The sequence below is a fragment of the Rhipicephalus microplus genome, chromosome 9 (assembly GCF_043290135.1).
Source record: "Rhipicephalus microplus isolate Deutch F79 chromosome 9, USDA_Rmic, whole genome shotgun sequence".
Classification (NCBI taxonomy): Eukaryota; Metazoa; Arthropoda; class Arachnida; order Ixodida; family Ixodidae; genus Rhipicephalus; species Rhipicephalus microplus.
The window spans coordinates 49,845,618-49,917,706 of NC_134708.1; the positions used below are offsets into that span (position 1 = coordinate 49,845,618).

The following is a 72,089-nucleotide window of genomic DNA, read 5'->3' on the forward strand; positions in this document are numbered from 1 at the left end:
AACAATCCAAACGAGACCTGAAGGGTACAAGGTTCAAAGCGTCTGTACTACGTGTTGTACGCGCTGGTATATCAGCGAAAGATAAAGGCGCGTGAACACGAGTCATTTTGTGTACAATCTTGTGCAACAAGACAATACTCTCACGTGTACGGTGTTGTTCCAGTGAATGAAGTGACAACAAATGAGCATGTGAAGACGGGGAGAAGTCCTGATCATAACGGTTAAAAACGAATCGTATAGCCTTATTCTGCACAGATTCTAACCTGTTTTAAAGAGCAGGGCGAGACCGTAGTGAACTGAGGAGATGATGCTGCCCACTGTTGTTCTGCACTACTCAATGCCCTTTCCTAAGGGACACTAAAGGCAAATATTGATGTGGAACCTTAAAATATATGAAAAACCAAGCGGCAAGTCATTCATAGCATTCCTTCTTATCTTGACCTGAACAATACCCAAAATGTCTGTGCTCGTATTTTGCATGAGTTCTTTTTTTTTTCTTTTCCACACTTACTGCTTGTCCTTCCTGCTAACATCCAAAATGAGTACTGCCAGTATGTCCTAAATATACAAAAAGAGACATGAATATTTCTCTTTCAGTTCATTGAAGTTATGAGGCATTTGAATGGCTCACAAGACGAATGCAGGAGTGGGATCATTCATTACCTGGAGGAGTTTTTATTGATATGCAGTATTATGACATAGAAGTAAAAAAAATAAGTTAGGGCAAACGACAAAAGCACTGCCACCACAGCTCATTATATAGATAATCGGACACATTTCAGATTTCAGATATTCAGATTTTTTTATTGGTACGAATACAAGAATGTGACATGGGTTTAGTATACAAAAGGAGGTCCCAAAGTCAAAGACTGTATCGGGACCTCCTGTCAAGGGCAAATTGAGGTAAAACACTGTTAGAGGCAACATAAGCAATAATCAAAATTATAAACTAAGCATAATTGCAACAGAACATTGAAATATATATATATATATATATATATATATATATATATATATATATATATTTATATATATATATATATATATATATATATATATATATATATATATATATATATACATACATACATAATATACACACATACATACACATACATTAGATACATACCAAAGGAAAACAAACATAAATAAAAGAACATTATATGAAATTTGTAATTTCGATCCCTGCATGTCGTGTATACTGTCTTCCACACACTTCAGGAGGCATAGAATTCGATTCCCAAAACGTATGGCTGCTCACTAGTTTTGCTGATTGAGTGAGAGTTACCCCAAAGGGGTGCAAAGTAGTGTGTATACTCACATCTCAAGAAGGTGGCCTGTCCTTTGCACTTTCTTCTACTAATGACCTTTTCTCTAACAAATTCATGCTATCCTCACTTGCGGGTCACACAACTAAGCTACTTTTTAGATATTAATCTACTAATTGCTGTTCCAGAGCAACGCCCATACAACAAGCTGCTGACGCGATCGCCATCCCGGCTGCGTGTTCCCGATCCAGCGAGTCTGTGGCTACGTTTTCATAAGCATTGTGGTTGTTTGTGTGAGTGCCCATCACAATTTAGCGATGAGCGAGTTGCACTGCCTTGTTTAAGCTGAGAGCGGCTGATTGCACAACAGCGCTGCCGACAGAAACTAAAGAAAAAAAAAACGGTCAAGTGCAATGCATGCAATTTTTGCGCACCGTGCGAGTTTTTACGTAGGTATCTCTTACTTTTTTATTTTTTGCAATGTTTGTGATAGCTATCGTAAGAATTACGATCCGCGACTTGTTTGTAGTTTCAGTGCTCAAAAAATTTTTTTTTTTTCGCGGGAAATTTACTCTGTGTAGTAAGGAGTTTCCGAAAAAGAGCCCCAAACAAATAGCAATGAGGCCACTGCGCATGCGCTAAACCCAAACCGCGTTTGGCTTATAGGAGGGGACGCTATTTCTCGAATTTAGCGGGAGCCCCAAAAGCTTTGCGTTGGACAAACTTGATGGCACCCACTGAAGTGACATGATCAAGAATCGGGTGAGTATTTAAAGCGTCGCAGACCCTATTCGAATGCTCTTCGCTCCTGCTTTACTTAAAGAGTACATATGCAAAGGGCTTCGGGGCAAACCAAACTTTTGGGGACCCTATTCGAAAACTCTCTAATGACTGCACCCCGAAATATGCCTCAACTTAAAAAAAAAAATGTAAATGTAACATATGAAAAAGGCGATGCTTCATATCCGACATTAAAAAACGCAAGTTCTCTTTTTTCATTGCAATCCTAACCTATTCAACTCCTGGAAACCTAACAAAAAGCCAAGCACTATTTTGTGAGTAGTATTATATGAAAAGCAGACATATTTAAATACATTTCAGACACTGATTGCTTTGAACATATTGGGCGATGATGTGGTAGGCACACATTCGGCCAGATAGCCTGATCATCAGCACAGCACTCGCGAGCACAAAAAGAAGGCTAGTGTTTGAAATGGGTAAGGAATCTGCATCACATGTGATCCATTACTTGTAAATCACAACTTTTGTCTTTCACTAAGGCTACTGCAAAATTGTTCATTAAAGGGACTATGGTGCCAGATAGAATGAATTGAAAAAAAAAAAGCACAGTTAAGAAGCTCATTAAGTTAAATGACAAGCTGGAAGACCTTGCAGGACACAGAGAGTGGCACAGAGAGGGCACCAGAAATAAAGGCACAATTAGAGTTCTAGAGGTGGGCTGGCACAAAATTTCAAAGGCTAGATAATGAGCAGATATCAAATTCAAGATTAATTTCAATGAAATGATTGCATAATATTTCATAATACAGTTCATATGCACTGTCTACTAGAATTTGTATTGTTAAAGTCCCTGCGACAACACGGAATATGAACACAAACAATGGCAACATAGAAGAGGTGATTGTAGGTGAAATAAGCTTGCCTACTATCACAGAAGCAAGTGAAAAGCGGTTATGTTGAGAAAACTTACATGTGCAAATTGTATTTATTACACCCTCTCTTAGCTTCCCAATTATTATACTCTTTACGACAAAACAGAATATGAACACAAACAATAGCAATATAGAAAAGGTGCTTGTAGGTGAAATGTGCTTGCCTACTAACACAAAAGCAAGTGAAAAGTGGTTATGTTGAGAAAACCAACATGTGAGAATTGTATATATTGCACTCTCTCTTAGAATCACAATTATTACTATACTCTATGACAATACAGAATACAAACACAAACAATGGCAACACAGAAAAGGTGCTTGAAGGCAAAATGTGCTTGGCTACTATCGCAGAAGCAAGTGAAAAGAGATTACACTGAAAAAACTAACATGCGGAAATCAGCTATCGTGAAGAGAAGGTAATCAACCTCATCTACTTTCTCGAGCTCAGCACTGCAGCACAACAGTATGCAATCTACATTAAGAGTGAGCGGAACGTTTGGCGTAATAGCAAGTGTGTAAAGTCAACATAAGGCACTTAGAAAGAAAGAATAGTAAGGCTGCGGATGGCGACGATGTACAGAAGATACAGGTGAAGCATGTGGTAATATTATAATTTCTCTTCCTCTTGTTCATGTCTATTCTCCAACATAAGAATCCTGTTGATTCCCAAGTGCAATGAAGTGTGCGAAAGTCACTGTTATTTAATAAAGGTGGTTAAGGGAGCCTTGCTATCAACTATACATTCATATCCATCCTCTGAGTATTTTTGAAGTGTCTTGACAAAGAAATTCTTAGCTCTTCAGACAACTTTTTCATGAAATGCAATATATAATTTAGAATTGCCAGCATGAATTTTGCAAAAGTCAATAGAAATAGTCTTATACTGACACACACAAAAAAAACGATTCTTCATAGCAAAAAAAAAAAACCCAAAAAACCCCCTAAAGGTTTTTACAGACTACGTGAAAGCCTTGCACTAATGTATTAAACCACAATACTTGCTTAAAGTAATCGTATTGCTATAAAGCACATAGTGTAGCTCATTCCTTGCTTGATGACTACTTGAATCTTACAACAGTGACTTACAAGTGATAACCGAGTATACCTTTTTGAAAAGCTGCTGTTTCCGTGCAAAAGTGCACCACAGTGGCCACAGGAAAAAGGACGCTTTCATGTGTGAGTGCGCATGTGGTCCACGAGGCTCTTTTTTAGTGAAAATGACAGCTTGCATTGCTTACAGGAAAAGGGAAGCACTCTTGTGTGAGTGTGCATGTGGTCCACGAAGTTCTTTTTCAGTGAAAATGACGCCTTGCATTGGTTACAGGCAAAGGAACGCTGTTTAGCTGTGTGAATGCGCATGTGTACAGTGAGGGTCCCTTTCTGTGCAAATGACGCAGTGCATTGATTACAGGAAAAGCGACGCTCTCTTGTGTGAGTGCGCATGTGTTTAGTGAGGGCCCCTTTCTGTGCAAATGACGCCTTGCAGTGATCACAGGAAAAGGGTCTCTCTCCTTTATGGTTCAAAATGTGTACATCGAGAACGGATTGGCGAATAAAAGCCGCTGGACATAAGTGGCACTTGAAGGGGCGCTCGCCCGTGTGTATACGAAGATGCGCTTTCATGACTGTCTTTGTTTTGGTCACGAACCCGCACACACGGCAAGATACCCGTCTGACTTTTGTGGACACAAGGGAATAGTACATCTCATCGAAATCCACAGCTGAGGAACCTGCAAATCCACAAGAAAAAAAAAAAGGCAATGCAAACTATGTCACACATATTGTCTGCAACTGGACCACAGCAGCACTTGTAAATGAAGAGCACAATAACCTTCACCTCTACAAACCACATGTTACTGAAGCAGTAACAGTGCAAGGACACAAAACATTTTATAAAAATTCTCATCTTTCAGTAAGTAAATACTTAAGTTAATACTTATAAGAACCTTTAGCGATTTCGCAGGGACCTGATTTATATTCACTTCTGATGAAATGCCTAGTCTGCAAACTTTTCAAAGTTATGCTATACATATTGTATCAATGCATTGAAGATATTACTGCCCCTTCTTTTTCTGCATCATGATGCACAGCAATAGAATCAGCTCATATTGCAACACATAAAGCATAAGAAATAAAATATGAGAAAAGACGCTGCGAAAGAACTGGAGCATATAACATTTGCAAGTCATTTGCAAGTAATAAAATTGCATCACTGTATTGGTGGTCTGGAATACTGGAGCATTTATATACTTTTATACAAAAAACTGTTTATGCATACTAACACTGTTTACACAATTTCCATTAATGTCCTTACCCTGCTTCAATGATAGCATAACAATACCATACAACATAAAGTGACATGTTCATCATAATGTGTTTTAGACACAGCCACACACACCAGTAGATATTCCTCTTGGTCACAATAGACAAATAATTATATTGAATGAAGACAATCACTATTCAATCTATTCTTAGAAGGCCATGTTCACATGACAAAATAGATGATAAATTACAAAGTGATACACTCAACTTAGTGCAGTGCTGGCATTTTAAGCAATATCTGAGATGCAAGATAATGAAAAAATGAACCATCAAGTTATGAATGGTGCAACATTTTTTGATAGGACGAAATAGAGAAACATATAGACAAACTTAAGTAGTTATTGCTCAATATATGCAATGCCAAAAATAATGAATAAATAAATGAAGTTTGTCCGTCAATATTATTTGGAGATCTTGTGCTGCACTATAAAAAGATGTATATAGGTTTCAGTGAGTAAAATGCAAAATGAAACAGAGCTGGACTGCCACGGTACTTTTGTATTTATTATCATTTGCACATTGTAAACGAGCAACATCTAAGTGCCTCTAATAAGCATTGCAGGTACTTAAATACAAAACTGTTTTAGTGTACAGAAATGTGTAAAATGTGCATTAATATATACCTAAACTGAACCACTCCTTTGTAAGACAGGCACAACTTTACTAAACTGATGATTGAAACATACATATTTCAATGAAACACATTCTGGTCTTGCCAAATTAAATTGACTTAGAGTGCAGAAATTGCACAGTACATTTTATTTGTTTCTATATGACCAATCGTTAGCAAAGGATATTTAATGATCATCCAATCATTGCTGCAATCTTTGTTCAAAGTGCATTCAGCTACTTCATAAGTGCGAAATGGTAAAAAATTTCCACGAATAGGCTGGTGCAATGCCCTCCTCGCAATATCCAAAGCATAATTCTTCGTTTCTCTTCAGAAGGGATGAACACATCTGCAACAACACACAGACCACTGTTATAGCCAGCACCAACAAGTACAATCAAACACACTTTTAACTATGGCATCAATTAGGCTAGATCCTCAGAAGTTCCTGAATCAATACATTTTCACTTACTCATCACTTACAATCACTTACCACTCTTTCGGTAAATTCATGCAACTACTTTTATGAAAAGGCACAGACATATGTTAATAGATATTCAAAAAATTTATTTGGAAAAAATATATAGAAATGAACATCTACAGCAGTGCAATGCTGCAGGTGTTCAATTTCATATTGCCACGTTCCATTTCTCAAGTTTTGTTGTCGCCCCAAAATACTACACAATTCTCAGCGCGAACCGTGCCTACAGTTTTCGAGAAGCTTCCGGACTTTAGTAGATCATTTCGATAAGATCATGCCCACTCTCGGAACTGTACAGATTATTCTGGAACCTACGCCACCACCAGCGATAACGCTAGAACATGCGATGGCAAGAGTATAAATGCCAACGCACTTCGCCGATTGTGAGTTGTTGATCGACGGCCGACGCTCCGTTCGCCGCTATTAGTCCAAGACTGCTATCTGTGCAAGACTGCTGCTGTAATTGGACTTTCCATTTACCGGGCACAGGTTCGCCCAAATGAACAGTTAAATCCCAACACGAAGTCTCCTGTCTTCGGCCACATCACGACCCCGTGACATCTGGTGGAGGTGCTGCTTCGTTCATGTACCGGACGCCCCCGTCAAGCCGTGAACCCAGCCCACGTCACGGAGAAGACACCGACGCCAACCAAGAGCAGCGAACAAGCCGCCGACAGCAAGGGCTACCACCGGAGTACGAGCTTCTACAAGACAAGGCGCGGAAGGCCAAGGCCATGACCGCGACTGCAGCGACAATGACAACCGCAGCGTCCCAGCCCACGATGGTCATGCATCAACCCAGGGAACCACCAATTTTCCATGGGTTCGAAGACCCGGAGTCCTGGCTGGAAACATACGACCGTGTGGCCGCCCTCAACCACTGGGACCATGACGAAAAGCTGCGTCGTGTGTTCTTCTATTTGGAAGACACCGCAAGGACCTGGCTCGAAAATCGGGAGTCCACGCACCGAACGTGGGATGTTTTCTGCGGCGCATTCCTGCAAACGTTCGCGAGCGTCGCTCGCAAAGAGAGGGCCGCTGCTTTATTAGAGACCCGGGTTCAGCTACCAAATGAAAATGTCGCCATTTTCACAGAAGAAATGACCCGACTATTTCGTCACGCTGACCCAGACATGCCCGAGGAGAAAAAAGTTTGTTTCCTCATGCGAGGGGTCAAACAGGAGCTCTTCGCAGGACTGATGAGAAACCCACCGAAAACCGTCCAAGAATTCGTAGCCGAAGCGACCACTATCGAAAAGACCCTGGACATGTGCACCAGACAGTATAATCGTCGCCTGACTGCAGACTGCGCTGCTGCTCAAGCCAGTAACTCCAAAGACCTGCGTGAAACGATCCGAGCGATCATGCGGGAAGAGCTGCGCAAGCTGTTGCCTTCGGCGCAGCCTCAAGTGGATTCAATCGCCGACATTGTGCGAGAAGAAGTTCGGCAATCGCTTCAAATTCCCCACGCACCGCTGCCAGAGCCGGAAGCTATGAGCTACGCCGCTGCACTGCGCCAAAACGCTCCTCCCCGTTCACGCCAAAACGCCGCCCCATCGCACTTCCGTTGACAGACGCCACTGCCGCCACCACCCCCACCGACGTCATACCGTTCGCCAGCGGCCCAGCGCAGTGCACCGAGGAAGGCTGACGTCTGGCGCACCTCTGACCATCGCCCGCTCTGTTACCACTGTGGCGAGGTCGGACACACATACCGCCATTGCCAGTACCGACAGATGGGACTGCGTGGCTACGCTGTCAATGCACCGCGTCCAGAGCCAGGAGAACGACCACGTGACATCGCCGACTACCTGACAGGAACTCGGTGGACACTACGAAGCCCTTCGCGTTCGCCGTCGCCCAGCCGCCGCATGTCACCGCACTACCGGCAGTACTCTGGCCCAACGCGGGGCCGGTCTCCCAGCCCGTATCCGGGAAACTAAGGGCAGCAACCGGTGGAGGTGCGGTTGCTGTGCGACGAACTACCGAAGATCCTCCTCCTCCTCCGACGACGACGACGCGACGGAGCTTTCCGAACATAACGCCAACCAGGCAAAGCCCTGACGGCGAAAGCTCAGTTACCGAAGGTGGCCTGACGACACAACATGGAAGCAGCGGAACAAGCCGACGCAGCCGTGACCCGACGCCACGCCCTAACTGTAATGCGAGACGGCGAACTAGCGACCTCGACGTTCTTATCGACGGCCACAGTGTGACCGCTCTCGTCGATACTGGAGCCGACTATTCTGTCATCAGTGGGTCGTTCGCCGCGAAGTTAAAGAAAGTTAGGACAGCTTGGAAAGGCCCTGAAATCCGCACAGCCGGAGGTCATCTCGTAACGCCTGCAGGAATCTGCACAGCGAGAGTCACCATTAACGGCCGTATTTATCCTACAGACTTCGTAGTCCTACAGCGTTGCTCGAGAGATGTCATCCTTGGCATGGACTTCTTATGCCTCCATGGTGCTGTCATCAACCTAAAAACAAAGTCGATAATGTTATCCACAGAAGAAGCACTACCGCCGCGCACGCCGTCAGGACACCATGCCGTGAATGTGCTGGAAGAACAAGTCACCATTCCGCCTCACTCAAGCGTCATTATTTCAATCGGCACTCCTAAATCACCTGACTTGGAAGGCGTCGTTGAAGGCAGTCAGCATCTGTTGGTCACTCGAAATATTTGCGTCGCAAGAGGAATTGCAGAGCTGTGGGGAGGCAAAGCAACGGTTATGCTCACGAATTTCAGCAATGAGTACAAACATGTGAACAAAGGAACAACGGTCGCATACATCGAAGAAATTGTCGAAGCCTGCAGTGCTTTCGCCGTCGCCGATTCTGCGGAACCTGCTCAGAGGAACCAAGCCCCTCCCATAGATTTCGACGTCAATCCCAGACTTCCGAACAATAAGCAAGAACAGCTCAAGGCCATGCTCCTGCAATACGCAGATTGCTTTTCATCGTCTTTAAAAAATTCGGCAGATCCCAATCACGAAACATCGCATCATAACCGAAGAAAATGCCAGACCACTCCGTCAGAGTCCGTAAAGGGTTTCGACGCGAGAACTTGAGGCCATGAAGAGACAAGTTGATGAGATGCTGCGGGATGACATCAACCAGCCGTCCAAGAGTCCATGGGCGTCCCCCGTGGTGTTAGTGAAGAAAAAAATTGCCCGCAGCTTCCCTCGGGGGAACACTGAGGAGGATGCGGAGCATATAATTGGTTAACGGGGTGTTAAAGTGCGACTTACTTGGGTCGATGGCTAAATTGGTTAACGTGGTTGTGAAATGGGGTGTTAAATTGCGACTTACTTGGGTCGATGGCTAAATTGGTTAACGTGGTTGTAGGAGGGGGTGTTAAATGAGTGAACACGTACACACGTATGCGAAAGGGCGGCGCTAATCGAAGGGACGTCGATCATTGTGTTTGTGGATTCGTTGGAATTCATTTCACCGCGACCTTGGACGTCGACGCGCCGTACAAACCAACCGACGAGCGGCAACTGAGCGAGCGAGCGCCGACCTTGAGTATATATACAGCTCGACGGCGCATGCACTGTCAGCTGTTGAATGTTCTCGAAGCGCGACGCCACATGCGCGTCCACTGGAGAATCAGGAGAATTGTAGATGTCGAACGCGGTGTGTAGAGGAGGAAGGGTGCACAGATGGTGGAGGAGTGAAGCCCGCGCGGTGTGTAGAGGAGGAAGGGATGCACAGATGGTGGAAGAGTGGGCGACGGCGCGACGGCGCATGCGCGCGCGTCAGCTGTCGAATGTTCGAGAAGCGGTGCGGACGGCGCGGACGGCGCACTACAAGGCGCGAGTATAAGATGCTTCCGCATCTAAAAGAATGGGACCCTACGTTTCTGCGTCGATTATCGCCGCCTGAACAAAATCACAAGAAAGGACGTGTTTCCTCTCCCACGAATCGACGACGCTTCGTGGAAAACCAGCCCGGTGAACGTGTTTGGGTTTGGATGCCGATATGCCGACGTGGACTAAGTGAAAAGCTTCTGCGACGGTACTTCGGACCGTACAGGGTGGTTCAACGTCTCGGCCCACTTGATTACGAGGTTGTTCCCGACGGCATCACGAACTCTCAACAACGCCGATCGCGACCTGAAGTCGTCCATGTCGCGCACCTCAAGCCGTTTCATGCGTGTTAACAAACTGAAACAGCGTTTTTTTTATTATAATTGTATCGTAATTTATTCATTGTACTTTCTTGCATTATTGTTGTACATTCATCTTAGTTAAAGCATCGGGACGATGCCTTTTTCAGAGGGGGGCAATGCCACGTTCTATTTCTCAAGTTTTGTTATCGCCCCAAAACACTACGAAATTCTCAGCGTGAACCGTGCCTGCAGTTTTCGAGAAGCTTCCGGACTTTAATAGATCATTTTGATAAGATCACGCCCACTCTGTGAACTGTACAGATTATTTTGGAACCTACGCCACCACCAGTGATAACGCTAGAACATTCGATGGCAAGAGTATAAATGCCGACGCACTTCGCCGCTTGTGAGTTGTTGATCGACGGCCGACGCTCCGTTCGCCGCTATCAGTCCAAGACTGCTATTTGTGCAAGACTGCTGCTGTAATAGGACTTTCCGTTTACCGGGCACAGGTTGGCCCAAATAAACAGTTAAATCTCAACACGAAGTCTCCTGTCTTCGGCCACGTCACGACCCCGTGACAATATATTTTATGAAGTCTTGGTTTGGAAGACCTTTATTAGGCCCGAGGAACCGGCAGCCGATAGGTGAGATGAACGAACCAAGATGATGATAATACGTGACAACAATGAGAATGTATGAGCAACACATGATAATGATGATAATGTACAGATGAAGAGGATTGGTATACTAATTGCCCACACAAATTCCCCCCTTCCCCCCCCCTGCCCGTGAAAGCGGTCAGCCTGGCCGCGGCAAGTCAAGGGGACAAAGAACGTCGCATGTGGGGCTTCATACGGGAGACATGGACGACCTCAGTAGTTCGATAACGGCGATCTGCTGGGGCTACAAGTGTTATCACGCGATAATTCACTGGTGAAGTCTCTTCAAGAACTGTGTACGGCCGGTAAACCGTGGCTGGAATTTGTCGCACAAACCAGGTGTGCAAATAGGCGTTAAAAGGAGCACTTCGTCTCTAGGTTGAAAGGATACAGCACGATGCGATTCATCATAAATCAACTTTCTGTCTTGCTGTCGGGCTTCAGTGTTTATACGAACACGTTGGCGGCACTGTGCGAGTCGTAAAACGTATTCCTCTGAAGAGAATGGAGATGAATCCGCGTGGGAGGTAAAGAAAGTGACGTCCAGGAAAGAAGTAGGGGAGCGTCCATAAACTAGGTAAAATGGTGAGTAGCCGTTTGTCCGCTGAATAGCCGTATTGTAGGCGAAAATGACGAATGGTAGAACTACATCCCAGTTCTTGTGGTCTGGTTGAATGTAGGCGGCGATCATGTCAGCAAGAGTGCGGTGGAATTGTTCAATGAGGCCGTTAGTCAGTGAGCTAGAGGCAGTCTTTTGAGTTGTGCCAGAGGGCTGAAGAAGTTCGTTTGACTATTTGTGAAAAGAAGACCCTTCCACGGTCACTGAGCAATACACGTGGAGCACCATGACGCAGTATAATGGCTTGGAGGATGAAATCGGCAATTTCAGAAGCTGAACCGGCAGTGACGGATGCCGTCTCGGCGTAGCGTGTCAAATGGTCAATGGCTGTTACTATTCATCGGTTTCCAGCAGCACTTACTGGAAGGGGGCCATAGAGATCGATGTCTACAACGTCGAATGGTGTGGCTGGGCACGGAAGAGGCTGTAGTGTACCGGCTGGAGCAGATGTGGGTAGTTTTCTACATTGGCAGGTAGTGCAGGACCCGACGTACCGAGCTACACTAGTGGTAATACCTGGCCAATAAAACCGACTTCGAAGGCGATCGTAGGTTTTATGGTAACCAAGGTGACCAGCAGTCGGATGGTCATGAAGCGCTCTGAGGACTTCGGACCAAAGTAATTGGGGTAGAACGGGAACCCAGCGCTGACCGCCAGGATGGTAAATTTTGCGGTACAGCACCGGGTTGTCCTGCTTAAACTGTGAGAGTTGGCGACGGAGCCTCGCATTAGGTGGACAGGAACTGCCAGTGGGGTAGCCTATAATACGTCGACAGTATGGGTCAGCCAGCTGTCGTGAAGAAAAATCGTGGGGGTCATCCGAAGGCAGCTGGTCCATAGAGGCGAGTTAGAAAACCGCCATGGACATGGACTCTGGTGTGTTGTGCAAAGTGATTGCGGAAACGCTGAGTGGAGCCGCTCGTAGTGGGAAGCGAGAAAGAGCATCGGCGTCACTATGCTTTCTGCCACACTTGTATACAATGTCAAAATTATACTCTTGGAGGCGTAGAATCCAGCGGCCGAGGCGTTCCGACAAGTTCTTGAGTGTCGAAAGCCATAATAAAACGTGGTGATCGGTCACAATAGTGAAATGGCGGCCGTTCAGATAAGGACAAAATTTCTGCACTGACCAAACGGTGGCGAGGTACTCCTGCTCGGTGATAGTGTAGTTCCTCTCGGCTGCGGAGAGGACGCGGCTGGCGTACGCAACGACTTGCTCTCGCGAAGAGTTGTCACGCTGCAGGAGCACAGCTCCTAAACCGTGACTGCTAGCGTCTGTATGCAGGAAGGTCGGTGCAATGAGAAAGTACAGGGTCGGTCGTTGGGGCACTCTTCAACCTGTCGAAAGCCGATTCACATTCCTGAGACCATTGAAAGGGCGTACCAGAAGCAAGTAGCTAATGGAGTGGTGCGGCTATGGAGGCACAGTTTTGTATGAATCGCCGCAAGTAAGAGGCGAGACCAAGAAAACTTCGCAAATCTTTCGATTTGTCAGGGCGATATAAGCGAAGCACCGCCGCAGTTTTCTAAGGGTCTGGACGAATTTCGTCCTTGCTCACAACATGGCCAAGGGCCTTGATAGATCTGCTGGGGAAATGGCACTTCTTGGTGTTAAATTGAAGACCAGCGCCCACCAGACAAGTCAGGACCTCGTCCAAGCGTTGCAGATGTTGAGGAAATGTCGATAAAAAGACAACAATGTCATCGAGGTAACATAGGCAAGTCTTCCATTACAGGCCACGCAGCACGGTGTCAATCATGCGCTCAAAAGTTGTGGGCGCATTGCATAGACCAAACGGCATAACAATGAATTCGTATAGGTTGTCCGGAGTTGCAAACACAGTTTTTTCTTTGTCATCTTCGTGCTTGGGGATTTGCCGATAGCCGGAACGCAAGTCGAGGCTTGAAAAGAATGCAGCACCTTGTAAGGAATCGAGGGCGTTGTCCATACACGGCATGGGGTATACGTCCTTCCTAGTGATCTTATTGAGTGCTCGGTAATCGGCACATCGTACGGAACCGTCTTTTTTACGCACCAGAACGATGGGAGACGACCAAGGACTAATTGAGGGTCATATTTTTTCTCGTTGCAGCATACCCTATCGGAAAAAAACGAATGGTGGGCATGGTGGAAACCACCACCCACCATTATAGTGGATTAATGTAGTGGGTGAATGGTGGGAAACACCCACCATGGCGCATGGTGGGTATGGTGGGTGCTGCAGTGCCGGCAACACTTGAGCGCGAAATGACGTCAGAATCACCGTGACGAGCTGCCACAAAAAATAAAAAAGAATTCTATAAAAACAGTATAAAAAACATCCGTCCCGTAAAAAAAAAAAAAAACATGGTACCACAGAGGATCGAACGTGCAACCTGCGCATTTTCATGCGAAGACGCTAACCACTGCGCCACACCAACATGACGGTCATTGTGTGTTAAATACTTAGTTGGGATACAAACTTAAGGTTCAACTTAATGTTGAATTTCAATGGCGGAGTGGGTGCAGCCGACCGACTCCGCGAGCGAGCACTCGACTCTGGCGTAGAGCAACTCCTCCAAATCCGCCATCGGAACACAACCCGCCCTGCTGGAGCAAGGCGGAAGCTGCCGCGTTACCCAGGATACCTCGCGCGTGGTCTTTTCCGCTGTCTGTTTACCACGTGGCTTACCAGCATCGCCGCATCGTTCGTTTGCTTGTTCAGCGCTATTCACCTGTGTGAAATGGATATCACGCCAAGCGTGCAGCAGCTATTGTCAACGATGTCTGCGATGGTGACCACACAGTATGCGGAGCAACATGGTAAGTGTCTCCTCAATTTCAACACTGTGCTGTAATTGTAAGTTGAATGCAACACACGTGTTGGGTGGAGCGATTGTCTGCACGCGCTATGTTCATGTTGCAACGTTGATCTACTGCTGATGCGATCATGTCACTGAAACGCATCGCATGCGTCATACCGTTGTTCGTTTCCCTGTGTCCGTAGAGAACGAAAACCTTCACCGCATTGATTGCACAAACACCGCTGTAAATATACAGCAAAAAGTAAACGTGCGCGCGACGCCGCTGTTCTTGCACGGAACGGCGTCATTAATAAGAAGCGACTTCCTATCACTTTAGAATGTAGCCACACGAATAGAAACGAACCGCGTTGGTGACAAGCGTGTTTGGTATAAGGGCAATTGGACCGATCGTCCAAAACAATTGTTTTCTGCCCCCTACTCCGCTCCCGTGGCGAATCTCCCGATTTCAGAAGTCTCTAGGTTGGCAGGTACGCATTTGCGGCGAGATACCTCCAAAGTAACCCCCAGGAAATTTTAGCTGCAGAGGTAGCAGCGTGTGTGCATGTTCTGCTATCTAATGGGTTGGCAATGTTACCAAGTTCAGGACATTGAGCACATCCAAATTAGGAATCGGTCTCAGTCCACAGAAATTACGTTGCTTTTCCTGGAGTGTCACTGTCTGTTTCAGGCCTGAAAGATCCTGCTTCATTTTGATGAACGGTCAGCTGATCATAAACTCTGTGCATCATGATGAGAGTGTGTAATTCAATCAAGAATGTGCACAATGTGTTGAGCTATTGTTGAAGAACTTGCATGCCACCATGTATGCTTACGTGAAATTGTTATTCAAAATTTTGTGTCGTGATGAGATAGCATAGCAAACATAGAGTTACTGTTTTGTGAAGCTGTGTTAGGAAGCCTCACATGGCTTAGCTTAAGTGCATACATAGTTGCATGAAATTCACATGGTGCTTCAATGTACAGCAACTTGTGTCACAGAACACAAATCGGTCGTTATGTCGCTTCATGTATACCAGCTGTATGAATAACAATGCATTTCGTTTTTCCATTCACAGTGCCAGAACACAGCCAAATGAGCGAGCAACGCAGTGAGTCCATTTATTTATTTATTTAGAGAAAACTGCAGGCCCATTTAGAGGCCCTAGCAGGAGAGGATACAAATGCATTCAAGTAATGAATTATACATGATATATACAGTTAGATCAGTGCAAAGAACACCAAGCACTGTAACGACAAAACTCAAAGTAGAAAAATCGATATCAAGACAAACTAAAACAGGTTGGTGCTTATATATGCCTATAAGCTCTACATTAATACCAACACAGCAGAATACCACAACTCTCTAACAACTGTGTCGGGTGACGTGCGACTGGTAACGTCTGTACAAATGTCTCAAGCACTTTTTTTTTTCAGGTACAGGCTGTGAGTGGACGGCGTGAGAAACAAAGCTGTTGCTCGAGTACTATCAGCAGTATTTTTCCCAAATAGGGCCGATGAAAAAATTTAAAAATAAAAAGGCAATGTTTGCCAAAATAGCGGCCGACATTACAGAGGCTGTCGGGGTCCCTAAAACAGGTGACCAGTGCTGCAGCCGCTACAAAACAGTCATGCGACGAAAAAGAAGCGCTGCAGCACATAACAGCAAATCGGGGAATTCTCCTTGCGATGTTCCTTTTGAAGATGACATAGCCAAAATACGCTGGCTAGATGACAGCCTTCAGCCAGAAGAGCTCAGGGACAGCTCTGGAATAGTCTCTATAAAAAGACCGCCCAGACAAGCGTCGACGAGCCAATCGTCGACAAGCCAAGCATCGGGGAGCCAGGAGTCTACCAGCACAACGAAGGAGCCTGAGCCCAAAAAGCCGAAACCCTCGGCTTCTAGATTACTGGAAATGAATCATTTCTTTGATGAAATGAGGAAAATTCAGGAAGAAAGAAAAAAAACGAACTGAACGCGAGAATGAAAGAAGGAAGCGCCATGAAGAGAGGCAAGAGCAGAAGGAGCGCATTCGGCAAGAAAAAGCAAAACAGCACGAAGAAAAAATGAAGCTTTTGAGCCGCTTTCTTGGCTTAGACACTGATGAATAATTTCAGTGGCCTAAAATACTATTAGCTAGTTGAAATAAAATGTGCAGTGCAAAACATGTGTTTGTGTATATAAAGGGGGCTGCGCATTGGTGCACACACACAGCCTCCAAACTACTGTGGGGAACTAAAGGGCCAGTTCAGACAAAACAGAGAATTATGGTGTTATTTCCCACAATCACTTTGCAGGAGCTTGGTCAATACCTTTGCACGCTTAATTTCGCCAAGCTTGTGCAAAGCTCGCTCCTCATCAGTTTTATCACTGTGGTTATCTGTGCAGTTCTCCCACTGAATAGCATTGGGTGCTCCATCATCATCATTATCATCATCTGGCTCTTCATCACCGTAATCAATGCACAAGTTATGAAGGATACAGCAGCTTATAATAAACTTATTGAGCCAGTGGATAGTGTGCAACTCCAGGTACATGAGCTGCCTGAAGCGCTTCTTGAGTGTGCTGAATGCATTTTCAATGAGCACTCGTGTGCCTGAAAACTTAAAATTGAAGCTTTTTTGTTGCTTATTCATTGCACCGTAATCCCTGTATGGTGTCAACAGGTACTCCCGCAGCGGATATGCTGCGTCCCCTAATATATGATAACGGCCCTGACATACTGAAGCTATGTTCTTTGAAAGAGGCGATAAGCTAAACACATGAGAATCATGCATTTTGCTGGAGGTTCCAGTGAACGCATCGAGGAAGCGCCTCTTGTGGTCACAGACGGCTTGCAGCGTTAGTGAAAGGTAATGGTGCCTGTTGCAGTATGTGGAGGCAACCTTGTTGGCTGGGCACTGTATCTTGACATACGATCCATCTATACAGCCAATAACAGCAGGCATTCCAGACACCTGCAAGCAAGTTGTACTCTTCTAATGAGAGATATCATCCATGCCTGAGCAAGAAATGAGCATTTGCGAGGAGTTTTAACAGGAAATGCTGGTGATCAAGCCCATTAACTCACAATCACAGCATACGCTTCGTGACTCAGCACAATATATTTTATGGTAAAGATTCAAAATGCAAACCAAATTCAACTTTAAGAACTATTTAAGATAACATACATTGCTGTCCACACCATATACTACACGTTTTCTTGCTATCCACCTCTCTTTTTACAATGGTAAAATAGGAGAGAAAACAAAACAAAGCCTGCATATGTTTTTTCTTAAAGGGAGTTGAAGTACGTAATTGCAATTTAATTCTTAAATTTAAAACCAAACCTCATCCATATTGTATCGTACATCTGAACAGAAATGACAAAGCATGCAGCATCATACGCATGCAAGGAATCGACTGTGACTGCAGGAGAGACATAAGTTGAATGTTTCGAACACAACTGGATGAAGCTCGGTATTATCATCACGACCTATCACATTTTTCTTAAAGTCCCACCTCAGCGTAAAATTGAGCTTGAAATAACCCACAATAAAATGTGCACTCGTGTTTCTGATATGATCAACATAGCTTGGCCGGCCAATATTATTGGTCCTCACAATAAATAAAATCAAAACAAACCTTCTCAAAACTGCTAGTGAGGCTCTCCAAGTCTGCGGGAAACTTGATCACCGATGGTCCCAGCGTCATCAGGAACTGCGCTACTCTCTGAAGAACTCTGTACACGGTGCTTTCTGACATGTCGAAACGGCTTGCCACGTCTCGCATGCAGGTTTTGTTGGCCGCGTACCTGCGCAGGGGGATTACAGGTACACGAAAGAAAAAAAAAAACAGCTTCAGATCACACTGCACTGTAAGCAACAGGCTCATAGTCAAATGCGTTCTTGTGCAGGCATCGTACAAAGAAAAAGAAAGGGGGGGGGTGAAGGTGGGGAGGTGTAACTAACCAGATAAATGTCAAGACATGCGTTTCCGCGGATTTCGCTTGAACTCCTCCGTGTGTGCTCGAAGGGCACATTGTCGAGACAGCAAACTCCGCGACCAACTTTTCGGCCACAGGTCGAGCCAGCCTAAAGTGCCTCCGGAACTGCTCAAGAAAAGAAACAAACGAAAACACCACAACGTGTTAAACCTTGAGCATAATGCTTTCCTTCTTTTTTCTATTTCTTTACCTCGTGGTCCGAGTACTGCCGAACGACGTCCTCGATGAAACCGACGACTTTGGGCCTCTTCGCGGGAATGCGGAACAACTTGTTAAATTCCCGCTCGTAAGCGCAAGCTTTAGCGTCGCTGTCGCTGTCCGAGGAATCACTCGTGTCAGTACTTGAGCTTTCCGACTCAGAGCTGTCGCTATCGAGTAGCAGAAGCATTGCCGCGCGCTTTGCCGAGGTAGCCGAGCCGTCCATGCCGTCCGCCATTATCAACACAACTCGCGCCGCGCCAGCCGCGCCCCCAAGCAGGCAAACGTGTTAAAGGAAATGCGTCACGCTGAGTTCCGGTCCACTCCACCGATTTCGGCGGAGCAGTTTTTCCTGCTCCACGGAGGGACTCCCGCTCTGAATCCACTCCGGATCTCTCATTGGAACATTTGACTCTCGCTCTCACTCTGTCATTGGAACACACTTGCTCTGAAAGGAGCAGAAAAACTTGCTCCGACTCCGCCATTGGAATTCAACATAAGTTATGTTTGTCGTGTACACAACATAGATGAGATCTACACCTGCTACTAAAAATTGCACATTTATTAAACACGAGCAACGGCGGCCTGTAACGATTGCCACTATGTTAACGACACTAGTGCTATTTTTTTTTTTTTACAGTTCACAACTTCAAGGAAAAAAAACCCAAGTGGACTGGGGAGCAGCAACAGTTTACCGGCGGGGTCTGCCAAGTTTAATATCCGTTTCGCGCTCGTTCTAAAGGGTGACATCTGCTCACGCTTTATGACGCTTATAGGCTCATTTCATAGATACGCCCGCCTAATTTATTTGATTTCGATCTCGATTTCGATTTCGATTTCGGGATGCTTTTCGCATAATGTAGAGGGTGGTCGCTCCAGCGCAATGCTGTAGCTCTTTCGCTAAAGCAACGACTACATAACGGCTTGGCCAAAACGAATGCAGTGTGCCGGAAACATTGCGCTATCATAATGGTTCACCAAGCACACGAATTGCCACGTCTGAGTTCTCGTACAAAAGCTAGAGAAGTGCCGGCGAGTGCGACCGGCGGTTGTCGGTGAGAAGACACTTAAATACGTTCTCTGGGAGTGCTTTAATTGCGTCGCATCGATGTTTGTTGCTTCTTGAGCGGACACCATACACAACGAAAAATGCTTCATTTAGGTTAACTGATGCCATATGGCTGCACAGTATTGTCATACTTAATCGTCGTAATCGTGTATTCTGAAACCCGGAAACACGGATAACACAATTGTACGGGCTCGGTCAGTAGGCCTAACCTTTGGTGGAAATCATGGTGGTAGAACATGTAGTGTACAGATCCCAGCTTGGTACACTATATAAATTGCCCGCCATTATAAGCCCACCGATCATCTGCTTACTGCTTCCCAGCATTATCGCGATGGTGGTCAGAGCTTCTCAGCTTGGTACACCATGTGGCCCACCATAACAAGCAGCACCCATCATCTGCTTAGTGCTTCCCAGCATTATCGCAATGGTGGGAAGAGTTTCTCAGCTTGGTACACCATGTAGCCCACCATGATAAGCACCACCCACCATATGCTTAGGGCTTCCCAGCATTATCGCAATGGTGGGCAGAGTGTTCCATTATTGCCCACTATCTAGCCTCTGCTTTCCACCATCATTTCCACTTTACCCATCATCTGTACACCATACAACCCAGTATGTCCCGGCATAACCACCATATTTTCCACTACGTCCCACCATAGCCATCATAATTTCCACCATGCCCACTAATATTTCCACCATGCCCACTATTATTTCCACTACGCCCACCATGTTTTCCAGTATCCACCGTGGGAATTTTTCCAATAGGGTATCCTCTACGTTTTCCTCAATGAATTTTCAATCGGCTAGAGAGACGCGGTACGGACGCCGATGCACAATGGATGTTCTGTCGGTCTGAATACGATGTGCTCTAGCAGTTTCCTGGTCCAGGCTGGATGAATGAACGTCAAAAGAGTTTCATGCTTTTGCAACAAATCAACCAGCTGTTGCTTCTGCGAGTCTGTCAAGTCTTTGTTGATGGCTGCTGTAAAGGCCGAGAAAGCAGCATGATCTCCAGGATGGCCATTAGAGGAGGCAGGGGTAAGAGGCACGACGCACACAGGCTCCAGGTCGGCAACGCAGGCAACAGCAGTGCCCAGCGGCAGTAAAATTTTATCTGGCGAGTGTTCCTAGCAGCAAGGACAGCTGATCCATTGTTGAAGCGAGCCACACCTGATGCGAGAGCTATGCCTTTATTAAGGCAACGGGGCGATAGAGTGACCAAAATGTCACCAGAGTCGACGTCGTTAGACAAAACTGTGACTAATTAATGTTCAGTGGTGGTAACTCGATGTCTACAGCAGCTATGAGTCGAAGTGGCCTGTGGGTGTCGTCACTGAGCAAGTGGTCTGTGTCAGTAAGATGGACAACACGTTGTGCTTAACAAATAGCCGCGGAAGCAGAGGAAAGAAAGTCCCAGCCTAAAATGAGTTCGTGGGAACACGGGGATAGCACAGCGAATTCAATATTGTCACGTCACTCCAGGGGGTGTCGACAAGATTTACTGACGTCTGAGCAACAGGGCTCTAACCAAGCGCGTCGGTTGGGCTTGTTTGCCAGAGCGAGGGCCCACGTGCACTTCTTTCTTCTCTGTGGTGTGTGCCTTCACCTTGGCATACGACCCACTACTAGAAAGAGGTGGCAATATTCCCCCTCAACAACAAAAAAAGAGCATCGTCCCGATGCTGCAAAGTTATTGAAAAAAAAAACCAAAACAAAGTAGTTTAAACAATGAAAAAGGGCACCAATAATGAAATGTTAGACGCGATAAGTTCACCAATGATGAGGCAATTGTCGGAGCACAAATAAAAAAAACACAGGAAAAGTGGTCTTTTAGGAACGCGCAAAATAGGGCTTCATGCGCACCACGTGAACTATGTCAGAGGTCGGTTGTTTTCGTTGTACCCATCGTGACGACGTAGCGTCCGGAGTTTACGTCGCTCACGCGGTGCAATACTTTATACGGACCGAAGTATCTGCTGAGCAACTTTTCGGAGAGGCCACGGCGTCGAACAGGGGTCCAAATCCAAACTTGGTCTCCCGGTCTGTAAGATACGTCATTGTGACGCATATTGTAACGTCGTGCATCAACCTGTTGCTGCTGACCAATGTGTAGCCGGGCGAGCTGGCGAGTTTCCTCGGCACGCTCTGCAAATTCTTCTGCGTCAGTTGTTAATTGATCGGCGCCTTCACAAGGAAGCATCGCATCCAGCATCGTCTGAACTTCGCGGCCGTAGAGAAGGCGAAACGGTGTAAATCGGGTTGTTTCTTGAACGGCGGTGTTATAAGCGAACGTCACATAAGGCAAAATGCGATCCCATGTTTTGTGTTGGACGTCGATGTACATGGAGATCATGTTTGTGACTGTCTTATTTAGTCGCTCGGTTAAGCCATTGCTCTGCGGATGGTAAGCGGTCGTCGTTCGATGCCTAGTGTTACTTAGTCGAAAAACTTCATCAATAAGTTGTGCAGTGAACGCTGTTCCTCTGTCGGTTATCACTGTAGATGGAGCACCGTGGCGCAGAACAATGTGGCACATGAAGAACTGTGCTACCTCAGAAGCCGTGGCTCGTGGTATCGCCTGTGTCTCAGCATAGCGGGTCAAATAGTCAGTTGCAACAATGACCCATTTGTTGCCGTCAGACGATAAAGGAAATGGGCCGAGAATGTCCATGCCAACTTGGTCAAATGGCTTGTGGGGTGGATCAATTGGCTGAAGTAATCCAGCCGGCTTGCTTGGTGGCGACTTTCGACGCTGGCATTCGCGACAGCTTTTAACGTACTGCTTCACGCTTGCAGAAAGTCCGGGCCAGTAGTACGCCTCACTTACTCTGGCGAGCGTTCGCGAGTAACCTAGATGACCAGATGTGGGCTCGTCATGACACGCAGAGAGGACTTCATCCCGCATGTCCTTCGGAACGACGAGGAGGTAAGCGCGGCTCGTAGGACGGGCGTTTTTTTTTTTTGTACAGGACATTATCTCGGAGGCAGAAAGATGTCACGACGCGTGATAGATGGCGAGGTATAACGGCGCTATGACCCTCCAGATAGTCGATGAGCGGTCGAATCTCTTCATCCTCTCGCTGGTGTCTGCTCAAGTCAGATGAGCTAAGGGCGCCCGGGAAACCGTCATCGTCCTCTTCTTCTTGATTGACTAAAGGTATGGGTGCACGTGACAGCGTATCAGCGTCTTCATGCTTCCGTCCAGACTTATATACGATGGTAACATCAAATTCCTGTAGACGCAAGCTCCATCGGGCCAGTCGTCCAGAGGGATCACGAATGTTTACCAACCAGCAGAGGGCATGGTGGTCCGTCACCACTTTAAATGGACGACCATAGAGGTACGGGCGAAACTTGGTGATCGCCCACACTACTGCGAGACACTCTTTCTCTGTGGTCGTGTAATTCACCTCGGTACGGGACAGTGAGCGGCTGGCATAGGCTATGACTCTTTCTTTGCCGTGTTGATGCTGGACGAGCACTGCGCCGAGGCCGATGTTACTGGCGTCAGTGTGCACCTCTGTGTCAGCATCTTCGTCAAAATGCGCAAGAACAGGGGCTGATTGCATCCGCTGTCGTAGCTCGGCAAAAGCAGCCTGTTGTTCGGTAGCCCATACAAACTGTGTGTCGTCGCGTGTAAGGCGAGTCAAGGGTTCCGCTATCTTCGAAAACCCTCTAATAAATCGTCGATAGTAGGCGCACAAACCCAGAAAGCGCCGAACAGTCTTTTTGTCTGTAGGATGCGGAAACGCGGCTACAGCGGCAAGTTTGTCGGGGTCGGGTCGTACTCCATTCGCATTGACTACATGGCCAAGGAATTTGAGCTCTTCATAACCAAAGTGACACTTCTGCGGTTTGAGTGTAAGATCTGCTGATTGAATAGCCTGTAGCACACTCCTGAGGCGGTGAAGGTGTTGCTGGAAGGTTTCAGAAAAAACGACAACATCATCAAGGTATACGAGACACGTTTGCCACTTCAGACCAGTAAGCACAGTGTCCATCATTCGCTGGAAGGTTGCGGGCGCTGAGCACAAACCAAAAGGAAGGACTCGAAATTCATACAGGCCATCAGGGGTCACAAATGCCGTTTTCTCGCGGTCTCGCTCGTCAACCTCAATCTGCCAGTACCCGCTTTTTAAACCCAAAGAGGAAAAATAGTGGGCGTGGCGTAATCTGTCTAACGAGTCGTCGATGCGTGGCAGCGGGTACACGTCCTTTTTAGTCACGCTGTTCAGCTTCCGGTAATCGACGCAAAAACGTAGCGTTCCGTCTTTCTTCTTGACTAGGACGACCGGAGAGGACCACGCACTGTTGGAAGGCTCGATGATGCCGTCGTCAAGCATTTCTCGAACTTGCGTACGAATGGCTTCTCGTTCCTTCGCTGACACACGGTAAGGCTGTTGGTGTACTGGGCGGGCGTCGTCTAAGTGATGATTCTGTGCCTAGTGATCGAAGTCTGACGCACCTTAGAGGAAGCAGCGAAGCATGACTTGAATTCAAGCAAGAGTTTCCGCAGTGCTGTCTGGTTTTCTGGTGTGAGGTTAGAATTAATATCGATATTGTTTAGAGACGTATCGGCGGCCTCCACTGCTTCCGACGAGAAGCAGATGGGAATGGTTCCTAATTCATCTGCAAACGCTAACGAAGTGCCACGGAAAAGGTGTCGGTGTTCGTTGCTGAAATTTGTAACGAGCAGTTGAGATCGGCCATCACGTAGCTGTATGATACTCCTAGCCACACAAACACCTTGAGTCAGCAGGTGTTCAAAATTGCTTTCTGCAATCGCTTCACCATTTCGCAATCCACAGCATGTGACGTCGACAATAACACTGGCTCTTGGAGGAAGCGTTATACTTTCAGCAGAAACACGAAGAACGTCGGTACGTTGTTGGTCATCCTGCTTGTCGATTGCTCGGTCGGCTGAGAAGGTGATGCGATTCTCTTGAAGATCAATGACAGCTCCATATTCGTGCAGGAAGTCAACACCAAGAATAACGTCGCGTGAACATTCACGGAGCACAAGGAAACTTCCTACAAAAGTATAACCGCAGACCCGAACTCTACTCGTGCAGGTTCCAAGCGGAGAAACGGTGTGGCCACCAGCCGTTCGAATCACGGAGCCATGCCAAGGCGTGATTACCTTCTTTAGTTGTCTGGTCATTTTCCCGCTTAGTATCGAATAGTCAGCCCCGGTATCAACTAAAGCACCTACTGCATAGCCATCTATCAGCACCGGTATATCCAGAGAAAGCCGCACATATCGCTCAGTCGAATCTACACCCTTTACTGTTAGCGTCGATCGGAGGTCTTCAGCACGTCTACTGCCAGCGACCTCGCCTCCAAGGGTCGCTTGCGTTAGTTTTCCCGGTGGGGACCGGAGGACCGTGCGCCAGCATGGCGCTGTGGCGAAGATGAAAAGCGCCTCGGCGACGGTGAGCGCGACTGCCGTCCAGAAGGCGGCGGCATGCGCTGTTGAGCCAGGTAGTCCTCAATGTCCCGGGGTCGCTGGCCATACCGAGGAGGCGCTGAATATACTGAAAATCCACGCAGCCCGAGGCGCCGGTATGGACACTGGCGGTACAAATGGTCCGCTTCACCACAGTGGAAGCACAAAGGTCGGCGATCAGGAGTGCGCCAAACATCAGATTTCCGAGGCGAAGCACGTCCGTCGTCAGGGTAGTGTGCTGGTTGTTCCGCAAGATGCACAGGGCTGGCGTAAACGAGGGGTGGCGGTGTGCGTGTGGTCTCGTAGTACCGTAGAGGCTGCGCCGACTGAAGTGAAACCGTAGGAGGTGCCTGAACAAACAGCGGGGAAGAGGAAGCTGGGCGCTTCAAGGCTTCTGCATAGGTCACACGGTGGTAGTCAGCCGGGGCGGGTGTGGCGTTATTCAGACTCACAGGGTCACGAAGGGCATGATGCAGCTCGTCCTTGACGATGCTTGCAATGGAACTCACCGTAGGTAGTGGTGGTGTGGCAGCCTTTTGCAGCTCCTCGCGTACTATGGAGCGGATAAGGTCGCGCAGACACTCGGTGTTGCTCCCAATATTCGTTAGAACTTGAGCAGTGGACGTGTTCACTTGCCGCTCATACAGGGTGGATCGATGCTGAAGCATCTTTTCCATCGTGACAGCTTCAGACAAAAACTCGGCGACCGTGTTCGGAGGGCTCCGTACAAGACCAGCGAAAAGCTGCTCTTTAACTCCCCGCATCAGGTGACGCACCTTCTTTTCTTCTGTCATACTCTGATCGGCTCGTCGGAACAGGCGCGTCATATCTTCCACATAGGTCATGACAGTTTCATTGGGCATCTGGATGCGGGCCTGGATCGCTCGTTCCGCTCGTTCGTGGCGATCAGCATTTCTGTAAGTATCCAAGAGCCGGCGGCGGAATTCGGGCCACGATGTCATCTGTTCCTCGTGATTCATGTACCAGGTACGTGCTCCATCCTCTAAATAGAAGTACACACGTCGTAGTTTGGCCGCGTCGTTCCAGTCGTTCAAAGCAGCCACGCGCTCGAAGTCGACCAACCAGTCCTCGACGTCTTCGAGCTCGGTGCCATGAAACGGTGTCGGAACCTGCGGACTTTCGAGGGTGTACCGAGTCACCGGGGGGTTTTTCCCGTACCTGTTAGAGTGGTTTGAACGGACGTGCTCATCATACTGGTGTGAACTATAGGGTCAGCTTCGGGAGGCAATCCCCTGATCCTGCGGCTTGTCCGATGAACGGGAGTGTTGACTCGAACTGGGCTTGTGGTGCTGCTTCCAGGAGGGGTCTGCAACATCCGTGAGGGGCCTACCCAGCACCTCCACCAGTTGTCACGTCACTCCAGGGGGTGTCGACAAGATTTACTGACGTCTGAGCAACAGGGCTCTAACCAAGCGCGTCGGTTGGGCTTGTTTGCCAGAGCGAGGGCCCACGTGCACTTCTTTCTTCTCTGTGGTGTGTGCCTTCACCTTGGCATACGACCCACTACTAGAAAGAGGTGGCAATATAATGAAGAATGTCGTCGATTAGCACACGGGCGGTACAGAGAGCAGAAGGGTGAATCATTGTTCCCTGGGCTGTAATCAGTGTAGGTCCATCATAAGGCATTGTGACTTTTCGAAGACGGGTACACAAATCAGCACGAATAATAGAAAACGCAGTCCCAGTGTCCACCAAAGCATCAACGTCCACTCCCTCAACTGTGACTGCGACAATATGGTAAGGGCGCGCTGGAGGAATTGGAGTGCTGTGTTGGAATGCAGTTTGTCCTCCAAAAACTGCATTGTTTAGTTTTCCAGATGCCTATAAGAAGCGAGGGAAGCAGGCTGAAGAGGAGCGACGGTAGGGCGACGGTAAACGGCGCCGGGTTGATCGACGACTATTGCGCAGTTCACCCAATTTTGTCAAAGATGGAGACCGACGCGGCGGTGACGAATAATGAGAGCCCTGGTACAAGGCTCCTGCGGGACAGTCCCGTTCGCGTATGTCGTACCCTCGGCGCCCATCTTGCTGGCGCTTGCGGCAAAAGCGTGAAATGTGACCACGATAGCCGCAATAATAGCACGTAGGGTGAGTCGATCGATAAGGAGGGTAGTAGCTTGCGTTAACTGCACCGGGAGAGAGAGAAGTGAGAGGGAGAGATGATGGCTCAGGTGGAGGTGATGGAAAGCTCGTGGTAAAGCTTGCTGGAGGTGCGGCAGCGACCGACGCGTATGTTCGTGGCGGCGACGTCGAGCTGACGGTGCCTGGTGGTGCAGTGACGGCATGCGAGAATGATGGGAGAGTACGAGCGACAGTGGGCTGCAGGTGGGCCATGTGGGTCATGGACGTGAGCTCCTCCCAGATGACATCCCGCAACGACTTTGAAGAAGACTGAATGGGACACGCTGAAGGTAGTGTGAATCCCATTGATTCTAATTCTTTGCATATAATCACCCTTATTGTGTCTCGTAGGTTTGGATCCACCGTAATACGGGCCGCGTCACTGTCCGGTTGTAGGCTCATAGACTCAAGTTCTTCGAGGCACTGGCATGTTCTCGCAACGTCAGCAATGATAGCCGGATTCTGGATTGCAAGGGCATTTAATGCGACGGGTGCAATCCCCTTAAAAAGCTGGTGTACCTTGTCTGACTCCGTCATTGGGGTGCCAACCCGGCGGCAACGTGAAAGGACATCCTCGATGTAGGATGTATATGACACCCCGATGTGCTGTGTCCGAGTCGCGAGAGCTTTTTTTGCGAGAGTTGAACGAACAGCCGGTGTGCCAAAGACATGGCGAAGCGGATCTTTGAAGGCTCACCAGTCGGGGATGTCGATGAAGTGGTTGAGGAATCACGTCTTCGCGATACCCGTGAGGTAGAATGACACGTGAGCGAGTTTTTAGGTGTTATTCCACCGGTTAGCAGTGCCGAAACGTTCGAAATCGTCCAGCCATTCCTCCACATCTTCCCCGCGCATACCAGCGAAGGGATGGGGCTCACGCTGGAGGCTATTAATGACATGAAAAGGCGCGGCACGCGGTGGCGGAGTGAGAACGGCTGCAGCACCGACCTCATCGTGGTGCGACATATTTCCGGACACCTTGCCCAAGCGGCGACCTGAACGTAGCTCCAAGGGGTAGAGTGGTCGAGAGGACGACGGGGGATCTAACAGCACGATCCACCACGTATGAAGTCTTGGTTTGGAAGACCTTTATTAGGCCCGAGGAACCGGCAGCTGATAGCTGAGATGAACAAACCAAGATGATGATGATACGTGACAACGATGAGGATGCATGAGCAACACATGATAATGATGATAATGTACAGATGAAGAGGATTGGTATACTAAATGCCCACAATTTTTTCAATTCTATATTATAGGACATAATTGCTTAGGGGCAACCAAACCAATGCACTGGGTATCAGTTTCCTTATGCTGGCACAGTATGTAGGCGAAAACCATAATAATAAACAGAGCTGTTATACCTAAAATAGTTGTAGGTGCATGAAGTACAAATGCCAGGTAATTGAGGTTAGACAATTTCTTTTACACTCTGCAGAACATTTTAGGGATTCCATCTTTGAATTTTAGCAATAACGAAATGGTGCATCACAAAAAGAATCCAGATGTATCACTCAGCCAGTGAGTAAAGAAACGCCAGGCCTGCACAGAAAGCGCAGCACAGTCACAGCGAAAGCATGAAAAAGCGGCCTTTAAAAGCCTTTTCTAAACACTTATTGGGTGACTGATTCAAGCACACTTGCTGGGTACCTACTACAGCACTATTATTAATAATTTCTGAGTAGTAGACTGGCGTTCACTATGCTATCTTTCGTCATTCTTCTGATAAGCGTGGTATACTCTAAGCACTTGCAAGGAATTTTGTGCCAACTTTTCATGCAGTGGCTGACGAAGATGAGGAATTATGCCTGAAGTGGGTATGCGCTACAATTAATAGATGATCAAAAACAATATTGAACTTCTCAGCACAAAAACTTCCGGCAAGTAACAGAAAAGACGAGGACGAGCACAGACTTTCAACTAAATTTATTACTTCTACGACGCACATATATATGTTACAAAAAAAGCAATAAGATCACTTGCTTACAAAACACGAAAACAAAAAAAAACCAAAAAAGCACGTGGTTTCTTGCAGTCTCTTGACTTTTAGTTTTTTTGTCTTTTTTTGTTATCGTCTTTTGTAAGCAAGTGATCTTATCGTCCTTTTTGTAACATATATATGTGTGTCGTAGTAGTAATAAATTTAGTTGAAAGTCTGCGCTCGTCCTCGTCTTTTGTGTTACTTGTCGGAAGATTTAGCGCTGAGATGTTATATAATTCATTACCAACAAGCCTAATCCCTCACTTTAGATCAAGAACAAGCTCTTGTAATGGGTTGGAGCATGAGATGAACAACTCACTCATTAAGCTATTCTCATTGTGTGACACCTCATTGTTTTTTGCTGTTCTAAAGCACTCTATTACTCATTTTAATGCGATCCCTTTCCCGACATCAAGCCTGCCTAAGGCAAGTTTATAAACAAGTCCCAAGCACCGGCGTAGCTCAGTGGTGGAATGCTGGGCTGGCACGCAGCGGACCCAAGTTCCAGCCCCAGTGTGTCCTTGTTACTAGGGTTTTTTGTTAATTTGTGCCGCAGTGGTTACGGACACCGGCAGCGGAATGGCGTACAACTACGGAGCCGTGCGTGATCCGAGTCTTTATTTCATAACACCTTTTGCTATAATACAATGTTATGCACTAGGCTTTCATGCAGTGCTGTCCCTATTTCGTATACACACATGGAATGAGTTTTGAGTGCTCTTACTGAAGGTTTTGCACTAAAAGAGGAGACATGAGCACAAATTTTGAAAATATGTGTCAGTGAAGATAAACAACAGATGCAAGGCCGCAGAGAATACATTGAGAGACATGCCGCATTGTTTTGTCAGCTGGAATGTAAAGATTCCGCGACACATAAAGCACGGGCAATCTTGTACGTTTCAGTGGTTTTCATTACTAGTAGCATTTATGGTGCAAAGGCTACAATAGCCATACCGCATCAAGACAAAGTAAGGTCTATGTGCATAGGTGTGATCAATGACTACGATCTATCGGTATGTTGCTGTTAGAAAGCCTAAACTTCTGTGAACTAAACAAGTCTACAATTAGTAAAAATTACTATAGTGACACAAATTACGGACAATGAATATCCGGCATGTACTTTTATAAAGCATATTCTATGACCATGAATAGTAAGGGTATGTGCGTAAATACAGTAATCACTTTAACAATGCAAGAGAAATTATTTGCCAAACTATTATGTAAAATCAAGTTAGTTTTCATGTGATGATAGTCGAGATGTCATGAATAGTGATAATACAAAACATAAGCACAAAAAAAGGTGGCACATTAGATCGCAGTAGATCAAGGATTACAAACATCTACTGTCTTGACATCAAGATGCCCTAAAGGTAGAAACCGACAACCCACCAATACAAACTAAATGCAAGCTAAAATGGAGCTTGTCATTGATTATAATATTCTGTTCCCTCTGCTGGTTGACAAAGATTGTGGTACACAAGCACTTTCGTATCTTGGTGCGGCACACTAATCTCGTCGGGTCTACTTCTCTGTGCAGCTACTACTGCTGAAACGTCTGCTTTCTTGCTCCAAATACGAACGAAATTTCACCAACACGAACTCGAACCGACAAAGCTGATACCAGATGCGGTATGCCTTTTGAAGTTATTAACGACCAAGTATTTAAGAGGTTTGCCAGTCAGTGATGTATGCACTGTGGTCAGTGAATCTGTAAATACGCCTACTTTCCGAACATTTCACTTAACAATGTACTTTACAGCAGTTCAAATAACAGAGTAGTGTGCTTGTTTGGTGGTTGTGAAAGATAAAAATTGGCTCCAATGAGATTTGCAGCTACCAAGGTGCTGTACTATGGCATAAACAGGGGACATTTCGCTAACTTGAAGTTCATGCACTGGTAAACTGTAACCCATAAGCTCACTAAGTTAGATGCAAAGACAACGTTCTCAGAGCATGTTGCAATAGCATCGCTTAAAAAGCCTACTTAGAATGCCACTTAAATGTTGCAACATGGATGCTGCAATGCAGTGACGATTCCTGCAAACACAGAACAGAAACAAAAAGATTAGTGACATTAATCTAAAAATTTAAGATAAATTGTTTCATAAGATAAATACTGGCTTTATGAAGATTAATACTCATACTTTGAACCCCTGTGCAAAAAACCACAATAACGACGTGAATGAATGCCAAAGTGCAACACGTAAAACATCCTGTAAAAAAAAAAAAGAAATCAACAGATGTGAAGATATCAACACAAAGATACAAAATATTCCAGGCTAGGTAAAAAAATTATTTTCATGAATAACGGAGACAAATTTTATGTTTGACCAGTACCTACAGCTCTCTGGAATTGTTCTATTTTTTTCTAGACAGCAGAATACAAAAATAAAATGCAATATTCGAATTTTCTCATATTCGAGTGGAGGGAAAAGGACAGATGTTTTTTAAAGTGACGAGATGCAGCAATGCATTGAAACAACAATTCATTCTGTGAATAGTATGTTCAACTGAAAAGGCAGACATAATTAAATACTTCTTGAGCACTAATTGCTCTTAACAAAATCAAGCACAACTTTGGCCACATGGCCAGATGATCTCAGCTCTCACAAGCCTAAAAAGAAAGCCAGTGCTTGGATAAGTAAGGGATCTACATTGTTTTTCATCTGTTGCGTGTCAATCACACATTATATAACTACCTTTCACGAACGCAACAGCCAAGTCGCAGTTAAACAGCAACAATATTACTAAAGAACATGAACCAAGAAGAAAGAAACTTTAGTTCAACAGAACCTAACCATGCCAAATGATCAGCTATGAAGCTGCATTGGGAGTGATCGACGTTTAGCCTCCGACACAACTCGCACGACCTGAAAGCACAAACAATGCACATTATCAGCTTAACCTAACCGGCTTGCCAAAATGCAGGACTGCATTATGGGCACCTCAAAGACTGGCTGCCAAGTCGAACACACAGCCCGTTATCCATGGTGTGGTATATAATTTACCCCTTACCAGTGGGAAGCTGAAGAGCATTCCGGTTTCTGTGTGGCAATGAGCTTTCAGTGATTGGCAAAGCTGTTTGAGAACATGACCACGAGAGTTAAAAAATGATGGGAGCGCTAAATGGAAACACCAGAAAGTGTTGCTGTACATTACCTATCAAATTTTTTCTCTAACAGAAGCTTGCATGAACACATGCACTATTGAACTGACTTTCCAATTCAAAGTTTGCATGTTTTGTAACAGTACAACGCTTTGAAAAAACTGGCAGAATTCTTTTAAGGTGATGATTCAAGCTTATACCGAGCAAATGCACTTCAAGAAAAATGCCTAATCTGATTTACAATATCAGCAGACTAATATGCACAGAAGTGAATTACTCCTGTGACTTGTTTCAATAAAACCAGTTGGAGGAGGCAGCCATGCATATAGCCGTCACAACCTCGGGTTCATTACAAATAAAACTGCAACCTGAAAAAGCTAACAAGCAAATGATTTTTATAAAAAGGCTGGCACAATCCAACTGCGACAATGTCTGAAGAAACTCCTTGTAGGCTTTATGAAAGAAGGGGGCACACCTGCAACAGGATGAAGACCACTGTTAACTCAAGCAAGAGTGCTCAAGGACAGAAACAAAAACTCTAACCCCTGGCATCAACCACAGTTAGAGATAACAATTGGCTTATGATGTATTATGTTTCACTTTTTTTTCTGCACTTGACTTGTGTCTGTGCTTTCTCTGTTTCTTGTCTCTTTTCCGTGCAGTTTTTGTAGTTATGAATTACCGACTCGCCCAGTGTTCAGTCCTCTTAACAAAACATACTAGAACACAGGCGTTCAATGTATGCACTTTCTCACGTGTCCAACAGTGTTGCACCGTGTTGCACTATGTTGAACACAACAGGTGCAACACGGTGCACTTTTTATTGTCCACACCAATTTTTTATTGTCGTACACAACAGTGGATGTTCTGTATGACAAAAAAAATAAAAATAAATGAATTACCTTTAAATTCCCCTTTTCTTGTTCCTTCCCAAAAGTACACCACTTTTGAGGGCATTTGCCTGACTTCAATTTATCTGTGTAGTTAATTTTACACAATCAGGCATTAGTGATCGTGCGATTTTATTGATACCATCCATTAACATAGATAAATACCTGTCACTCTTGTCTAGTGAACGCATTGTTAACGGTCGTCTGGGCATGGTGGGGTCTTCAAGCAGTGGTACAATTAATTGCCTGAACGCTTTCGGAGCTGTGGATGCGCTTTCATGATATACAACCTCTTTTCAGCATGGATAGCTTGCCCCAGTTTCACTCTCCAATGATAGCAAAAAGTAGTGTGGGCAGTTTTTTCTTGATGATGGCTGGATAATACACACAGTGCCATCAGCAGAAAAAGCTACGGAGCCTTGTGCACTTTCCCAACAACAAAAAATGAAAAATATGCAATGGACTTCGTAGCTTTGTGCATATTCTTGGCCACACATGGCCTCAAGCACTGTTTTGAAAGAAGGTTAAAGTGGCATAAATAGCCAAGGGTGTGAAGCAACATCTTTGTAAATGGGACGGGTGTATCGCTGGCCCACCACTGCACTTTTGTTGACATATTAAACAAGAGGGAAGTGTACTAAGGGATCTCTGAAACAGTTTTCTGAAATCAAATATTTAAGCAGCTAGACTACAACTAGAATGAATAATTCATCCAGACCCCTATTCAAGTAAACTGTGGTTATTTCTTTTCACAGCTCTCGTTAAAAGGTCCCTGAAATGGTTTCTTCACATTTTGTTGTTTATGAGACCACTACTGGAGCAAATCATTGGCACCAGAGTTCAATCGAAACACCCATTATTAATGGAGCTACAAGTACAAAAGAAGTATCCTCCTCCTTCATTCCACCTTTCACCCTCAACTGCCCTCAACTCTTCCTTCGAGCTCTCGGAGCCCAGCTCCGCCTTCACTTAGCGTGCGTCATGACGTGGCGTGAGTCAGCATATGCGTAAATCTCGCCGCCGATCCGATACCGGCAGTCTGTGCTGCGCGTTCCACAGCCAATCAGATCAGCTGAGAACGATGACGTCAGTTGCGTAGAGGGTGTCCCTTGGTGCATGGGCGGTTGAAAATGCGTATGGCCAAGTCGCAGAGATCTGCAGCGATCTGGAGCGACTCGCAGCTTTAAGGCATTGTAATAAATTACACAGTGTATTGAGGGAGCTCAAATCAGTCTCTAAATTACCCTGAGGACTTGATCTAATGGCCCAATGTGTTTGTAAAAAATCATCAAAAGCGTCTCGAGGTCCCATTATAAGAGCCCTGCAACACTTCTCAAACAGGAATAAAAAATTCTGCCGATCGGTAGTTGAGGTTCCTGTAAACGTGTGAGTCAAATATTACAGCATTGCACTTCAAGAAATTCACGGTTACAGTTCGAAGAAACTAGAAATCACTGTCTTATGTTAAATTTCGTAACTGACCGGGACATCTATTTGCAGACGGAGAGATGCGGCCATTGGCTTCTGAGCATTTGTGCGCTGCATAGTTACCAATGCTGCCACGTGCACTCAAACCTTATATGTAATAACAAAGTTTGCGTCTTACAGAAAAATAAGTTTGCTACATGCAAACATTTGTTATAGGTATCTTTAACAAGACAATTTTTCATTCACTTCGTTATAACTATAGACTTTCTCACAAAATTATCTAGAGGAAAATCTGGCCCTGGTGAGCTGCTGGATGCAAAGGAGTGCCGAGATATGTGAGCTTTGAACTTGATTCGGATTCGTATACGTCAAAGACGCGTCTGGCTTCACATTTAAATCCCCGATTTCCTACTAAAAGAGCACGTAATTAGCTATTTAGGTTGTTGCATTGCACAAAAACGTGTTTTATTTACCACTTGAAACTTCTGCATTGATGTACAATTTTACATTGTGCCGCACCCCTTATATAGAAAGGCCGCTATAACTTCTGTACATAGTCTGTTGCCATTACCATGTTGTTACCCTTCTTTCAAGTGCCGTGTCATGCCCACCTCTTATGTAATGTCCCTATGAAACCTTTGAGGAATCAATCAATAAATAAATAAATACAAAGAGTAAAAAGTAACCAATGGACACTAAACATGGCAGACAGATGACAAAGCTAGCATTCCTCCTGCCATTTTGTGTCGCCTGCTTTTTTCTTTCCCCGTTTGGTTGTGCTGTCAAAGTGAGTGGACTTTAAATTTAGAATATAATAGGCATGAACGGTATCCACTTATAAAAGGTTTGTTTTAGAGAAGCTTTATTTGCGCAGCCGTATTCAGTTTTGAGCGGAAGCCTCGCTCAACACCAGCCAACACAAGCCTCACCGACACATATACCATTGATCTTAGCGCTCCAACCAGGCCCCTTAAAAAATTCCCATAGACGGTGGTGTCAGATTTCTTTCTAGATATATTTGTGAGAAACTCTATGGTTATAACCAATATTTTGTAATATCCACGTTTGTTATATCGAGGTTTCAGTGTACTTGCACTACCTGCTCTAGTGCTAGAATCAAATATTGACAATTAAACTTGACTGCACTTATGATCCGGTAAGTGGGCTGGCAGGCAAAAATAAAAAAAAAGAAAATGATCTAGGTCATGACGAGCAGTGATGTAGATTCTTACCCTTTGCTTGTTTCCCCCAGTATAGCTTTCATTGCTCTAGTTCAGATGAAATGAGAAAGAAAGTACATAAAGTCTGCCACCGCCTCTCATAGAACTGTTTAAATTCTATGAATTCTATACCTTTTTTTTTTTTTCATTGATGAATTGGTGAAGTAAGCTGGTACAGCAAGGCCATTCCGTGATTACTTCGACTAGTGTTGCAAGGCTACTTTAATGAAAATGAACACCTGTAAATCACACAAAATATTATACGGGAATGGGTAATAGTTGCTGAGCCATGAAAAGGCGTCTGGACGATGCTATGTTTTATCACTTCAGTGTATCTAAAGAAGTGCTGACACGCTAAGACAACAGGAGAATCGTATAACGAGACAAAACATGTTTTCACTTGTATAGACAAGATAGATGAGGTTTCCCTTTTTCCTTGAGGCTTGAAGAATTATAAGCACAGTGTCTCCAGCATGAAATACCCAGCAATGTTGAGCACAGTGACTGGTGTTACAAGAAGCAACAAAAAACAGTTTAGGTTTGTGCTCAACATCCTCCGTTCAAGCCCTTTAGGTACCGTTCTGGCACGAACGTAAAAAAACTAATGTCCAAGACAGTGAAGGGATGTCTCCGTACGTGGGCCAGCTATCTTCATGCAACCTGACATCAATCCTGTTGACATACGAAAAAGAAGAAAATTATGGCAACTTGGAACTAATGGTGCAAAGCCATCCTGGTCTCTTTCATTTTTTTATTTGTTTATTTTTTGCTCATTATTTATTGCAGCCTCAGTCTTTCTTTTCTCTCTACTTTCTTTTTTTTGTTGCTCTTTCTTTGTCTTAATATATCATTCCCCACCTTTTTTATTTCTTTTCATAGTGTTTCTTTCCTCTTCCTAAGCATTTTAATCTTTTTATGTTTTCATTCCTCTCATTTCACTATGTTTTTCCTCTATCACTTTTCCGTCTATCTTCTTTCTCTGTATACCCCTCTCACATATCTTATGTGCTCCTCTTCACCAAGTAGTGTTATCTCTAAATGCTCCCACCTGCTGTACTCAATAGTGGCATAGCGAAAGAAACTTTTTTCTTTCATTATGGTAGTGGGGCTCGCCTAATAACTGTGTCGCATGCCCACCTGAGGAATATTTTGCAAAGAGAGCACAATTTACCAAATGATTGAGCAGCCTCGCCATTAAAAAAAGCATATAAGTGTGCCTGGAACATCACTAGCAAACCTTGTAATGAGGTACTGATGCCAGAAGTGGGCTAAGCGAGAAACCCAGCACTTGCAAGTGTACAAGAAAGAAATGCAGCGGTCAAACGAGCACCCATCACAGGTGTCTCTGTATACATCATTTTCCAACGATTCAAGCCAACTCTTCTGTCGACCACTTACGGATCAGTCGTATCTAATAAAGCAATCTGAACCCTTCAAAAAGCCACTGTTGCCACATTTCACTGTTGCTTGCATATAAACATGCGACTGTCATCATTCAAGCAAGTGAAGTGCTGGTAAGCATGTGCATGAGGGTCAATAATAACAATTATATATATATATGACATTGCACATTACAAAATCACTATATTATTATGAAACATGTCCTGATGGCGGGCTCCAGAAATTTCGACCATTTAGTGTTCTTCAACGAGCAACAACAACACGCAGTACGCAGGCCTCTAGTGTTTCAGCTCCACTGAAATGCTCCAGTGAACGCCGCCACCGGGGTCAACCCTACAACCTGGATGAAAATCACACTCCTGATATGAAGCAAGCAGAATGCTATGAGGAACCACTGTGGAATGCAATAAATAGAAATAAAAATAGGTCCGGCCCACAGACACCAAGCTGCATTAGACCTCCTTTTCCAGTAGGGAAACAGCTACTGAACATTGTCAAAATTACATATACGAGTTGTCTGACTACAGCTGGTGAAAATTACTCAAACGAAAACTTCAAGAAAGCACCTAGTATCAAGGGAGCTATGGTAGGGCAAATCGACCAAAAAAGCAATTGTAAAATTTTATGGCTATAAAATAGACCACCATTTATGCTTATGCAGCGTAGTCATTGGTTTATGTTGTAAGCCCTTCTGGCAATTGTTTTAAAACATAATCATACATTTTTTCCGAAATCAGCTTTATGAAAACCTTCTGCACTTGATGTACCTTTTTTGGAAAGGCATCGACTTCGGTGACTTAGGTAGTCAGCACACTACTCCTGCAAATGTAAGGGGGGCCGATCATAATAGCGCTGCAACTACAGTAATGAACACCCCCACTATAAAAGAGTGACTGTGTTGAGGGAGCCAATCAGCACAGTGATGTCATAAAAGTGAGGAGGCCCATCACAATGGTGTTATAATAAAAGTGAGGGGCCCATTACCATAAATGTGTCGTCATTTTGAACACAACCATCGTGCAGCTTTGGTGACGCAGCTAGTTGTGCACTGTTCTCGACATGATAGTGCTACAGGTCATCAAATCAAGTCACATTTTGTCAGCTTCTTTTTTTATCTTTTCAGGATAGTGAGTCAGCGTAGACGTTACTGCTCTGAAGGAATTCTAACTTTTCTTTTTAAGAGAAAATCATGTTGGTGTCTGCAGAAGTTATTATTGAACAGCCCTGCCATTCGAATGGCAACGCATGATGCATTGTTGCTTCGAGATTCCAGACCAAATCGCGCTAACCCGACCAAGTAAACTTTTTTTCAGCACTGTTTCAAGTAGTGTTACTTGTTTAAAAAACAAAATGGCCTTGGACAACAATCTAATGTTGAGTTATAAGAGGATCCTCTGGCCAGCGAGAACCAGGATGACCAGCTGACCAACAGGGTACACAGACACGGCTGAAGTGGTGTTTGTGGTCCAATCTTCGTCCGCTGCAAGCTCTGCAGCGATACATCACTGCAAATGAATATAATATACATAATACACTAATACGGCCGCCCTCACTTTTATGATGTTACTGCACCGAAGGGGCCTCCCTAACCATAGTTCGTGCTTTCTAAAGGAAAACTGTCTGAACGACTTTCTTGTAATATCCTCAGCAGTGGGAGGCTGCTATGTGCAGCTCGGCGCCTGAGGTCCAGGACCAGATCTTCGATTGGGCCAAGAAGGTAGCGGAGACCTACGCTAGGTAGGCTCCTCTGACACTCCACCACTGCACCTTCCCCTCTTGGGATAAAGAAAGTTTTCCTCCTCCTCCTCCTCCTCAGATTAAGCTTAAATTCCTTATGAATAGTCTAAATTTAAGGCTTTGGAAAATTGTGTGAGTTATAATTAGGAAAAAGTTATTGATTGGAATACATCATGGCACATACGTGAAATCAGAGGACAATACCTTTTTTTTATGTAAATGCAGAGAACTCATTTTAGAGCTAGGGGTTATTGCCACTACTATGTAGAATTAGCTTGCCTTATTTCATGGTCATGATGTTTCTCATTGCTGGTAAGAGGTATAGGTGTGAACAAAAATCTGCAGTCCACGGAATCGCATGGTAGAATGCATCGACACACCATCTACCGACGTGGCACATGCTTCAGTATGCATGACCGTCCCTTTGTTACCAGGTGCACTCACGTCACTTTGCTTGGCAGGGTTATGCCACTTCTAGCTACAACAGTCAGTTGTCGCTTTCTTTGCTCAGTCTAATCTATGCCGTCCTCTTTATGTAGCAGCTCTGGCGGAACCAGTTTAATGGGCCCCTTAACCAAGCTCTAAAACAAATTCTACGTAGACGCTGGCAGTTGTCGAGAGTTTGAAGATGAGCATTATTCCACCAGAATTTTCTCAATCGGGTCATTACCAGGTGAGGAAACCAGTATTTTGAAGCAGCACGCAATCATGATGTGAGGAGGCGAGCTCGAAATCCTTGGCACTCGCTCCCCGTAGCTTTCGCAAACCAAATCTCTTCCCTATTTTCTCCCGCATCTGAGCAAACTGTCACATGCAGCATTGTTTTGTTGACCAGAGTTATTTTGTGGTCTGCTGCCTGTTTCTACAAGATGGATGCCTCGATGAAATATTTTTTGGAAATTCTGGCTTTGTCGTGGTGGAATAAATAAGCATATCGAATGCCTGAATATGCAGGACCATTAAATTTCGTTCCAGGGCAGGCGCCTGCTTGATGCATTAACCACGGGGACATGAACGCATGTCAAATGCAGGCTCAATAGCCCTGTATATCGTTGCAATTGACGAGAAAAAATATAAAAAAGATGCACTTATTGCCTTTTTGTGTCTCATTTTTCTCAAGTTTTGTTCATCTATGCAAGCAACAAATTACAGAAGCTACATATGTTATGCGAAATAATTTTCACCCTGTCACATGCTACTGTTGGCGACATTAGACCAGTCTCTACGTAGGGCTATTGCTACGTACACGTTATGCCCTCATTATCTGAGTGTGCACCGGCAAAAAGTAGGGCAAGCAACGTTCATTTTAAAATTTGACCTATTTCCACTGCTTGTAGCGTTGCAAAGTTTGGCACATGTGTGTGCAAACGCCCCATGTATACATTGTATTTGTCAGCTCAAAATTGTCAGACCTGGTCAGTGACCCTTTAGGCACTGGGCTTGCATAATTTTTTGCCTAATTAAGCAAATTATTTTGCCTAATTAAGCATAGCTAGTATCATATAGTCTAATGAAGCCAAGCATACAAAATTAAGTTTGTTCAGCTTAACTTGCCTTTGTCGCATTATGCCAAAATAACATAAGTAAGCCTAGTTAAGCCAAAACAAGTGTAGTCAGAATCATCTAAGCTTAGTAGAACATGGTATCCCCTAAGTCAGTCATAAGTAGTTTAATTGGGCTGAGTTGAATTAAGACTGCTTCAGCTTGCTGTCTTCATGTTAAGCCAAGTTTAAGGGCCCCTGACACCAAATTTGGAAACTCTAAATGCTTGTGTTGTTTGATAGTCCTGCATGTGGGATGCTTCGATAGTCAGCGTGATAGTCCTGCATTTTCCATATAGGGGAAATATATTTTGGCTGGGGATTTCAATATACCAGGTATTGACTGGAATCAGCTATTTCCTAACCATGAAATGAGCCCACCTGACTGATATTCTGCTGACGTACAACAAGTAGTTGATCAACCTACCCGCATCCAAAGCAACTGTGCTTCCATGTTTGACCTCATTTTGATCAGCCGTTGTATTAATGATTACTCTGTGGCTGTGCAGCCTGGTCTATCCGACCATGAAATGGTGCTTCTTACGTGTTCTCTTGGTACCTGAAAACCTCAGCCTCTTCATTCAATAATGACTAAAGACTTTTCGCGGGCAAACCATGAAAGTATCATCGACTTTCTTGATTTGCACATCGGTACTTTTGAGGGCACAGATAATACTGATCTTTGGAGACAGTTTAAAGATTTGTGTAGATATTGCCTTGAAAACTTCTTCCAAATAAAACTAAGAAAACACACCATAAAAATCCCTGGCTTACACGACGTCTATTATAGCTAAAAAAATTAAAGATTTAAACGATATTGCACCAAAAAGAGCTAGATATAGTATAATCAGAAAATTCAAAACAAAGCTATCAGCAGTGCGAAGCAGCACCACTTGAATCACACACAGCCTAGTTTTATTTCTGGTTCACCACAAAGGTTCTGGCAATTTCTTTCGAGAAGTAGGAAGTCAATTGACCCCATTGTACAGGACGATGTTGTCATCGTTAATAAGCAAGACATTGCTGAAAAATTCAATGCCTATTGTTACGGTGTCTTTTCCAATCCTACTGAACCCTTACACAGAATCATGTTGCTTCTACCGAAACAAATCTTGTATCATGCTCTGGTGTTATATCAATGTTAATTAACCTTAAAGCAAAAGCATCGCGCGGCCCTGAATATATACCATTATCTTTTCCTCTATAATCACTCCATATTTAGTATATATTTTTGAAAAATCGTTGACGAGAGCTATAATTCCTGAGGACGGCAAGGATTGTACCAGTATCAATGAAGGGCGACGCTGCATTGCTATAAACTATAAGCCCATATCTTAAACCACATCTTACTGTAATCTTACTGTAAGCTCCTTGAACATATTATCGCTACTTATATTACAAAATTTCTTAATGATAACAGTGTAATGTCTCAACTCCAGCGTGGTATTTAGGAAAGGTCTTTCTACAGTAATTTAACTGACCACAGTCATCCATAATTTTACCTGTATTTTAGATGAATCAGACCACGCAGACGTAATATTTTCAGATTTCAGAAAGGCATTTGATCTTGTTTGCCATACGAAACTAATTTTAATGTTAAAAACTATAGGACTACCGGAGTTCATTGTTGCTTGAGTTTCAGCATGCCTTACAAACCGGACACAATTTGTAAGTATTGACAATAATTTTTCATGCTACTTGCCTGTTAAATTAGCAGTCCCACAAGAAAGCATACTATGCCCGCTCCTATTTCTCATATACATCAATAAAATTGTCCAAGTAATAAATGAACCAGTTCCGATTAAGCTTTTCACAAATTATTACTTGCTTTTTAATGAAATTAAATGTTCAGACGATCAAGCCTTGCTGAATACTAACCTGCAAAACATACATATGTGGTGTGGCCCCACCGCGGTGGTCTAGTGGCTAAGGTACTCGGCTGCTGACCCACGGGTCGCGGGATCAAATCCCGGTTGCGGCGGCTGCATTTCTGATGGAGGCGGAAATGTTGTAGGACCGTGTGCTCAGATTTGGGTACACGTTAAAGAACCCCAGGTGGTTGGAATTTCCGGAGCCCTCCACTGCCGCGTCTCTCATAATAATATGGTGGTTTCGGGACGTTAAACCCCACATATCAATCAATCATTACATATGTGGTGTCAAGAGTGGGAAATGCAACTTAACACTGAGAAAGTGGTTTTCATGAATATGAGTAGAAAGAAACACATTTAACCTTTTTTTTTATAGTCTCCCTTCAGTACGCCTAATGAAGGTCCCTCTCTACACATACCTCAGAGTAAAAAATAATACGTTTAGTTAAAACACCCATATTTCAAACATTTGTTCATCTGCCTTCCATAAGCTATGCTTTTTGCGACATAAGTTAAAACACACACCACCTGATGTCAAACTTCTTGCAAATTCGTCAGTTATAAGACCCAAGCTTGAATAGGCATCCGTGTTCTGGGACTCTCATACGAAAAAGAATATTGAAGCATTGGAAATGATCCAACGAAAATCAGTTAGATTTATTTATTCCAAATACCGCCAAACAGACTCCCCTACCTAACTAATAAATCTTTACGACATAAAATTTTTGCAACTACAAAAAAAAATTGACAGATTAAAATTTCTATTTCATTTGAAAAATCATTGTTTGCTACTTCCCCATGAACCCTACGTGATACCATTAGCATCCCGAACTACAAGTCATCAACATAATGAATCACTAACTCTAACAGCACCAAAACTAACCTATTCAAGTACTCATTTTTTCGCGTACAATTAATGAATGGAAATCGCTGCCAATATCATCAGTGCAAAGTATAAAAACAATCGAAAGTCTTCAGGATTGATGTTAGTTAATTATTAGTGTTCTTTTGTTGTGTGCATATTACTTTATTATTGCTGTGTGTAGATTACTTTAATAATATTGCTTTGTTGTGTGAATATTGCATATTGCTTCCTTACACTTTTGATACATTCGAAATGTTATTACTCTTGAGCTATGCTGTACTAATTAGACACCGCTTTTCTTCCGTTTATTTTTCCTTTCAAAGGACTGTGTGTAAATCTCTAGCTTTTACAAGTACTTTTGTCTCTCTTGCTAGGGCCCATGATGAGCTTGCACTGTCTGTAAATATATATATATATATATATATATATATATATATATATATATATATATATATATATATATATATATATATGTGACGCTAATAATGAACGTTGACGTGGCCTGGCTCATACGCCATGTTTATTCCATCTCACTTCTTCCTTCTCTGCTTCTACAAACCATCACTTCATACGTCACACGATTCCCCCTCCCCCGAAAGAATGAGCACGTTACAATCAACAAAACAACAAAAAGCATAAAGTGAAGAATGTCAAAATGCACGGTAGTTCGATTTCATAAGGCAGTTTCTTATCTCGCACAAAAGCTTCACATTCACAGCAGAGGGCAGCTGTCCGGTCAAATCTAGGGTAGCTCTGGTGGACGAGGCTGGGTGTTGCGCCCAGGATAGCATAACCTCGCCCTGCACATCTGCTCTGATGATGACATGACTTGAGGTCTTGTGAAGAACGAACAAGGCTTGAAATCTATGTAGCATTGATTTTACGGATGTCTTTGGCATCGGATCCAGTGTCGTCGTGGCAATAGATGCTTTGCTTCTAGTCGGCGCGCGTGAGAACCGAGGATGATGGGACGATGTCATTTTTTCTCCGTTGTATACGTAGTAGCTTCATGTCTCTTTCGTAACTTTCTGTGGCGTTCTCTCAGTTTGTTGGATCGCAGACATGGCTTTGAGAACTGGTGCAGAAAATTTTGTCGACGTTGCTTTCTGCGAAGATGGCTTAGGCATCGACTTCGTCTTTGCTTCTTTAATTGATGTTGTCTCTGATGATCTTTCAGCCACAAGTGTACTCGTGAGGAGGTTTCACTTGATCGTCGTTCTTGTTCGAGTAGCCGTTGCAGTTCTTGGAGTTCGTGGAGTTGCCTTTGTTGAAATTGCTCGTCTTCTTGTGAAAGTTCGTCAGATGGGCCTCTTTCAGGAACATGAGTCTGCTTTTGTTTAGATGGTGATGTGATCAGTAGATTGTCGGTAGTCGACACTGTACTGCTAGGCTTGTCCTGCGATGAAAGCAGCGTGACAGGCTGATGAGAACGCTCCCAAGATGGTTGTGAGTCATCCTTGATTGTAAATGCTTCTGTCAATTGACAATGCGCCGGCGTTGGTGGATTCGAAATTCCTGCAGTGCTTTGACTCACATGTGTGTTGTCACTTGACGATGAGAGCACAACAGACATGGCTTCAGGTGGTTCTGATGGCGTATGTTTTTCTTTTTGCAGCGTAGTTAGGCTGACAATGTCTGTCGAATGACCTTGGTCCGGAACGTTAGGGTAGGGGCTGGTATTGTGAGGATTCACTAGCTCGTTACGCGTGAATTCCGTCGCACGCTCGAAACCGTCTGGGCCTTGTGTGTGACACGAAGCATCAAGGAATTTGGGTGGTTCAGTAAAATGTGAAGTGTTGTGGTGCAGTGAACACGTTGAAAATGCCGATTTCATTGTTCTTGGGAAAGCCGGCTTTAGGTTTAGTCTTTTGCCGAAATTGTCTAAATTCCTTTTGGTATACGGAGGCTTTACCTTGTCTGTTGCGACGTGCAAGTTACCAGTCGGTGTTCGAATGCGTGACGTTTTTTCGGAAGAGTCATATGATGGTACAATGGTGGTGTATTTTCTCTGAGGTCTCGTTCGGAAAATAGGCTTACTGCGGGAAGACTTCGCGTAACTGTGATGGGTCAGTTGAAAAGCCTTCCGCTGATGAGGTATGAACAGGTCTTCATCGTATTCTTTGAAACGAATGATCATTTCTTCTTTGATCTTTTTCCAAGACTCATCGTTCTCGAAGATGTGGGTGAGGTCAAATTTGAATGCCTCACCTGAGATGTAGTCAGTAAAGTTGATGACCATCTCCTGTTCCGACCATGATGCAGCGGTAGCGTGGAGCTCAAACAGGTCGAACCAGTCTTGTACAGGTCCATCGACCGCTGCTCCGGTGTACTTGGGGATGGGAAGGTCAGTAGATGCTTCTGACATGATGCTGGTCGATGCGTAATGCTAGGCGCTTGCACGGTTGTCCATGTGTGGTCAGGGTGTCTTGCGTAGAACTGCGTCGATGCTGAGCGACTGATGAAGGGGCAGGCAGGTTTCCATCCTGTTGACTTGTGTGACGCTAATAATGAACGTTGATGTGGCCTGGCTCATACGCCATGTTTATTCCATCTCACTTCTTCCTTCTCTGCTTCTACAAACCATCACTTCATACGTCACACACACACACACACACACACACACACACACATATATATATATATATATATATATATATATATTAGTGGCGAGTGTAGCCTAAAAGATATTCTAATTTGGTTTTAAAGTAGGGATGTGTTCTCTTTTGAGTATTCAGGTGCAATCGACATTTTCTACGGTGTCAGGCAGACCAGGACTCCCTTTGTGTTGTTGCAGGGTCAACATTTGCGGGGCGCACACAATATCCCAACTGGCACCCGGCGAGGACTAATGTTCGTCACCCCTCTCGCTATGTTGTCGGGCTGCTCTGTAGGTGGTTTTGGCTGCTTATGCCAAGCATGTTTTTTTTTTTCTGAGGGTAACACGGTCAAAGCACCCACAAAATTTCATTCTTCACCACACGCGGGTTTCAGGCCCAGCTTCGTTGCGGGGGGCTAGTTTCTTACAATATTTAGGTGGGCATTTCTAACACAAAATCGTTCTGAATTAATGCCGCTATCATTAATTATATGATGTGTTAAAGCATTTACGATAGAATTGTGGCATTAGCTGACGCAAAACTACAAATTACTTTAACAAACTCACAACCAAAGTTTTCGCTGCCAGGGGTCTTCTAAGCTTTAATAAACACACATGAGTCAAGGTAAAATAGCCAAATCAAATCAGGCACGGTTAATCATCATATCCCTTTGTTTAGCTGAGCATAATTAGCCTAAATAGGGACAGCCTAATCATATTCAAGTTCCATATAAGCTCACAAAAGCCAAGCTCAGGAAGACACTAAGTACTTTTTACGGACTTGATAAGCTCATTTAAGTCTAATAAGGTTGAAGAGACACAGATGTCTACATAAGCAACATGCCTCAATGAGGCTTAACTATAGAAATAATTTTCATAATTTCATGGCACCGAGTATCTTGGGTGGGCAAAGTTTGATGTCCCACACAATAATTAGTCATATTTATACAATTTAGCTTAGAGACTCGACTTGGTCAGGAGCAATTAGTTACATTCTGAGCTCAGATTTGCAGAACTCGTAGAGAATATGGCATCAATTACTTTACTTATTATGGCCTAAAGAGATATGGCTTAACTAGGCATAGTTGTGGTCTGATTAGTTGGACGATGAAATGAACAATGGTGCTAAATTACATTACCCTTATATACATTGACGCCTCTTAACTAGCCTAGTTATGCATTAGTGTAATGTCACATGAAACACCAATATCTTGGGCATGTTGGGTTGGATCTCACGCTAATAAGTTATTATCAGTCTCAATTACACTAGTTAGACCTAGATGAGCTTAATTAGTAGCGAGCATAGGTAATCGAACTTAAATAAAGTGTAAATAGACTCGCCTTATTTAGGCTAATTATGCTTGGCTAAATTAAGAGAGATCATAGTGAAAAATGCCTCATTAACTTTAGGTATTTTTACCTTACCTTATCTAAGCATAACTAAAATTACAATGAAAACAGCAATCTGGACTTGGCTTAATTATAGAATCAGCTTAACTTAATTACTTATGTTGGCCTTATTAGCTGATACCATGCTAAATTAGGCTTGATTAGTTTCGACAACTCACTTTGGCCTAACTATAAGCTCATCTAAGTTTAGCTACGCAACAAATTCGAAGTGGGCTGAACAAGCTTAATTTGGCTTCATATACTTGGCTTCATCGGGTCATATGATGTTAGCTAGGCCTATTTTCTCTAATTAGCTTGTGTAAAAACAACGCGATCCCTGTGCTTAACCCTCTCCCCCCTTCCGCAACCGACACTGAAGAGAACTACACTCATCCGATGAAGCAAAGAATGCGACACCCAGTTGCCTTTTCGGCTACGAATGCCGCGACCCAGTCAGACGGAGCGACGTGAGAGGCCACCTAATAACCACCATGACGGCACGAGCACGTGCACCGCAGCAGGCGTCACGTCGGCAAATGGCGTGTCGATGCATTCTGTTACGCGATCCCGTGGTCTGCACACTTTTGATCACAACTGTTCACTTAAGTATATGCCCCTAGTATAAAATTTAGTACCATAATACCACTCGATAGTACAGCAGCTAAATTTTCAGCGTCGAAGTCGCATAAAGTGAAGGCCCAAACCTTCCTCACAGAGCAGGCAAAATTTCACAGCAAAATATAAATAAGTTTCATAAATGTAAAGCAGTAATCAAGATGTCCAGTTAACTACCGTAATTCACGAAAGGAGTACTCACACGAATTTTTAATATTTTTATTTGTTGCTGTAAATGAAAACACGGCCGTTATGACTCTAAAAAGTGCGTACATCGGAAGTGCTTGAGAATGCACTGAATGAATATATCTTAACGGCGTTGCAGTGGCGCGTCAACACAAGTCGGGTGTCACGGAAAGAACTGCGATATTTTTCTGTCAGATTACTGTCAGTATTACGTGGTTAACGCAAACGATCACAGTTAATGATCGCCCAGAGACAGAAACCCCCCCCCCCCCCCCCCAACACACACTTCCCGCTAGCGCTTAATTGCTGCACCGTACTGCAGTTTAATTTGCACCTTGCTGCAGTTTAACGCTAATACTTCCTGTTTCGTTTTTTAAAATTATAATTATAAGTGCAACGAATTTTTCTGTGCTAATTCCCGGCATAATGGCGACCCCATTAGTGGTGCGTTCGCGTTCCTGTAGCTCTGAAATTACCTAGCGCGCATTATAAATAGTGCACCGCAATCGTTTGGTGACAGATATGAGAATACCGGAAAGTTAATCCTTGAAGGTCAATCACTCTTTTTAGAGCGCATCTCGACCATGAACCCACGCACACACACACACAAAACGCAATGACTACTCCGGAAATAAAGCCAACACGAGTAGCAATGCTGCATGCTAAGGCACACGGTCACGCGTGTTGTGCAGGCGTCTCACCGGTTATTTTGACCGTGGTCATTTTTAGCGATACGGGCAGCATTCAATTTATGTGGACACGTACCTCGATGCGTTAGTGCGGCAATGTATAATGCTACTTTCCTAAGACATCAAACGTTTTTAAGATTTCCCGCCCAAGTGGTAACGCAGCGGCTCGAAATAAGAAACTACAGAGCATCAAAATCCGATGACGCGCATATTGCATTGTTCATGAGATCAAGAAACATGCCTCAGTTTAAGATGATGACAAAGAAAGGAAAACAAGCCGCCGTACGTCACCTAGGAGAGTTGGCTACTTGACGGTCAGCGCACGCATGTCGGATCGCATGCCGTGCATTGGATGCGCTTGACTGTGCCGACTGCAAGCGTTCCCAATGGGAGACCACAGACTGCCGATGATGACTTTCTCTGGAGGCGACCAGATGGCGACACTCTTCAGGACCGCGCTATTCGAGAGGCGCGGCGCACCGAAGCGCGCGTTAGTACACTCTACACGCGTTGCATACGCGTCGCTCTAGTCGCTCTTGTCTAGGCACTCTAGTCGCTTGCGCTTTGGATACAGTTCGGATGCGCGTTTTCGCTCGGAGGATTTCAAGCTGGACGGTTGTGCCCTCGCGATCTCCGACTTCAGCGTAGCTCCCGCCGACTGGTTCGCCCTCCGCGGTCTCCTGATGCCGTGCAGCTCTCGCATTGTGGCACCCCGCCCTTGGACTGCTTCGACCGGATCCCCACTTTCCTATCTCCTTCTTTTTTCCTCTCGTTGGCTGGCGGCTTTTATCCGTCTATTTTCCTTCTATCCTTTTTATCCCTCCTTCCTTCTCCCTATATCTTTTATTCCCCATATCCCATTCCTCTGCTGACCTGTTGAGGTGTCCTCGTAAGGAGAGACAGTTACGGGTCGGCACCTTTCTTTTCTTTTCTTCTGATATAACCACAATCTCTCTCGTTCGTAAAGCCCGGGGAGCCTTCATATGCGCCCCGCCAGATACGCGCGCATATGAAGGTTCCCTAGTGAAGCCATTTCGGTCGCGGTGTAGTTGGGGGGCCTTTGTGCTGTTGAACAGGTAGAGCATGCCTCCGCATGTCCTTGCCGTGTTTCTTCTCTGTGCGCGTTGTTCACCTTCACCTTTGTGTCTCTTCGTGAAACCGGGATGTCGTCGCAGAAAAATAAGCGTGAAGACAGCACATGTTTTTTTTTTTTTCCTTCAAATTGTGCAAGTGGATACTGCTCCAACAACGAGCGGGTCTGATTATTCACCTCCGCCCAGAACGCAAGCCGGGTGAGAGAAAAATATAAAGCGACAGGATCGAAGACTATTTATAATGAGAAACATTTTAGTGATTGTTACATTAAGTGCTCCTTCAAAATTACAGTCGATTGTGTCGTCATTTAAATTCCTCGTGAAAAACAGGAACCAAAAATATTTATCCTTCATTTTATTTGCAACTCTCTTGATTTATTTTCACGGCCAAGATGAATTGGTTCGGCATAGCGCGTTCCCTGCGGATGTCGCCGTCTGGTGGCCGCCGGTGGAAAACATCATTCTCCGTGCCACCGCCAGGGCCGCGGTCGGAACACTCTTGACGTTTCTTCAGCGATGTAAAGAAATCTCTGGAACTTTGAAGACGTGCTGCTTCTTGAATGACGCCAAAGCAAGAGTCTCAAAAATGAAAATGGCGCGTCCCATCTATCTCAGTGAAGAAAACACACACGCGCGCACCCCGCCGCGGTAGTTTAGTGGCTAAGGTACTCGGCTGCTGACCCGCAGGTCGTGGGTTCGAATCCCAGCTGCGGCGGATGCATCTTTGATGGAGGCGGAAATGTTGCAGGCCCGTGTGCTCAGATTTGGTTGAATGTTGAAGAACCCCGGGTGGTCGATATTTCCGGAGCCCTCCACTACGACGTCTCTCATAATCATATGGTGGTTTTGGATATCTATCAATCAAACACACAAAACGCACACACACACGTGCACCTGATCGCGCGCTTTTTGCGCGGTGCCATAGTTTTGTGGAAGGGTCTTGACAACACTATTACTTCCGATTTTTAAAAAAAAATCATGAACGTACGCAACAGATTTTTCTGGGCTAATTCCCGGCAATATGGCGATACTGTTTGTGATGCGTTCACGTTCCTTATCTTTGAAATCAACTAAGCGCACTGCAATTGTTTGGTGGCAGATATCAAAATACAACTTAGGAATTTTTTTTTTTTGCTTTTTTCTGTTAGCTTCTCAAGGCTTGCGTAGACTTGCCAAAATGATTCGCTTTCTTTCTTTATTTTCTTTTTTCTTTTATTTTCGCGCTGACTTCCCAGGCCCTCTGACTTCTGAGCAAGAAGAACAAATGTTCACCGCTGTCATGGCAATTCCCACGGTACTGCAAAAGCAGACGGAAATTCTTGGGGAACTTCGTTCCGTAGTGTCACGGCAAGAAGCACTCGAGCAAAGGTTTTCGCAGATAGAGGACAAATTGAACGTCTTTGAGGACAAATTGCTATCGGTGCTTCCATTAAAAGACAAGGTTATGCAGTTAACTACGGAGACCGACAATCTTGCTGCCACGTTTTCGAAGCTGCAAGAATTGGATGATAATGGAAAGTAGATCTCGAAGAAACAACTTTATCTTTTTTGGCTTTCAAGATGCAGCTGGTGAAATCTGGCAAGATTCGGAGACTAAGGTGATCACCTTTTGCGAGAAAAAGTTAAAAGTCGCTATTTCGGCTGATGCGGTTGAGAGGGCCCACAGGTTAGGTCGCTTCACGGCAACTAAAAACAGGCCTATTATAGTTCGGTTTCTGTCGTTTAAGGAAAAGCAGCGTGTTTTATCAGCTACTTCGAGGTTGAAAGGTACTAGCTTTGCTATTAGCGAAGACTATAGCAACAAAGTTCGACAAGAGAGGCGGAAATTAATTCAATTTGCGAAGAGTAAGGGAGGGGACTTCAGACTATCGTATAACAAACTAAAGATTGGCAAGGAAATTTTTGTCTATAATGCTGAAACAGACAGCGTGACTAAACCCAAGACATAGCAACTAAAAAAGGCCCTCGTAACTTCTAGGCAACCATCCAGCCCGGATGACATCGTGTGTATTGTGGTAAATTGTCGTAGCGTAAAAAAATAAAATTATAGAACTCGCCGCCCCCATTGAAACGACAAAGCCACATGTTGTACTTGGTTCTGAATCTTGGTTAGACGACACAATAAATGACAATGAAATCTTTCCAACCTGCTACACAGTCTACAGGAAGGACAGAAACGCGCATGGGGGAGGTGTTTTCATGTTGATTCACAATGCTATATCTAGCTTCCTCGTTGACGTTGAAGCTGGCTCAACCGAAATTGTTTGCTGCAAAGTACTCTTGAACAACAGCTCGTCTGTGGCATTCGTTTCCTTCTACAGGTCACCCAGCACGAGAGCCCCTCAGCCCCTTTTCAATTTAAGCAATGTGCTGCTGACACTACAAACTACATATATTGTTTTGGCAGGTGATTTTAATTTACCAGATGTGATATGGCAGCAGCTTACACCAGTGTTAGTCAATTCATCCCTCCTGTACACGGCCTTCCGCGAAATGATAAATGCCCATTCGTTAACTACAGTTTGTGCAAAAACCAACGCGAATTATGGCCAGTAGTGCAAATGTACTTGATTTATTTTTTGCAATGTGCTTGATCTCGTGTCTTCGATTACCTTGATTCCTGGTATTAGTGATCATGATGTTGTCGTCGCTAAGATGTCCTGTGCCACCAAGAATTGTCGTTCTGCGCAGCCTCGCAAGGTCTTTTTTTTTATGAAAGAGGCGATTACGCAGCAATATCATGTGAACTAGACAATTTTTTCCCAGAGTTTAGGGCTCAATGTTCGTGTCTAGACATAAATGCATTGTGGGATCTTTTTAAGACTAAAATACTGTCCTTGACACAAACCTTCATTCCCTCGCATGTCATTACTTCCCAGCGTCGAAACGATAAACCATGGATTACTAAAGAGATTCGAACGATGTTAAACAGAAAAAATAGAGCCTTTCGTAAGCACTGCCACTCGCCGAATCCTACATTGTTCGCAAAGATGAAGGTAATGAGCAAAACGATAGCGAGATTGATGCGCAATGCACATAAAAAGTTTCTTTTCACTCTAGGACACAAAGTGAAAACTAATCCAAAAGAAATGTGGAAATATGTCAAGAGCAAAAAGAACTCTGGTGACGCTATCCCTGACGTCATAGATGAAAAAGCCTACGGCGCAGATATTTTGGCAAAAGCAGAGGCCTTCAATGCTTATTTTCACTCCGTGTTTTCATGCTCAAAAGCCGCACTTTTGAAATCACATGACGTCAGAGAGCTTACTCAGATGAGGGAAATTGAGCTGTCTGAAGATGGTATCGCATTATTACTACGGAAGATAAACATCCACTCGGCTACCGGTCCGGACTTTATTTCAAATTTTGTCCTAAAAAACTGTGCATTGTCTGTCACCCCTTTCTTAATACTGTTATATAAGATATCTCTTCAAGTTGGTGCTCTACCTTCGGACTGGAAAACTGCAAATGTTATTCCAATTCACAAAAGCGGTTCAAAAACAAGAACGTGCAACTACAGGTCAATTTCACTCACAAGTGTTGCTTGTAAAACATTAGAACATGTTGTTTATACAAATTTAATGGCACACCTTCAAGAAAATAGCTTCATTATTCCAACGCAACATGGCTTCAGGGCTGGCTTTTCTTGCGACACTCAGCTTGTAGAATTTTGCCATGACATCGCAGCATTTATTATCTCAGGTTTGCAAGTTGACTGCATCTTTTTAAACTTTCGGAAACCTTTCGATACCGTATCTCACACTCAGTTACTACTAAAGTTGTCCTACCTCAACTTGCCGAACAACCTCCTGAAGTGGTTGGAAGCGTACCTGTTAGATAGAAACCAACGCGTGATACTTCATGGTGTCCGCTCTTCTGATGTCTCTGTATTATCTGGAGTGCCACAGGGGTCCGTCTTAGGGCCCCTGCTTTTTCTTATATTTATCAATGACTTTACTGAACACTTGTCTTGCCGTGTGAAGTTATATGCAGATGATTGCTGTATTTACCGTAAAATTTCAAGTGAATAAGATAGTCAACTGCTACAGAATGATCTGAACAAAATCATGTCTTGGTGTGCGACTTGGAACATGACACTCAACCTGCCCAAATGCAACCTCTTAAGGTTCACAAACAAAAGACACCCGCTGATGGCAAACTATATGTCATGAATACAACACAACTGTCCCTTGTAACAGAATATAAGTACTTAGGAGTCATTTTTTCCAGCAATTTGACTTGGAATGCCTACATAAATTACATCGTAACACAGGCCAGCAACACATTAAACTTCTTAAGACGTAACTTTAAACAAGCACCGGCCAGCCTGAAAAAAATCATGTATATGTCGAATGTACGCCCACTTTTGGAATACGCGTGCAGCACGTGGGACCCTTTTACTAAGGTGAACATCGACACTCTAGAACGCGTGCAGCTGAGAGCGGCCCGTTTCGTCACGGGTGATTACAACTTTTCTAAAAGATCTCTCGAAATCAGGAATACTTTAGGATGGCCTCCTCTTGAAGACAGGCGCAAATTCTTACGTTTATCTCTGTTTCACAAAATATTCCATGGTTTAATGGTTTAACGGGTATTCACAAAGAAAACGACACATCGGAGCCTACGTATATATCTGCTCGTACTGATCACCCCCTTAAAGTGCGCGAGTTCGCTACCAGAATTAACCTTTTCAAATATTCATTTTTTCCGCGATCAATTAGGCAACGGAACAAACTACCTCATGAAATTGTAGCCGCGTCCAAGGAAACATTCGCCACTGCGCTGGAACATCATATTTTATCGTAGCCTGAGCACACATTAAAGTTGCCTACACTTTCGTTTCATCTCTCTAGCGATCTACGTTTTAGTTTTTTGTTTATATATATATATATATATATATATATATATATATATATATATATATATATATATATATATATATATATATATATGTATATATATATATATATATATATATATATATATATATATATATATTGCTGCTGTACCTTCACACACGTCAATGTTTATTACGTGTCACCATTGGATGCTTTATTATGTATCTGTATTTCTTTTATGTTCAACTCAGTGTTAATGGACTGTCGCCTTTCTGCATTTCGAAATCGTTATCTCCCCCCTACACTAATGCCCCTCGCGGGCGCTGTAGGTACTGTAAATAAATAAATAAATAAATAAATAAATAAATAAAGTGTGCGAAAAGAAACTTCGAGTTGAACGCGGCAGCGATATTTTGTTCCTTGTGCGTACTCCATACACCTTAGCGTATCAAATATTTTCGAACTTCGTACAGTTAGTGTATGATTTTTTTTTTCGTAGCGGGTGACCAGTTTTAAATCATGAGGTCGTGATAACCTCATGTTAATTCTGACGCCCGATGACAATGTATGCTTGTACCGCACATTATAACGGCAATATTTTATGCTGTATACAGGGCGTGTGTGTTTGTAAATGATGAAAGTTACTTTTACTGCATTTCCAAGCAGATCGATGTTATATTTAATCTATTCACAAGCATATAGGCCTAGCTGTGTGGTAGAAACCCCCGCTTGCCACGCAAGAAGCTCGGGTTTGATCCCTACTAAGACACAGAAGTGTTTAGTATTTGTCTGAATTTTTTATTGACGCACAGATTACTTTCGGCACGTAACCAACGACGTCGGAATTTCTGCGAAACGAGGTAAACTCCGGCGTTTTTTTTTTTTTTTGATGTTCAACGATTTCAATAAATCTTCGAACGTGTGTTCTCGTCGGTAACGTGGTGATATGTACCAAATTATGCAACCGTGAGTCATTTATTTTTAGAAAACAAATTTTAAAATTGATGGTCGATCTTGGAATCACACTTTTAAACGCGGCCCACCCTCTGTACGTGACGCAAGGTCGTGCTCTTTTTTTCAAAAACCCCGCTTTTCCAGCAATCGGATGCAGCGCGCGCCTTCTTCAGCGAGGCGACGACAACGCGAGCACAGTTCAGTTTTGTCAGCTGCAAACAGCGCGTAAGTCTTCGTGGACGTCGGGTCTTACAATATTGAGCAACGTGGAAATTGATTCTAACCATGTCAAGTGCTTGATGCGCCGGTGGGTTGAAATCAAAAAGCGATGGTACCGCGCTCAGATAGTAGCTGCAATCATCGCTGAACTCGGCACTGATGAGTTCAGACGAGCTGGCACAGCTTGATCGCGCGTCGGATGACATCGCCAACTTGCTCTTCGCGCGTCAGAAAAGGAACGTGGACTATAGATATGTTTGCACCCTGGCCAGCCGTGGCGGGGTTCGGGTAGTTTAGGGCATAGAGTTTCCCAAAATTAACTATGGTTTAGGGTGCAGCGGATCTCGTGACGTCATCCGATACCCACCCCAAATGGCGGAGCAGCTCACTGAGTCCCTGTTTCTGTTTTGACTCGTCGTTTATTGCTTATAATTAAAATTATTGATGATGAGTGTCTGGGAAAAAAATGCCGCCATATCCATGAAGTCAATGATGATGAGTGGGCGAAGCTCCGGAGGTAAACCTGGTAAACCATGAATCCTCCGTACATTTTGCCCACTCGATTTTATTGCAACGCTCCCCCTAGCGTACGTCGCCGCACTATATCGAACGATGACACGCGCCATATGTGGCATCATTCCTATTTTATAACACCTCGCATCTTTCATAATCAACTACACGTACCGCCGTCTAGTTTATAACATCTTGCATCTTTTGGACGGACGGATGGATGGACGGACGGACGGACGGATGGACGGACGGACGGACGGATGGACGGACGGACGGACGGATATGGCTGTACCCTTTAGATCGGGCGGTGGCTAGCTTAATACTTAGAACTGAACGAGAGGTGGCTACATACAGGGGACGCACAGCCCACGCCTTAAGCAGCTTCGCTCCTAAAATGATTCACCCTAGTTTTTGAAAGACTGTCAATACTATTTGAAAACAGCACTACCTCAGTTTGTTCGAAAATGCACTGGAGTTCCTCTTGCCTTAGGCCAACTCCGGCAATTTTTTTACCATGTCAAGGTAATGGTGCTTTTATGTTCCTGAGACATTCTTGTCAGGCGCCCGATAGCTGAAATGCCCAACAAATTTGAAAATACCTTATAATTATCGTAAAACCATAATACCAATATGCAACCGAGTGCGCTTCTACGTGTGACGTAAACGTTTGCCCGATCATGCCTGTTATGGCGAATATGTGAAGAATTGTGTGTGGCTCACAACACAGCGCCAGTCGCCACCTGTCGCATGCCCACCAACACGGAAAAGAAAACGGCACGCTCAACCAAGGAAACACGCCCAAACCAGCGCAATCCTTAGCTAGAGTGTAGTAATAACTACAAACAACGATGAGGATAGGGTGGCTAGAATGAGGAGGTGTGGTGAGCGCGGCACTTTTTGCTTGCCGGGGGGTATTCCTCAGGTGCACTGCTTTCTTCACGGGCAGTAGCTGCTTTAGAAGTACTTCATGAATCGGTGCTTGAGCTGGGTTTCTCCAAAATGTCTGAAGATATCAATTACAAAAAATAAGACCCAGCGTCACTGCATTTGCCAAGCCGCAGAACGTGATGGCTCAACTCAGCCTATTAAATAGTCCGCAAGAGTGGCAATGCAGATGACTAAAAAGGAGAAATCTCTTCTGTTCTTAAAGTTCTGCATGAGATGGAATATGACAAGAAAGACTACAGAAGACTTCCATCTGATACACTAGCAGTGTCTGTCGCTCATGAAATGTACACTGCCTGAGTGGCGGATGGTCGCTTTGTATATAATGTGGCAAGCTCTGCTGCAAGAAATCTTGTACTTCGTAATAATCGTGACGAGTGAAAGAACCCCCGTCTTGTTTCCAGCGTTGATTGTAACGCGTTATAAGCAACACCGGTGTAGAAGCTATTGCTTAAATTCTGTGAGTTGTAGTTGTTAGCAAGACGTTCCTGCAACAGTAGCAGTGTGTATCAGTTCTGTTTACAAAATAAAATTTGCTTCTGCTGATAGTACAGGTCACGGAGCGATACCTGGAAAAGCAACGCTAGCCTTAAACGCCTTTGCATAAACAGTTGCAATTTTCGCGGGTCCCTTATAGGTTAAAGAAGCAAAAATTATTTACACTGCAAATATCTTTTTCAGCAGGCTAAATAGTTTGGGCATTTTTTTTTATTCGTACAGCGCCTCTGCTTATAGTCGGCTAGCAGATGCAAGCTGCCAGAATTACTGTAAATTTGTTGAGATTAGTGATGATTTATTTTCAGGGAGGGTTGATGGTATTATTTATTTCTGCTTTCTGTGACAGTAAGAAATTGATTGAACATGTGCCACGACGTTATAAGCCATCACGTGAAACTGTACGGTGTGCATTAGGCAGCTGTGTTATACGTCCGGTATGTTGTGCAAAGTTTTTTAGTTGCATCAGTAATTCACCTAGGAAGCTAGTTGTTTTGGTCGCAGACTTCATTTCTTTTCTTTCAATAAGAGGTTACAGGACTAAAAGCTAGAGGGATTGACGAGGTACCGATTTCGTCACATGTTGGCAAAACAGCATTACACGACAGACATTCATGCACGTAGAATACAAAATAAACTTTACAAGTATAATATGACATCAATTACGTAATACAAATGTTATAAAACAGAGTGAAAGAATACACATGTGTAGAGATGAGGTGGCATGAAGCGTGAAAAGCAAGAATTAATAAGAAAGAATGACAGAAATTCCCGGAGATGTGCTGTTCGGGAAAATAAGTGAGCTGGGCGAAGCATCTAATGTAACGATTTCGATCACACAAAGGATCAAAATCTTCGTGGTTTAAGATGGTTAGTAGGTAAGGTAGCCTGTACGAGAATAATTGTTGATCATAAGCAGTTTAGGAGTAGGTGCAATCCACATATCTTCGTGCCTATGAAATGAACACTTGGGTTTACATTTACCTTAGGAAATATGTTTAATGAATGCTTTGCGACTTGTCAAATATAAATACGAGGTTTATTAAAATGTTATTCTATATCCCGCAGCGAGGCCGCACAATTATTCAAACTTCTGATCTTGGAGTAGAAGAAGACACGAGTTGTTTTTACTTCGGTAACGGTAACCCATTGCCTATCTCGTAGGCAACATAAGGTGGTATATAGTGTAGTGAGTAACATATCAGGATAATTTTTTTTTTTTCAGTAATACATACAAAACTGCTGGTTTATAAAAGTAATTGCGCCAAGAAATCTCCCAGCCCAGACAGAAGCTGTATCTCAGTGAAGCTGTTGTAGATCTGTTGAATTTTCTCGGTGCGATGCTAATACCTCACTCGATCTCCCCCCCCCCCCCCCCCCCTTTTTTTTAAAGGTGTGACCCGAACATGAGATGAAAAGAAAGAGCAAATAGAAAGGCTATGAGTGTTGTAGTGCATGAACACCTGGCATGCTTGAAAATGAAAAAGCAAGTATGGCGACACGGGGAGTGGCGGCATGGGCAGGTCGTAAGTTTATAGAGGAGGTCGTGATCCAGCCACTTGTTGCCGTCCCATAGTAACGCTCGTAGCAAAACAAGCTGCCGACACAATCGCCATCCCAGCTAGCGTGGCTATCCCATCTGCGTCTTTTCGATCCAGCGAGTCTCTGGCCACGTTATTTTCATAAGCATTGTGGTCGTTTGTTAGGGTGACGATCACAATGGGCGATGAGCGAGTTTCACTGCCGTGTTTAGGCTGATTACACAACTGCGCGGCTGGCGCAGACCTCGAAAGAAAGTGATGGGGTTAATGAATAAAAAACAACCACAAAAGATCGCGTACAATGCATGCAATTCCTGCGTCACGTGTGAGTTGGGCCTCACTCTTTTATTATTTTTTTTGTGCTATGCTTCCGATAGCTATCGTGAGAATTATGATGTGCGACTTCTTAAGGTTTTCAGTGCTCAAAATATACATGTTTTTTTTTTTTTCGAGGAAAACTGACCTCGCATAATAAACGTTTTTGAAAAAGGGCCCCAAACGTTTGGGGCTCCAAAGAAATAGCGTTGAGGCCACTGCGCATGCGCTTAACCAAAAACGCCTTTGGCTCATAGGAGGGGACGCTATTTCTTCAATTTAGCGGGAGCCCCAAAACCTGCACCTTGAAAGCTTTGTGTCATACGGGACGGCACCGACTTGGGCGAGTATTTAAAGCACGACAGATTATATTCGAAAACTCTTCGTTCTTGTTTTACCAAGAGATCATACAGAAAGGGCTTTGGGGCACCAAACTTTTGGCGGCCCTCTTTGAAAACTTCCTACTGACTGCACCCTAAAGTTTGCGTCAGCTGTTTTGAAAAAAAAAATTGTAAACGTAACATGGAATCAAGCGATGCTTTATCCTATCACAGTTCAAAATCTAAAATTATTGACATCCTTCTAGAAGATTTGACCTGTGTTTTCTAAAATAAATACTGGTCTAAGTTTCCTAAGATGTACTTCATGAAACTACAAAGGTGATGGGAAACAAATGTCACACAAGTGCATTATTTAAAACATGCAGTATAACAAAAGAAGTTAACAAATGTCAAATAATATTTATTACAAAGATACAATATACCTTTTAATTCTTTGTGTAATATCTGCTGGCCTGTAAATGATTGCATCGTCAGCACAGCTTAAAATAAAAGAAATAATGCATTAAAAATTTAACTCACACACATTGGCAAGGATGGACGCCGTCTTAAATGACATTGAGAAGCAGTAGTACATAAGAACATATCCGACATTAACAAACACAAGTACTATCTTTTCGGTGCAATCCTAATTTATGCAACTCCCGAAAAGCTAACAAAAATGTCAAACTATATTTTATGAGGAATATCATGTGGAAAAGGCACACATATACAAATACATTTTGCACACATAATGCTTCAAACATATTTCGCGATAGATTGGCAAGAACACATTCAGCCAGATAGCCTGATCATCTGCACAGTACTCACGAGCACAAAAAGAAGGCTAGTGTTTAAAATGAGTAAAAAATCTGCATCATATGTGATCCATAACTTGTAAATCACAACTTTTATCTTTCACTAAAGCAACTGCAAAATTGTTCATGAAAGTGACTATGGTGCCAAATAGAATAGATTGAAGGAAAAGAAAGCACAGTTAAGAAGCTCGTTATATTAAATGACAAGCTGGAAGACCTTGCAGGGCACAGAGAGTGTGTAATATAGAGGTTCACCAGAAATGAAGGCACAGTTCTAGTTAAATGAGCACTGGCACAAAATTGTGAAGGCTAGATAATGAGCAGAGATCAAATTTAAGACTAATCCCAATGCAATGATTGCATGAGATCTCATAAAACAGTTCAAAAATATATTTATTGCACCCTCTATTAGAATCCATATTATTATAGTCCCTGAGACAACACAGAATATAAACACAAACAATGGCAGCATAGAAAAGATGCTTGTATGGGAAATGTGCTTGCCTACCATTGCAGAAGCAAGTGAAAAGTGATTATGTTGAGAAAACTAATGTGTGGGAATTATATATATAGTGCACCCTCTCTTAGAATCCCAATTATTATACTCTCCTTATATTATACTCTCTACGACAATACAAAATATGAACACAAACAATGGCAACACAAAAAATATGGAGGTCAAATGTGCTTGCCTTGTATTGCAGAAGCAAGTGAAAAGTGGTTACGCTGAGAAAACTATCATGCGGAAATTAGCTATCGTGAATAGAAGGTAATCAACCTTATCTACTTTCTCGAACTCGGCACTGGAGCACAACAGTAAGCAATCTACATTAAAAGTGAGCAGATTGTTTGACGTAATGGCAAGTGTGTAAAGTCAACCTTAGGCGCTTGGAAACAAAGAACAAATCTGTGGAGCAATGATAAATGTGAAGCTTGTAGTTAAATAATTTCCCTTCCTCTTCATGTATTTTTCCAGGCATAGGAATCTTATTGTTTCCCAAGTGCAATGAAATATGTGAAAATCACTTATTTTATAAAGGTGGTCAAGGCCTGCCTTGCGATCAACTATATGCCCATATCCATCCTCTCAGTATTTTTTAAGTGTCTCGAAAAAGTAATTACTAGCTCTGCAGACAAGTTTTCATGAAATGCAACATAATTTAAAATTGCCAGCATGAATTTGGCAAAAGTCAATGGAAACAGCCTGATACTGACACACACACACAAAAACAATTATACATAGCAAAAAAAAAGTTACTCTTAAAGGTTTTACAGACTACATGAAATATGTACGGTAATGTATTAAACCACAATACTCATTTAAAGTAATTGTATTGCTAAAAAGCACCTAGCTCATACCTTGCTTGATGAATACTTCAATCTTCAACAGTGCCTCACAATTGATAACCCAGTGTACCCCTTTGAAATGTTTCTGTTTTCATGAAAATAATGCACTGTAGCGGTCACAAAAAAAGGATGCTTTTATATGTGAGTGCGCATGTGGTCCACGAGGCTCTTTTTTAGTGAAAATGACGCCTTGCATTGGTTACAGGAAAAGCGACGTTCTCCTGTATGGATGCGCACGTGTTTTGCGAGGTTCGATTTCCGTGCAAATGATGCCTTGCAGTGATCACAGGAAAAGGGACGCTCTCCTGTGTGAGTGCGCATGTGTTCTGTGAGAAGGTAGGGGCGATTAAAAGTTGCTGAACATAAGTGGCACTGGAAGGGGCGCACGCCTGTGTGTGTACAAAGATGCGCTTTCATAAGACACTTTTTTTTTGTTACGAACTCGCACACACGGCAAGATATCCGTCCAACTTTTGGGGACACAAGAGAATAGTAGAGGTCATAGAAATCCACAGCTGAGGAACCTGCAAATACACAATAAGAAAAGAAAGGCAAATGAAACCATGTCACACATATTGTCTGCAACTGAACCACAGCTGCACTTCTAAATGAAGAGCACAATCACATTCACCTCTACAAACCACATGTTACTGAAGCAGTAACAGTGCAAGGACACAAAACATTTTATAAGAATTCTCATCTTCCAGTAAGTAAATACTTAAGTTAATACTTCTAAGAACATCTAGCGATTCCGCAGGGACCTGATTTATATCCACTTCTGACGAAATGCCTAAGCAGCAAACTTTTCAAAATTATGCTATACATTTTGTATCATTGCATTGAAGATATTACTGTCCTTTCTTTCTCTGCATCATGATGCACAGCAATAGAATCAGTTCATATTGTAACACATAAAGCATAAGAAATAAAATATGAGAAAAGACGCTGTGAAATTAATTGATTTGATTAGATATGTGGGGTTTAAGGTCCCAAAACCACCATATGATTATGAGAGATGCCGTAGTGGAGGGCTCCGGAAATTTCGACCACCTGGGGTTCTTTAATGTGCACTCAAATGAGCACACGGGCCTACAACATTTCCGTCTCCATCAGAAATGCAGCTGCCGCAGCTGGTGAACGAACAGGAGCATATAACAAAAGAAACAAAAATTCATTTGCAAGTGATAGAATGGCATCATAGTTTTGGTGGTCAAGAATACTGGAACATTTGTGTACTTTGCACAAAAAAACTATTCATGCATACTCACACTGTTTACACATTTTCCATTAATGTCCTTACCCTGCTTCAATGATAGCCTAATGATACCATACAACACAAAGTGAAATGTTCATCACATTCTGTTTTAGACACAGCCACACACCAGTAGATATTCTTCTTGGTCACAATATACAAATAACTATACTGAAGAATACAATCACTATACATTGATATATTCTTAGAAAACAGTCTTAGAAAACAGTAATAAATTGCCAAAAACGGCAATATATTACAAAACAATCAACTTAACTCAGTGCAGTACTGGCATTTTAAGCAAGATGTGAGACACAAGATAATCAAGAATGAACAATCAAATCATGAATATGCAAACATTTTTTGATAGGACAAAATAGAGAAACATTTAAGCAAACTTGAGTAGTTATTACTCAATATATGCAATGCCAGAAACAATAAATAAATAAATGAAGTTCGCATGTCAATATTATTTGGAGATTTTGAGCAACACTATAAAGGGATGCATACAGCTTTCAGGGGGCTGAAATGCAAAATGAAACAAAACTGGACTGCCACGGTACGATTGTATCACAACTATTTACATATTGTATACGGGCAATATCAAAGTGCCAATAGCAAGCGTTCCAGTTATTTGAATAAAAAACTGTTTCAGTGTACGGGGATGTGTAAAGATGTGCATTAATGAATACTCAAACTGAACCGTTCCTTTGCAAGACAGGCACAACTTCATTAAACTGATGATTGAAACATACATATTTCAATGAAATTCATTATGTATTGCCAATTTCAATTGACTAACAGTGCAGAAATTATATAGTCAAATTATTTGTTTCAGTATAATCAATTCTTAGCAAAGGGTTTTTAATGATGATCGAATCATTGCTGCAATTTTTGTTCAAAGTGCATTCAGCTACATCATATGTGCGAAATGATAAAAAAAAAATTACCACGAATGGGCTGGTGCAATGCCCTCCTCGCAATATCCAAAGCATAATTCTTCGTGTCCCTTCAGAAGGGATGAACACATATGCAATAACACACAGACCACTGTTATAGCCAGCACCAACAAGTACATTCAAACATACTTAAGTACATTCAAACATACAATATTCAAACATACATTCATTCAAACATACAATAAGTACATTCAAACAACTATGGCCTCAATTAGGCTAGATCCTCAGAAATTCCTGAATCAATGCAATTTCACTTACTCGTCACTTACAATCACTTACCACTCTTTCGGTAAATTCATGCAACTACTCTTATGAAAAGGCATAGACATATGTTAATACAAATTGAAGGAATTTATTTGGGAAAAATATATAGAATTGAACACCTGCAGCAGTGCAATGCAGCAGGATATAGGCTACAAATGCTTAGCGGGAACCAAACCAATACACTGGGTATTGGTTTCCTTATGCTGGTGCAGTATGTAGGGGAAAAGCATAATAATAAACAGAACTGTTATAGCTAAATAGTTGTAGGTGCATGAAGTACACATGCCAGGTAATTGAGGTTAGACAGTTTCTTTTACACTCTGCAGAACATTTTAGAGATTCTATCTTTGAATTTTAGCAATAACAAAATGGTGCATCACAAAAAGAATCCACATGTACCACTCAGCAAGTTAGTACAAAAATGCCAGGCCTACGCGGAAAGCTTAAAAGCCAGGAAAGCGCAGCACAGTCACAGCGAAAGCTTAAAAGAGCGGCTTTTCAAAGCCTTTTCTAAACACTCATTGGGTGGCTGCTGCGAGCACACTTGCTGGGTACCAACTACAGCATTATTATTAATAATTTCTGAGTAGTAGACCAGCGTTCACTATGCTATCTTTCATCATTCTTCTGATAAGCGTGGTATCCTAAATACTTGCAAGGAATTTTGTGCCAACTTTTCATGCAGTGGCTGACGACGATGAGGAATTATGCCTGAAGTGGGTATGTGCTACAATTAATGGGTGATCAAAAACAATATTGAACTTCTCAGCGCAAAAACTTCCGGCAAGTAACAGAAAAGACGAGAACGAGCACAGACTTTCAACTAAATTTATTACTACTACAACGCACATATATATGTTACCAAAAAGACGATAAGATCACTTGCTTACAAAACGCGAAAACAAAAAACAAGAAAAAACAAAAAAGCACGTGGTTTCTTGCAGTTTCTTGACTTTTGGTTTTTGTCTTTTTTGCACTGGTGTTAAATGAACGGTTCTCAAAACACTCAAGTAAACAATTTAAGCAGCTGCCCATTCTTTCATCTCTGACCACACTTGGCCCTGGAAAAGAAACAAAACTATTGCTTGTACAACTATTTCAAATTTTAAAAAATATTTCGTACCGTACATCATGCTAAAAAATGTATTGCATTGCGAATACATGCAGATACATGAATAAATTAGATGTTTATCAGATATTGGATGCAAGATATTAGATATCCAATATTGGAGTTTGTTTTACCATAAATTTGTACTTCAAGATTTCCTTGAGATGTTTGTGAAAGTCTTTGGCAATGAAAACTATGTCTCTCGACTAGCAAATTAAACAGTATCTGCAGTGGCTGTCCACAACCTAGTAATTAAGCATAGAAGGCTGAATTACTAGGTTGTGGACAGCCTAGTAGAAGGCTGAATTACTAGGTTTTTGTATTGCCATGTGCAAGGTAAAAAAAATTAGGAGATCTGCCCAAAGCTTTTACAAAATACTGAGACACCTTATTTCAGTAGCTCTGAAAGACCTCTGTGTGTGTATGATAATATTATTATACCTATATAGACATGTTATCACAATATCAGTGATGCAAACTTCTGTGTTCACATGTAAATCTGTACAATCAATAACAAAAGTTTCCAAACCACCTGAGCACCGGCCAAACTGCCTGTTCGCACCACCTAGCACTGTGCCACATATTCTCTACTGCAGGGCTAGGTCGTAAACAAATATTCTTGTCACTCAGTGGCCTTTCTATTTTCTACTGCCGTGTAGAGCATTGTTAGTGCCCAGTTTCCACACGAAGCAGTCATCTGAAGTATGAACATTGCATTTTTATATGACAGCGGGATCAAAGCTGTCATTGTGCCTCGAACAGCGTTTTTTTTTTTTGTTCGCAAGGTATCACTTTGTGATAAACATTACAACTGATAACAGTTATGCCAATCAACTGCTCTCAAGGCAGAAGCACACAGGGACGCAGATGCCTAAAGAGCATGTCCAGATAAAAAGTGAGAGGTGTAAATTATTTGTACCCGGTCAGAAAACGGACATTAATTGATATGTGGGGCTTAACGTCCCAAAACCACCATATGATTATGAGAAACTTCGTAGTGGTGGGCTCCGATAATTTTGACCACCTGGAGTTCTTTAACGTGCACCAAAATCTGAACCCACGGGCCAACAGCATTTCCGCCTCCATCGGAAATCCAGCCGCCGCAGCCGGGATTCGATCCCGCGACCTGCGAGTCAGCAGGCTTAGCCACTAGACCACCGCGGCGGGGCCAGAAAACAGACAGGTCATACATTAAGGGTGGGACACTTCTCGAGTGCTGCGAGGCTATCAACCGCCTCTGACGTAGCTGAAGTGTCGCGAGGAGGCTTTCGCTTTGTGCCCCCATGGTCTGTAAACTTATGTGGTCGACTGTGCATTTATATTGTTACTCAAGAAGCCTGTATTAAAATACTGCGAGCAATCATTCTTCCATTTCAACTTAAAGATATCTACTGTTTGACCCTTCAGCAAAATCCAAAAGGAGATTGTCTTATGTCCACAGTGTGTATGTGCGTGTATATATATAAATATATATATAGCTGCTTTTAGGTTTACTAAAGCTACAACACATTTGAATAGTTCGCTAGACCATGTATGTCCGAGTGGGCTTACGAATAAAATCATTATTTGTAGGTTTCATAGACATGCAATTTTAAGAGATTAAGTCAAAAATTATGGTGCACTAGAAAGCAATACTGTCTCATGTCGAACACCATGCGCATAATTTGAAAATCATGGTTTTGATCCCCACCAAGTAGTTTTTTCATCCACTTCGGAATGAACAGAGTTTGTTCCCATGTGCCTACGGCTACTTACCATTTTTTTTCTAATGGAGCAAGTGTTGTTTCAGAGTGGAGCACAGTTGTATGGATAAACACAGCTCAAGGTGGCCTCTCATTGCACCTTCTTTTACAGCTCTCCTTTCTTTTCACAAATTTATGACGTTACTTCCTTGCGGGCAGCCAAACTAAGTTACTTTCCCAATCTTATATCCACTCTTTCATTGTAACCTCCTGTGAACAAACTCTCCCCGTTGACCACTCACTCTTTATCGCTTCTTGTTGGCATGACTACGGGACACGTGCTGTTTGAGATCCAGATTCCGTGAGAAGGATGCGCTGCAGTGGTCACAGGAAAAAGGGCGCTTTCCTGTGTGGATGCGCATGTGGCGAACAAGGCTGTCTTTATGTGAAAAAGACGCATTGCAGTGGTCACAGCAAAATGGACGCTCCCCAGTGTGGGTGCGCATGTGTCTCACAAGGACGATTTTATGAGAGAACGATGCACCGCATTGATCGCAGGAAAAAGGACGCTCTCCTGTGTGGGTACGCATATGGCTTATGAGGTTCGATTTATCCAAAAATGATGCGTTGCAATGGTCACAGGAAAAAGGGCGCTCCCCGGTGTGCAGGCGCTTGTGAACCACGAGGCCGCTTTTCTGTGAGAACGATGCACTGCAGCAGTCACAAGAAAAAGGGCGCTCCCTGGTGTGGATGCGCATGTGGCGAACAAGGTTGTCTTTTTGTGAAAAAGACTTATTGCAGTGGTCACAGCAAAATGGACGCTCTCCTGTGTGGGTGTGCATGTGTCTCTTGAGGTTTGATCTTTCTGAAAACGATGCACTGCATACGTCACAGGAATAAGGACGCTCTCCTGTGTGTGTACGAATATGTCCTGCGAGATTACTGTCCCGAAAGAATGCAGCTGGACACAAGTGGCACTGAAAGGGCCGTTCGCCGGTGTGTGTGCGAAGGTGTGTTCGCATGTTTGCACTATACTTGGTCACATAGGTGCACTGTCGGCAGGAATGAAGTTCGCCTTGTACGGACACGAGGGAATGGTACTGCTCACGGGATGCCGAAGACAAGGAACCTGCAAAGCCACAGGGAATACAAAAAGGCAATAAAAACCAAGTCACACGCAATTTCTGTGAAATGGACTACAGCACCAGGCTATGACATATGGTTGCTGCCCTTGTAAATGAAGCATACTATGGAAACCACATGTTATGGCAGTAGTAATCATGTAGTGACAGCATGTTTTACAAAAGTTGCCATCTCTCTCTACAAGTGCTCCATTTACCCCTTCGTAGGCTGGTCTATATCTTTGTACCGATGATGGAAAGATTGGCTGTGGTATAGTAATATATATACTACAAATAAATAGTTTGAAATGAATTTCAAGAAAATCGAGACAAAAGTCTATAAAAAAAATCAGAGTATTTTCGAAAAATGGCAAAACACTGTTACGCTGTCTCGTTAAAGGGCCCGTAAACCACCCGGAGGTCAAAATTCAGTTGTGGTGGCGAAACTGCACGAGTGTATGACTAGAAGTAACCGTGAGAGTTTTTAAAAACGGTGCAGTAATAGCAAAGTTAGACGCATTTGATTATCAAAACCGCGACGATCCCTCATTCCATTCTCTTCTGTGCTTCTCTCTGCTGGTATCCTCTTCCAAGCCGCTTTACCCACTCGCTGAGTGCCCCACCCCATCTCGCGTAGCATACGTCATCGCTCATGCGCTGCTTGAAACACCGCCTACATCCAATTGCCGCGAATCCAGCTGTCGATCCATCAGTTGCGTTGCAGCTGCTTGCTTGTTGGAAAAGTGCGGCTGCCGTCATCAAGCCGGCATGGACACTGCGTTGCACACACACCATCAAAGGACCGCCCACAAGATGGACCCGTACGGGGACATGCCGGCCACAGTAGCTGACTCGTAAGCAAAGCCACGCACGCAGGCAACACGACGAACAACAAGCAGTGCAGGCAGCTGCTTGCAGACTGACCGGAAGACGTAAGCTCTTGCTCGGCCAATCAGCATATTTGGCTCGGCGCATCAGAAATATAGCATGGCACGTCATGCGGAGTCCCGAAAGGCCTGGAAAAGAGCAAGAATTGTTTCTCGGAATCTGTAACAGGCCGGCGGTTCGTAGTGCTGCCACATGTAGATTCCAGAGTCTGCCACATGCAGACTCTGGAAACAGGACAAAGAGGCAGGTCTAAAGCGGAAAAAAAAATTCGTAAGCGATCATTCAAAATATTACCAAAATCAACCTCAATATAACACTAATCTTGCCCTTCTAAAACACTCTGAAAAAAATTTTCATATTATTACAAAAGCTTAGGTAAAATATGAGTGACTTAGAATTTCACCAATTATAACAGGTGCATTGCCGACAACACATTGTTTCAGACACTCACATTACCACTCACACATGTAGATAATCCACCTCATCAGAATGATTAGCTAACTACACTCAATCAAGACAATCACTACAAATTTTTCCACACTAAAAAGGTCAGATTCCACACTAAAAAGGTCATGTTATCTTGGATATATTATGAAACAATCCATTAAACTTGATTTACTAAGTATTTATAGGCACTACCTCAGAGGGAAGCTAATCAATTGGAAAACCAATGACTAAATGAGGAATGGTACAAAATTAGGTGACGCGAGTCAATAGTAGAACATTCGGGTAATTTTCAGTCACTAGGTGGCACAGTGAATAAAATAAAGTTTGTTTGTACACATTATTTTTAAGATTCACTTTAGCAGTATACAGAGACATATTTAAAAGTTTTACAGAGAAAACGACAACAAACACCAGGCTGCTGCTGTATGCTTATTAATATTGCATATGTATTAGAGGGCAAAATCTAGGCTGCCACTAACAAGCATGGCAGTTCATCACTTACCAAGCTGTTTTTCTTAGTGCATAGAGATACGTAAAGGCATTCATCAATCATTACCTAACTTGAACCAGTCCTTTGTAAAACAGACAATTTCGTTACTCTGACTGAGACACCCACACTGCACCAAACTGTATTACGCTCTTCCCAGTTTCGATTCGCTAACAGTATAAAAAGTAAATTGTCAACTTCATTCCTGTATTACATAATTCCATCCTTAGCAGAAATCCATCAACATGGTCAGATCACCGCTACAATCTACTGTTCATAGCATATTAGGCTGTGACATTAGCATAAAATGGTGTGTGATTGGCAAGAAGAGGCTGGTTGAACGCATTTCTGGAAAAATCCACAGCATACAGCATTTTTGTTTCTTCATAAAAGGAGTGGACACATCTGAAACAGCACAAAAACCACTGTTAAGACCAGTACAAAAAACACAGTAAGCTAAAATATATCTTTACCTATTGCACCAGCTGAGCTTGACGGTTAAAAATTCTTTAGTAAATTATACTTTTTATTATTGCAATTGAGTTACCACTTTTTCAGTAATTACATAAGGCGACACATATTTTCAGCACTATACTTTTAAAAAATATATGAGGATGAATGTTTGATTGCTCTAGCAAATAACATACAAAAACACATATGTACAGCGAACTAAACTAGCACAAAGAGTATCCATTTCTTGTTTTTAGCAGACTATATATGAGCAGAATAAAATAAATAGAGATTTAGCAGCTGTACACATACTGGTCGTTAACTGTAGATGTCAGAAAATTGAATGTGTGGAATGTTTCTTTAGCACATTGTGGGACATTTCGGGAGGAGTCTTTCTCAAGTCTTATAAATAATGAAGAGCAGTTTTTCAAAGAGAACACAAATGCGAGAGTTAAGCCCCCAAGTATATACAACTGTATGCAATATTCTATCGTACAACACTGTCCCTCTTTCCAATGGAAACATGAAAAGAGTTTTCAGTGGCATTACATGGAAAGAAGGAAGAATCTTCCCAAAATTCTGAAAACGTGTCAGTAAAAATAGCATTCAAGGCTGTAAGGGATTCATTGAAAAGCAGGCTAGATTGTTCCGTAAGCTAGAATGCAAAGGCTATCTATTGCACTTCACTGGATTTCTTTAGTAAAGGTGTTTAATGGGTCAAAGGCTAGAATGCTCACAGAGTACCAATGAAAGTAAAGTGTAGATGAATGACTGTAATCAAAGATTATAGTGAAATCTAACGCGACTACAATTGGCCGAAAATCAGGTGTACTAAATATGTGTAAACAAATGAATATCATAAAAATATAGTGACAAAAAATGTGCAATGAATGTCAAACATGTACTTTTACTGAGCACATACTATGGGTCCTTGTGTTTGCTATAAACCAGCAATCATTTCAGCACCATGATAGAATTTATTATTTCTAACGTTAGTGTGTAAAATCAATCTACCTGTCCCATGATCGTAACGGAGCTATCCCGAGCAGTGGGGATCACAAATAAACAAAAAAAGCTGGCACATTCATTCCATGTGCATCAAGGGCCACGAACATATCTATTGGTTTCACATATTCGTGGTACAGACCAAGAACCC

General features: G+C 43.5%; 1 protein-coding gene and 2 long non-coding RNA genes across 8 annotated transcripts in view; 1 reads left to right on the forward strand and 2 right to left on the reverse strand.

Moving 5' to 3' along the window:
- Positions 1 to 3,032: 3,032 nt before the first annotated feature.
- LOC142771761 (uncharacterized) lies at positions 3,033 to 49,464 on the reverse strand. The gene is made up of 2 exons (XR_012886125.1): positions 49,174 to 49,464; positions 3,033 to 4,671 (listed from the first exon to the last, which is right to left on the reverse strand). It is a non-coding gene; the product is annotated as an uncharacterized LOC142771761 (long non-coding RNA).
- On the forward strand, positions 14,229 to 16,692 carry LOC142771760 (uncharacterized). Its single transcript, XR_012886124.1, has 3 exons — positions 14,229 to 14,548; positions 15,606 to 15,638; positions 15,964 to 16,692. It is a non-coding gene; the product is annotated as an uncharacterized LOC142771760 (long non-coding RNA).
- Positions 49,465 to 62,449: 12,985 nt separating the features above from the next.
- The window catches only part of LOC119165032 (uncharacterized), a 15,432-nt gene continuing 5,792 nt past the window's right edge, over positions 62,450 to 72,089 (reverse strand). The window contains exons 2-3 of one of the 6 annotated variants that reach the window (XM_075873624.1): positions 67,843 to 70,888; positions 62,450 to 62,799 (exon numbers count right to left, since the gene is read on the reverse strand). In XM_075873624.1, the coding sequence (XP_075729739.1) occupies positions 67,846 to 68,562 (717 nt within the window). In that variant the 5' untranslated portion in view covers positions 68,563 to 70,888 and the 3' untranslated portion in view covers positions 62,450 to 62,799; positions 67,843 to 67,845. Of the gene's footprint in view, positions 62,800 to 65,566; positions 65,812 to 66,182; positions 70,889 to 72,089 lie in introns of those variants that run through there. The other 5 variants (XM_075873622.1, XM_075873623.1, XM_075873626.1 and 2 more) reach the window with 5 other exon arrangements.